The sequence below is a fragment of the Pristiophorus japonicus genome, chromosome 3 (assembly GCF_044704955.1).
Source record: "Pristiophorus japonicus isolate sPriJap1 chromosome 3, sPriJap1.hap1, whole genome shotgun sequence".
NCBI lineage: Eukaryota > Metazoa > Chordata > Chondrichthyes > Pristiophoridae > Pristiophorus > Pristiophorus japonicus.
In genome coordinates, this window is record NC_091979.1 from 15,908,001 (window position 1) to 15,980,089 (window position 72,089).

Consider the following 72,089-nt stretch of genomic DNA (forward strand, 5'->3'; position numbering starts at 1 on the left):
CCGCCCGCTCCCCATAACCCTTAATTCCCTTCCGGGAGGTTTTTTGTGTCTTCCTTCGTGAAGACAGAACTAAAGTATTTGTTCAATTGGTCTGCCATTTCTTTGTTCCCCATTATAAATTCACCTGAATCTGACTGCAAGGGACCTACGTTTGTCTTCACTAATCTTTTTCTCTTCACATATCTATAGAAGCTTTTGCAGTCAGTTTTTATGTTCCCGCCAAGCTTCTTCTCGTACTCTATTTTCCCCCTCTTAATTAAACCCTTTGTCCTCTTCTGCTGAATTCTAAATTTCTCCCAGTTCTCAGGCTTGTTGCTTTTTCTGGCCAATTTATTTGCCTTTTCCTTAGATTTAACGCTATCCTTAATTTCCCTTGTTCGCCACGGTTGAGCCACCTTCCCCGTTTTATTTTTAGTCCAGACACGGATGTACAATTGCTGAAGTTCATCCATGTGATCTTTAAATGTTTGCCATTGCCTATCTACCGTCAACCCTTTAAGTATCATTTACCAGTCTATTCTAGCCAATTCACGCCTCAAACCATCAAAGTTACCCTTCCTTAAGTTCAGGACCCTAGTTTCCAAATTAACTGTGTCTCTCTCCATCTTAATAAAGAATTCTACCATATTATGGTCACTCTTCCCCAAGGGGCCTCGCACAACAAGATTGCTAATTAGTCCTTTCTCGTTACACATCATCCAGTCTAGGATGGCCAGCTCTCTAGTTGGTTCCTCGACATATTGGTCTAGAAAACCATCCCTAATACACTCCAGGAAATCCTCCTCCACTGCATTGCTACCTGTTTGGTTAGCCCAATCAATATGTCGATTAAAGTCACCTATGATGACTGCTGTACCTTTATTGCATGCATCCCTAGTTTCTTGTTTGATGCTGTCTCCAACCTTACTACTACTGTTTGGTGGTCTGTACACAACTCCCACTAGCGTTTACTGCCCCTTGGTATTCCGTAGCTCCACCCATACCGATTCCACATCATCCAAGCTAATGTCCCTCCTTACTATTGCATTAATTTCCTCTTTAACCAGCAATGCCACCCCGCCTCCTTTTCCTTTCTGTCTATCCTTCCTAAATGTTGAATACTCCTGGATGTTGAGTTCCCAGCCCTGGAGCCATGTCTCTGTGATGCCAATTACATCATACCCGTTTACTGCTATCTGCGCAGTTAATTCGTCCACCTTATTCCGAATACTCCATGCATCTACCCTTGACCTTCTCTGCTCTAAGGAGAACAACCCCGGTTTCTCCAGTCTCTTCACATAACTAAAGTCCCTCATTCCACTGATACCACTATAGTAAATCTCCTCTGCACCCTCTCAAAACCTTCATGTCTTTCCTAAAGTGTGGTGCCCAGAATTGAACACAATACTCGAGCAAAACTTAAGCAGTGATTTATAAATATTAAGTGTAACTACCCTGCTTTTAAGAACATAAGAAACAGAAGCAGGTGTAGACTATATGGCCCCTGAAGCCTGCTCCACCATTCAATAAGATCATGGCTGATCTGATCTTGGCCTCAACGCCACTTTCCTGCCTGTTCCCCATAACCCTTGACTCCCCTATAATTCAATAATCTGTCTCTCTCAGCCTTGAATACATTCAATGACTCAGCCTCCACAGCTCTCTGGGATAGAGAATTCCAAAGATTCATGACCCTCTGAGAGAAGAAATTCCTCCTCATCTCCTCAGTGTTTACCTCCTGGGATGGCACTTCTGACAGTGCAGCGCTCCCTCAGTATTGCACTGGAGTGTTGGCCTAGATTTTGTGCTCAAGGCTGTAGAATGGGACTTGAACACCTGACCCTCTGACTCTATGACAGTCATAGTTATCAGAGGGATTAATTGTCGAGCATGCGGCAGACCAGATTCCCTGCCCACCCTTCCCTTCAACGACTGTCTGTCCCACCTGTGACAGGGACTGCAATTCACCTGAGAACTCACTTTTAGAGTGGAAGCAAGTCTTCCTCGATTTCGAGGGACTGCCTATGATGATGATGATATCGCTATAGGAGGTCCTCAGAGCAGCGTACTTGGTCCAGCCATCTTCAGTTGCTTCATCAAGACCTTTGTTCGGTTCTAAGGTCAGGCTGTTGCTAATAAATCCACAGTGTTTTCCTCTTGGGATGGCACCTCCGACAGTGCAGTATTCCTCAGTACTGCACTGGAGTGTTGGCCTAGATTTTGTGCTCAAGGCTCTGGAATGGGACTTGAACCCATGACCTGATGACTCAGAGGCGAGAGTGTTACCTCTGAAGAATATATAGACAGAAAGAAAGACTTGCATTTCTATAGCACCTTCCACAACCTCAGGAGGTCCCAAAGCATTTTACAGCCAATTACTTGTGCAGTGTAGTCACTTGTAATGTCGGAAACACGGCAGCCAACTCACTGCTTCCCACAAATAGCAATGTGATAATGACCAGATAATCCGATTTAATATTGTTGATTAAAGGATAATTACATGGGATAGGATAACATAGGATATATGGTGCAGAAACAGGCCATTCGGCCCAACCAGTCCGTGCCGGCATTTATGCTCCACTCGAGCCTCCTCCCATCTTTCCTCATCTAACTCTATCAGAATAACCCTCTATTCTCTTCTCACTCATATGCTTGTCTAGCCTCCCCTTAAATGCATCGATACTATTCGCTTCAACTACTCCCTGTGGTAGCGATTTCCACATTCTCACCACTCTTTGGGTAAAGAAGTTTCTTCTGAATTACCTATTGGATTTAAATTACATAGGATCCCATGCAATCCAGTGTAATTAAAACCTACCTCTTTGACCAAGCTTTTGGTCACCTGTCCTAATATCTCTTTATGTGGGCTCGATGTTTGATTGCACTCCTGTGAAGCATCTTGGGATGCTTTACTGCGTTAAAGGTGCTATATAAATGCAAATTGTTGTGACTGTTGTTGCTAACTCTTCGCATTTGGAGCTGTTCTGGATCGGAGGAGAGGGATGATGGCTGGCGGCTCAGATAGAAGGACATTGGCCACAGGGCATCGGGGAAAACTCCACTGCTCTTCTTCGAAAGAGTGCCATGGGATCTTTTATATCCACCTGAGATGGTTTAACATCTCTGCTGAAAGACGGGACCTCTGACAATACAACACTCCCTCAGTACTCCACTTGGAGTGTCAACCTGGATGTATGGTCAAGTCTCTGGAGAGAGACTTGGGGCTCAATTTTGGCCACCATTTGGCCTACGATGCTTTTTTTTTGAGCAGACTAAAATCTTCAACGATGGCCAAAGTTTCTGCGCCGTTCTAAAGTCGGTATTTCCGACTTTTTTTAGTTCCCGACTTGTTTACGTCACTGGGGGCGAAGCCTGCCGGGTGCGCCACTTAGAAACATAGAAACATAGAAACATAGAAAATAGGTGCAGGAGTAGGCCATTCGGCCCTTCGAGCCTGCACCGCCATTCAATGAGTTCATGGCTGAACATGCAACTTCAGTACCCCATTCCTGCTTTCTCGCCATACAACCTTGATTCCCCCTAGTAGTAAGGACTTCATCTAACTCCTTTTTGAATATATTTAGTGAATTGGCCTCAACAACTTTCTGTGGTAGAGAATTCCACAGGTTCACCACTCTCTGGGTGAAGAAGTTTCTCCTCATCTCAGTCCTAAATGGCTTAGCCCTTATCCTTAGACTGTGACCCCTGGTTCTGGACTTCCCCAACATTGGAAACATTCTTCCTGCATCTAACCTGTTGAAACCCCTCAGAATTTTAAACGTTTCTATGAGATCCCCTCTCATTCTTCTGAACGCCAGTGAATACAAGCCCAGATGATCCAGTCTTTCTTGAAATGTCAGTCCCGCCATCCTGGGAATCAGTCTGGTGAACCTTCGCTGCACTCCCTCAATAGCAAGAATGTCCTTCCTCAAGTTAGAAGACCAAAACTGTACACAATACTTCAGGTGTGGCCTCACCAAGGCCCTGTACAACTGTAGCAACACCTCCTGCCCCTGTACTCAAATCCCCTCGCTATGAAGGCCAACGTGCCATTTGCTTTCTTAACCGCCTGCTGTACCTGCATGCCAACCTTCAATGACTGATGTACCATGACACCCAGGTCTCTTTGCACCTCCCCTTTTCCTAATCTGTCACCATTCAGATAATAGTCTGTCTCTCTGTTTTTACCACCAAAGTGGATAACCTCACATTTATCCACATTATACTTCATCTGCCATGCATTTGCCCACTCACCTAACCTATCCCAGTCGCTCTGCAGCCTCATAGCATCCTCCTCGCAGCTCACACTGCCACCCAACTTAGTGTCATCCGCAAATTTGGAGATACTACATTTAATCCCCTCGTCTAAATCATTAATGTACAATGTAAACAACTGGGGCCCCAGCACAGATCTTGCGGTACCCCACTAGTCACTGCCTGCCATTCTGAAAAGTACCCATTTACTCCTACTCTTTGCTTCCTGTCTGCCAACCAGTTCTCAATCCACGTCAGCACACTACCCCCACTCCCATGTGCTTTAATTTTGCACATTAATCTCTTGTGTGGGACCTTGTCGAAAGCCTTCTGAAAGTCCAAATACACCACATCAACCGGTTCTCCCTTGTCCACTCTACTGGAAACATCCTCAAAAAATTCCAGAAGATTTGTCAAGCATGATTTCCCTTTCACAAATCCATGCTGACTTGGACCTATCATGTCACCTCTTTCCAAATGCGCTGCTATGACATCCTTAATAATTGATTCCATCATTTTACCCACTACCGATGTCAGGCTGACCGGTCTATAATTCCCTGTTTTCTCTCTCCCTCCTTTTTTAAAAAGTGGGGTTACATTGGCTACCCTCCACTCCATAGGAACTGATCCAGAGTCTATGGAATGTTGGAAAATGACTGTCAATGCATCCGCTATTTCCAAGGCCACCTCCTTAAGTACTCTGGGATGCAGTCCATCAGGCCCTGGGGATTTATTGGCCTTCAATCCCATCAATTTCCCCAACACAATTTCCCGACTAATAAGGATTTCCCTCAGTTCTTCCTTCTTACTAGACCCTCTGACCCCTTTTATATCTGGAAGGTTGTTTGTGTCCTCCTTAGTGAATACCGAACCAAAGTACTTGTTCAATTGGTCTGCCATTTCTTTGTTCCCCGTTATGACTTCCCCTGATTCTGACTGCAAGGGACCTACGTTTGTCTTTACTAACCTTTTTCTCTTTACATATCTATCGAAGCTTTTGCAATCCGTCTTAATGCTCCCTGCATGCTTCCTCTCGTACTCTATTTTCCCTGCCCTAATCAAACCCTTTGTCCTCCTCTGCTGAGTTCTAAATTTCTCCCAGTTCCCGGGTTCGCTGCTATTTCTGGCCAATTTGTATGCCTCTTCCTTGGCTTTAATACTATCCCTGATTTCCCTTGATAGCCACGGTTGAGCCACCTTCCCTTTTTTATTTTTACGCCAGACAGGGATGTACAATTGTTGTAGTTCATCCATGCGGTCTCTAAATGTCTGCCATTGCCCATCCACTGTCAACCCCTTAAGTATCATTCGCTAATCTATCCTAGCCAATTCACGCCTCATACCTTCAAAGTTACCTTTCTTTAAGTTCTGGACCATGGTCTCTGAATTAACTGTTTCATTCTCCATCCTAATGTAGAATTCCACCATATTATGGTCACTCTTCCCCAAGGGGCCTTGCACAACGAGATTGCTAATTAATCCTCTCTCATTACACAACACCCAGTCGAAGATGGCCTCCCCCCTAGTTGGTTCCTTGACATATTGGTCTCGAAAACCAGGAAATCCTCCTCCACTGTATTGCTTCCAGTTTGGTTAGCCCAATCTATATGCATATTAAAGTCACCCATGATAACTGCTGCACCTTTATTGCATGCACCCCTAATTTCCTGTTTGATGCCCTCCCCAACATCACTACTACTGTTTGGAGGTCTGTACACAACTCCCACTAACGTTTTTTGCCCTTTGGTGTTCTGCAGCTCGACCCATACAGATTCCACATCATTCAAGCTAATGTCCTTCCTAACTATTGCATTAATCTCCTCTTTAACCAGCAATGCTACCCCACCTCCTTTTCCTTTTATTCTATCCTTCCTGAATGTTGAATACCCCTGGATGTTGAGTTCCCAGCCCTGATCATCCTGGAGCCACGTCTCTGTAATCCCAATCACATCATATCGGTTAACATCTCTATTTGCACAGTTAATTCATCCACCTTATTACGGATACTCCTTGCATTAAGACACAAAGCCTTCAGGCTTGTTTTTTTAACACCCTTTGTCCTTTTAGAATTATGATGTAGTGTGGCCCTTTTTGTTTCTTGCCTTTGTTTACTCGGCCATTTAAGCGAGTTTGGCCAAGTACGATTTTTTTGTGAAATGGCACACTGCACCCTTATGAAAAACCTGCCCTACACTTATGGAAATCGGTGCAGAGAAGAAAAAATTGGTGGAGAAAAGACGCCATTGTTTTAGCCGAGCTGAAGACACGGCACCGGTGGAGTGGGGCGGGTGGGGGGGGGGGGGCATTCGGCCCAGGATGACAGCGGCACCGGGCCGAGTGTTGGTACATGTCCCACATATCCACACGCAGTTGGAATGCTAAGCATCATTTCAGAAGCCTGGACCACTCTAGAGGCTACGTGCAATGCACCCCTGAGATGGTCGGTCAGTTCACTGTCGTGTGTTGCATGTTGCACAACTTAGCGATCATGAGGCAACAGGCTTTGGAAGTTGAAGAGCAACCTCAGCCGAGAGGGGATGAGGAGGTCAACGAGCAGACTGACCAGGAGAAGGAGGAGTGGGAGGAGGAAGCAATGCCACCACCTCAACCCGCAGGACGACAGAGGAGGAAGGGGGAACCCTTGTGCACCTATTGCCATTGCTAGAACCTTGCGTCAGCGGCTAATCCTTGAATGCTTTGCTGCATGAAGGCTGAACGGGGTCAGAGTCTAAGGATAAGGGGTAAGCCATTTAGGACCGAGATGAGGAGAAACTTCTTCACTCAGGGAATTGTGAACCTGTGGAATTCTCTACCACAGAAAGTTGTTGAGGCCAGTTCGTTAGATATATTCAAAAGGGAGTTAGATGTGGCCCTTACGGCTAAAGGGATCAAGGGGTATGGAGTGAAAGCAGGAATGGGGTACTGAAGTTGAATGATCAGCCATGATCATATTGAATGGTGGTACAGGCTCGAAGAGCCGAATGGCCTACTCCTGCACCTACTTTCTATGTCTATGTTTCCATGTTTGATAATTCACCATGTTGGTTGACTGTTGCATTAATTTAAAGAATAATGTTCATGATTCTGCTTTAATTGAAAAAAGAATTACGTTTATTAAACATTTGTACACTTGTCCTTAACTTTAATAAAAATAATTTTGTTATAAACTTTAAACTTTTCCATTAAGATCACTTACAAACTTGCTTTTCAAGTTACATGACTTAAAAAATTTAATCTTTTCAATTAAGATCAGTGAAATAACAATAACATAAGAACAATAGTTACAACCACAACAGCAGCAAACAATCTTTAGCTGCAGCCACCTCTCCTCCCCCATATTCTAAGACCACCCTTGCCCTTGCTGCCTCTACCCTTGGCCGGTGATGCAGGCCTTCTCCCGCTGGAACCAAGTTGCTTTTTTTGAGCATCTCCAGGACAGCGATGTTCTTGTTGGTGGGTGTGGGCCCTAAGTGACTGCATTGTGAAAGGCCCGGCTTGGGCCTCCTCAGCCACTTCCTCACCGGCACACCACCTGGGTCTGGGGATTGGAGTGCGAGTGTCACCAGTTGAATTCATCATTTGCCGCTGGCCAGTGAGATACTGAGCGTGTTCCCTTATTGCAGCAGCTAACTCCAACATTCCCTCCCTAATCTGCCCCGACAGCGAATCAGCTGTCTCCGACAGTCCCTCCTTAATATGCTGCGACAGTGTTCCCATTTCTCCCGAGAGTGTTGTTACTTCTGATGACAATCCCGCTGTCGCATGACCCACCCCACCCATGGTGTTCAGGAGTGATTGTGTAAGCTCAATGCTCTCCACACTCATTGCCATGAACTGAACCACGCCTGTTGGATCCTGCATTTCAGGAGAACGCTCTCGAGCTCGCCTTCCCCTCCTCACCCTGGGTGTGGCTCGCTGCAACCCATTGGGACCCGCAACCTCCGACTGTGGGACACCGTGAAATGCCCCCTCGCTCGTAGCAGTCCGGAAAGCGGTTGGCACATCCACGTGCGGCACCACCTCCTGCAGGTGTAGTGTCACAGTCTCAACATTGGAGCCTTGCCGCTCCCCCTGATCCTCCTGCTCAGCCTCGTCCTGATCTTCCTGTCGATGTTCTGCATGAAAGACTTCATTTTTTTCGCGCGTGTGCAGAAGCGGGGGCAGGGGGCGGGGGGAGGCGTCCTTTTTTAGGTGCAGACATTAGGCTCCACCCTCCGAAGCTAATGGACAGGTTGTGCGACGTCAATTTCAAAAATTAGAATGGGGAAATTTTCAAGTTTTTTTTGGAGAAGTCGGGGCCAAAAAAAAATGGGCGTAACTCTTGAAATGTGCCAAAAAAACGGCATTGGGGAAAATTGAGCCCTAAATCTCGCCACCTCTACCTCTCTTTCCTCCTTAAGACACGCCTTACAATATACCTCTTTGACCAATCATCTGCCCTAATATCTCCTTTTGTGACTCGGTGTCAAATCTTGTTTGATAACGCTCCTGTGAAAGGTCTGGGGACATTTAACTACGTTTTAGGCGCTCTATAAATGAAAGTTGTTGTTGTTGGGTGCCTGATGTCTTCTGAAATTCTGCCCATTCTTGGAAGATTTTATTCATTGATTAACACAGCATTAATTATAATAGTTTAAATATTATTGGCATTTGTGATGACAGGTATGATAGATGTCGTTTAATGGCATCCTTGTTGCTGATGATGGAGTCATTCATTACGAAGCATTAAGGATTGGATATTCCAAGTTTGAGAAAGTTATTCAATAATGTTTTCATTCGGCGTTTTGTAATTCAGCTAATTGCAGGCCGTGAGGTGTGTCGTACAGCGACAATCAATACTGGAGAAATGCAAATGTACTTTCTGTTATTAGTTTAATGTGCTCAGACTTTCACTCAAAGTTTCACTCACAGAAATTAAGCTTTGCTGCCCCTCGTCCGCCCATCAGAATTCGGAGGACTTTGAATTCTGTTGGAATTGGCATAGAATGGAGGACATTGCTAGGTTTCTGCACAGACGTCAGATAGAATCATAGAAATTTCCTCACAGAAGGAGACCATTTGACCCCTCTTCCTGTGCCAGTGCTGGCTTGACATCAGAACTGACTACTCTAAAGAAAGAATGAAGGATTTGGATTTATAAAGTGCCTTTCACGTTTCACTGTTGTAATGTAGAACATAAGAAATAGGAGCAGGAGTAGGCCATACGGCCCCTCGAGCCTGCACCACCATTCAATAAGATAATGGCTGTTCTGATCATGGGCTCAGCTCCACTTCCCTGCCCACTCATAGAAACAGAAACATAGAAAATAAGTGCAGGAGTAGGCCATTCGGTCCTTCAAGCCTGCACCACCATTCAAGATGATCATGGCTGATCATGCAACTTCAGTACCCCGTTCCTGCTTTCTCTCCATACCCCTTGATCCGTTTAGCCGTAAGGGCCACATCTAACTCCCTTTTGGTTATATCTAACGAACTGGCCTCAACAACTTCCTGCGGTAGAGAATTCCACGGGTTCACAATTCTCCAAGTGAAGAAGTTTCTCCTCATCTTGGTCCTAAATGGCTTACCCCTTATCCTTAGACTCTGACCCCTGGTTCTGGACTTCCCCAACATCGGGAATATTCTTCCTGCATCTAACCTGTCCAATCCCGTCACCCTTTACTCCCATAAACCTTTACTCCCTAATCTCTCACAAATCTGTCTATCTCCACCTTAAATATATTCAATGATCCAGCCTCCACAGCTCTCTAGGCAGAGAATTCCACAGATTTACAACCCTCTGAGAGAAGAAATTTCTCCTCATCTCGGTATGCCTTCTTAACCACTTTATCTACCTGGCCTGCTACCTTCAGAGATCTGTGGACCTACACTCAAAGGTCCCTTTGTTCCTCTACACTTTTCAGTGTCGTACCATTTAATGTGTATTCCCTTGCCTGTTAGACCTCCCCAAATGCATTACCTCACACTTATCTGAATTGCTTTCCATTTGCCACTGTTCCACCCACCTGACCAGTACATTGATATCTTCCTGCAATCTGCAGCATTCTTCTTCATTATCAACCACACAGCCTATTTTAGTGTCATCCGCAAACTTCTTAATCATGCCCCCAACATTCAAGTCCAAGTCATTGATATATACCGCAACAAGCAAGGGACCCAGCTCTGAGCCTTGCGGAACTCCACTGGATACAGCCTTCCAGTCACAAAAACAGCCATCAACCATTACCCATTGCTTCCTGCCTTTGAGCCAATTTTGGATCCAACTTGCTACTTTGTCCTGGATCCCATGCGCTTTTACTTTCATGACCAGTCTGCCATGTGGGACCTTATCAAAAGCCTTGCTAAAATCCATATACACTACGTCATACGCACTGCCCTCATTGACCCTCCTGGTTACCTCCTTGAAAAATTCAATCAAGTTAGTCAGACACGACCTTCCCTTAACAAATCCATGCCGACTGTCCTTAATTAATCCATGCCTTTCCAAATGAAGATTTATCCTGTCCCTCAGGAATTTTTCCAATAATTTTGCCACCACTGAGGTTAGACTGACTGGCCTGTAATTACTCGGTTTATTCTTTTCTCCCTTTTTAAACAAAAGTACATTAGCAGTCCTCCAGTCCTCTGGCACCACACCTATAGCCAGAGAGGATTGGAAAATGATGGTCAGAGCCTCTGCTATTTCCTCTTTTGCTTCTCTTAACAGCCTGGGAAACATTTCATTCAGGCCTGGGGATTTATCCATTTTCAAAGCTGCTAAGCCCCTTAATACTTCCTCTCTCACTATGTTTATCTCATTTAATATTTCACACTTCTCCTCCCTCATTGCAAAGTCTGCATCACCCCTCTCTTTTGTGAATACAGATGCAAAGTATTCATTAAGAATCATACCCATGTCTTCTGCCTCCACACATAGATTTCCTATGTGGTCTCTAATAGGACCCACTCTTTTTCTAGTTATCCTCTTGCTCTTAATATATTTATGAAACATCTTTGGGTTTTCCCTGATTTTACTTGCCAACATTCTTTCATGTTCTCTCTTTGCTTTTCTGATATATTTTTTAATTGCACTGCTGCACTTCTTATTCTCCTCTATAGCCTCTGCAGTATTGAGTTTTCGGAATCTGTCATAAGCTTCACTTTTTTCTTTTTCTTATCTTACCCTGTATGTCCCTTGACATCCAGGGAGCTCTAGATTTGTTAGCCCCATCCTTTTTTTTTTAGGGAATATACTTGTTCTGTACCCTCATGTAGCTGTTCTCAGTCCACCTTGGCCAAATCCCATCTCAGCTCAGCAAAATTGGCTTTACCCTAATTGAGAACTTTTTTTCCTGGTCCATCTTTGTCCTTTTCCATAACTACCCTAAACTGCTCTTCTTCCAAATAGTGCCATGAGATTTTTTACGTCCATTAGAGAGAGCAGACAGGGCCTTGCTTTAAAGTCTCGTCCGAAAGACGGCACCTCTGGCAGTGCAGCACTCCCTCAGCACTGCACTGGAGTGTCAGCCTAGATCTTTTTGTGCTCAAGTCCCTGGAGGGAGACTTGAACCCACAACCTTCTGACCCAGAGGCTGCCCACTGAGCCACAGCTGACTCTAGTCCCATTACCCTGCTCTTTCCCCATTCCCTTCAATGTTTTACTACTTAACGTGTCTATCTAATTCCTTCTTGAGTGTAATTGATTCAGTTCCAGTTACTTGTGTGATCTGTTCCAGTGGCACTCTGTATCGAATAAATTGTTCTAACCACCCACTTTAGGCATCGAACATCTAATATACTGTATTCACTGCTCACGATGCGGTCTCCTCTACATCGGGGAGATTGTTATGTATGCATGCCAATGATGTGCTGATGTACTGTAACACTAGACCTGAATGTACCTTCACCCTGTATATACCTTACCTGTACACTAGAGGATGCTGCTGCTGGAGACCTAAGGATCACCTGTACACTGCAGGTAACCCAGTATAAAAGGGAGCTCCCCTCTTGGTGTCCTCACTCTAGGAGCTGCAATAAAGGACTACAGTCTGTACAGTTCAAGTGCCATACCCCTGCCTCATGAAGTCATTAACACAGTGCCTACCTACACAATAGAGACCAAACTCAGATTGGGTGATTGCTTTGCGGAACACCTCCGGCCAGACCACAAGCATGACCCTGAGCTTCCGGGTGCTTGCCATTTTAATTCTCTGCCTCACTCCCACTCTGACCTCTCTGTTCTCGGCCTCCTACACTGTTCCAATGAAGCTTAACGAAAGCTCGAGGAACAGTAATTCATCTTTCGATTAGGCACTTTGCAGCCTTCTAGATTCGATGTTGAGTCCAATAATTTCAGATCATACCCACTGCTCACAATTTTTTGAACAGCAGTTGTTGATGATTCTGCTATTCCCATTTACACCTGCTGTAGACCAACTTTCGTTTCATTATTTGTCCCAATACCAGCCCTTTTGCCTTGCCCCATCATCTCTTTTGTCATTTAATCGATCGTACCTTCCATCCTATCCCTTTTGTTCTTTCCTCCCCTCCCCACTTTCCCTGTCTCTGCAATTGCTTAAAACTGGTTACATCTCTAACATTTTCCAGGTCTGTCGAAGAGCCACAGACCTGAAACGTTAACTCTGTTTCTCTCTCCACAGATGCTGCCTGACCCGCTAAGCATTTCCAGCATTTTCTGTTTATATTTCAGATTTCCAACATCCGCAGTATTTTGCCTTTTGTAAAATGTATGATCCTTTGTTGCTGTTTTTACAACCGTTGGAAATAATCTTGCACTATTTATTCTCTCAAACCCTTTCATTAGATGGAACACTTCTATTAGATCCTCCTTTAGCCCTCTTTTCCAGTGAATTCAGCCTTAGGGGTCAAAATTTGGTTTCTAACGCCTGCTAACTAGGAGTTAGGCGGTTGGGAGTGTCGCTGGGTGCTGTTCACGCCTGATGCGAAATTGGATGGTAATTTTTAAGGGCATTAAAACTTTATGTCCCGTCAGCTAACGCCATGGAAATCATACCGTCAGTACGCATGAAATGCCTCCTAGGCGCCTCTATCGCGATATTTAATTTGTATGGCCTGAAAAAAGTGATGGTTAAACAGCGGAACGCAGGCGGAATTGGCCAGAGAGCAAGGTAAGTTTATTTATTTATTTATTTCGTCATTTTTTTTCATTAGTTCTAACAGTGGGGAAGTTTGTGTGTGGATCGGAGAAGTTTGAGGGTTTTTTCTTTCTTCCCCTTCCTTCCCATTTTCCAGCTAGCATGGCGGCAGCCTCCCTGTTATGTATGCAACACCTTGTAACCAGCATTCTACCACCACCAGAGGGTGCATCTGTTGGAGTCCCAAGCGATCCCAGCATCCCTTGGGAGCACTGCATATAAGCAGGCCTCCCATGCTGTGCCAGCACTCTGGAGTCAGAATAAAGAGACTAAGGTCACACTTACTCAAGTTTACAGTACTCAGTCACATTGCCTTATTTGAGACATAACAAATGGCGACGAGTAATAGATAATGAACCATCATGCAAAAATGCAGAGAACTGTTGGTATCCTGGAGAAATTCTCAGAAGGTAATGATTGGGAAATCTTCGTGGAGCGACTCGATCAATACTTCGTGGCCAACGAGCTGGAAGGGAATGAGAACGCTGCCAAACGAAGGGCGATCCTCCTCACCGTCTGCGCGGCAACAACCTATGACCTCATGAAGAATCTTCTTGCTCCGGTGAAACCAACAACCAAATCGTATGAAGAACTGTGAACGCTGGTCCGGGAGCACCTAAATCCGAAGGAGAGCGTTCTGATGGCAAGGTATCGATTTTATTCATGTCAACGGTCTGAAGGCCAGGAAATGGCGAGCTACGTCGCCGAACTAAGGCGCCTTGCAGGACATTGTGAATTCGGTGGATTCCTGGAGCAAATTCTAACAGACTTTTTTCTGCTTGGCATTAGCCATGAGATTATCCTTCGCAAGCTATTGACTGTTGAACCTGAGCAAAGCTATAACGATAGCCTAGGCATTTATGCCCACCAGTGATAACATCAAACAAATTTCGCAGCATAAAGATGCATCGGCAAGTACTGTACATTTTCAGGCAGGAATGTACATAGCAGAACGTACACGCCTGCAGCTGCACGACCTCAGGTGACTCAGAGTCCACCATCAAGTGTGAATGCGAGGCAATTAACACCTTGTTGGTGCTATGGAGGTGATCATCGAGCCCATCAATGCTGCTTCAACACTATGCATGCAAAGGCTGTGGGACAATGGGACACCTCCAGCGAATGTGCAGACGAGCTGCAAATCCTGCAAACCACCACGTTGCAGAGGAAGACTGATCCATGGCGGATCAAACTGAACTAGAGACTCGAACCGAGGAGGCAGAAGTGTACGGGGTACACACCTTCACCACGAAATGTCCACCAATCATGTTAAAAGTTGAACTGAACGGAATTCCAGTATCCATGGAATTGGACACGGGTGCGAGTCAGTCTATCATGAGCAAAAAGGCCTTTGAGGAGCTGTAGTGCAACAAGTCACAAAGGCCCAAGCTGAGCCCTATTCATACCAAGCTGAGAACTTACACGAAAGAGCTGATCCCTGTAATTGGCAGTGCAGCAGTAAAAGTCTCCTATCATGGAGCGGTGCACAAATTACCAATATGGATTGTACCAGGAGATGGCACCACACTGTTTGGCAGAAGCTGTCTGGGAAAAACCCGCTGGAACTAGGACGACATCCGAGTGCTTTCGTCCATCGACGACGCCTCATGTGCCCAGGTTTTGAGCAATTTCCAGTCGTTGTTTGAGCCAGGCATTGGAAATTTCTCTGGGGCGAAGGTGCAGATCCACTTGGTTCCCGGTACACGACCCATCCACTACAAGGCACGTGCGGTGCCATACATGATGCGAGAGAAAGTGGAGATCGAACTGGACAGGCTGCAACGAGAGGGCATCATCGCACCGGTGGAGTTCAGCGATGGGCCAGTCCGATTGTTCCGGTTCTCAAGGGCGGTGGCACGGTCAGAATTTGTGGGGACTATAAAGTAACGATTAACCGTTTTTCACTGCAGGACCAGTACCCGCTACCCAAGGCAGACGACCTACTTGCAATGCTGGCAGGAGGGAAGACGTTCACCAAGTTGGACCTGACCTCGACCTACATGACGCAGGAGCTGGCGGAATCTTTGAAAGGCCTCACCTGCATCAACACGCACAAAGGTCTGTTCATCTACAATAGATGCCCTTTTGGGATTCAAACGGCCGCGGCTATTTTTCAAAGGAACATGGAGAGTCTGCTAAAGTCGGTTCCGCGCACCGTGGTTTTCCAGGATGACATATTGATCACAGGTCGGGACCCCATCGAACACTTGCAGAACCTGGAAGAGGTTCTAATTTGGCTAGATCATGTGGGACTCAGGTTGAAATGCTCGAAGTGTGTGTTTCCTGGAGCCAGAGGTCGAGTTCTTAGGGAGAAGAATCGCGGCAGACGGCATCAGACCCACCGACGCCAACTCGGAGGCCATCAAGAACACGCCGAGACCACAGAACGTGACGGAGCTGCAGTCGTTCCTGGGACTCCTCAACTATTTTGGTAATGTCCTACCCAGGTTAATCAACTTGCTAGAACCTCTATATGTGTTGCTACGCAAGGGAGATGACTGACTATGGGGGAAATCACAAGAGACTGCTTTTAAGAAAGCATGAAATCTGTTATGTTCCAACAAACTGTTTGTTCTGTATGACCCATGTAAACGTTTAGTGCTAGCTTGCGCTGCGTCTTCGTACGGGGTCGGGTGTGTGTTACAACAATCAAACGAATCGGGAACATTGCAATCGGTTGCTGATGCATCCAGGAGTTTGTCCAAGGCCGAAAGGGCCTACAGCATGATTGAAAAAGAAGCTTTGGCATGTGTTTACAAGATGAAAAAAATGCACCAGTATCTGTTTGGGCTTAAGTTCTGTTATGTATCTGGACTTGTATATACTCTGTACAGCCACCAGAGGGCTCATTCCCCAGAGTCCCAAGGGATTTCATAATCCCTTGGGAGCACAGGTATTTAAGAGTGCTTCACAGGTTGGAGAGGCACTCTGGAGACCTGCAATAAAAGACTAAGGTCACACTTTACTTTGAGCTCACAGTGTTCAGTCTGACTCTTTCTCCATACATTACAATGGGCGACGAGATACAGATAGCGAACTCAAAGATGCAGAGAACAGTGGGCATCCTGGAGAAATTCTCGGAGGGAGATGATTGGGAAACTTTTGTGGAGCGACTCGACCAATACTTCGTGGCCATCGAGCTAGATGGGGAAGAGAGCGCTGCCAAACGTAGAGCGATCCTCCTCACCGTCTGTGGGGCACCAGCATATGGCCTCACGAAGAATCCAGCGAAACCCACGGAGAAATCGTACGATGATTTGTGCTCACTGGTCCGAGAGCATTTGAACCTGAAGGAAAGCGTTCTGATGGCAAGGTACCAGTTCGACACCTACAAAAGGTCTGAAGGCCAGGAAGTGGCAAGTTATGTCGCCGAGCTAAGACGCCTTGCAGGACATTGCGAATTTAAAGGACATTTGGAGCACATGCTCAGAGACTTTTTCGTACTTGGCATTGGTCACGAAGCCATACTTCGCAAACTTTTGACTGTAGAGACCCCAACCTTGAGTAAGGCCACAGCAATAGCCCAGGTGTTCATTGCCACCAGTGACACTACTAAGCAAATCTCTCAGCACACAAATGCTGCTCCAAGTACTGTGAACAAAGTGATGTTGTTTTCGAATCGTAACGGACAGGGCAGGTCACACATACCTGCAGCTACATGTGCGCAGATGTCCCAGAGTCCACCATCAAGGGTGATGAATGCAAAGCCATTAATACCTTGTTGGCGCTGCGGGGGTGATCATCGTTTCCATTCATGCTGATTCAAAGGATACATTTGCAAGGGCTATGGAACAATGGGACACCTCCAACGAGTGTGCAGGCGAGCTGCTAAGCCTGTTAAACCTGCAAACCACCACGTTGCAGAGGAGGACAGATTCACGGAGGATCACGACGAAACAGAACCTCTGATAGAGGAGGCAGAGGTACATGGGGTGCACACATTCACCACGAATTGTCCCCCGATAATGCTGAATGTTGAACTAAATGGACTGCCGGTGTCAATGGAGCTGGACACGGGTGCGAGCCAGTCCATCATGGGCAAAAAGACTTTCGAAAGGTTGTGGTGCAACAAGGCCTCTAGGCCAGTCTTAACTCCAATTCGGACGAAACGAAGAACTTACATGAAAGAACTGATTCCTGTAATCAGCAGTGCTACTGTAAAGGTCTCCTGCGATGGAGCGGTGCACAAGCTATCACTTTGTGTGGTACCGGGCGATGGTCCCACGCTGCTCGGCAGGAGCTGGCTGGGAAAGATACGCTGGAACTGTGACAACATCTGAGTGCTATCGCCCGCTGATGACACTTCGTGTGCACAGGTCTTAAACAAATTTCCTTCGCTGTTCGAGCCAGGCATCAGGAAATTCCAAGGAGCAAAAGTGCCGATCCACCTAATTCCGGGGGCGCGACCCATCCATCGCAAGGCGAGAGCAGTACTGTACATGATGAGAGAAAGGGTAGAAATTGAGCTAGACCGGTTACAAAGATGGGGCATCATTTCACCGATCGAGTTCAGCGAGTGGGCCAATCCTATTGTCCCAGTCCTCAAGGGAGACGGCACCGTCAGAATCTGTGGCGATTACAAAGTAACTATCAATCGTTTCTCCCTGCAGGACCAATACCCACTTCCAAAAGCCGACGACCTCTTTGCAACGCTGGTGGGAGGAAAGACGTTCACGAAGCTGGATCTGACCTCAGCCGACATGACGCAGGAACTGGAGGAATCATCGAAGGCCCTCACCTGCATCAACACGCACAAAGGTCTTTTTGTTTATAACAGATGCTCGTTTGGAATCCGATCAGCGGCGGCGATATTTCAGAGAAACATGGAAAGTTTACTGAAGTCGGTCCCGCACACCGTGGTCTTCCAGGACGACGTCTTGGTCACAGGTTGGAACACAGTCGAGCATCTGCAGAACCTGGAGGAGGTTCTTAGTCAGCTCAACCGTGGGGGGCTCAGGTTAAAACGCTTGAAGTGCGTTTTCCTGGCGCCTGAAGTGGAGTTCTTGCGGTGGACGGCATCAGGCCCACCAAAGGGAAGATGGAGGCAATCGAGAACGCACCGAGGCCACAGAACGTGACGGAGCTGCGGTCGTTCCTGGGACTCTTGAACTACTTTGGGAACTTCTTACCGGGTCTCAGCACCCTGTTAGAACCACTGCATGTCTTACTACGAAAAGGGGGCGAATGGGTTTGGGACAAAAGCCAAGAGAATGCCTTTGTAAAAGTGAGAAAATTGTTAAGCTCAAACAAATTGCTTGTGTTGTATGATCCATGTAAGCATTTGGTACTAGCATGTGATGCGTCGTCATATGGCATCGGGTACGTATTCAACAAGCTAATGATTTCGGGAAACTGCAACCAGTTGCTTATGCATCCAGGAGTCTGTCTAAGGCCGAGAGAGCCTACAGCATGATTGAAAAAGAAGTGTTAGCGTGTGTCTATCCGGTAAAGAAAATGCATCAATACCTGTTTGGGCTAAAATTCGAATTGGAAACTGACCATAAGCCACTTATATCCCTGTTCTCTGAGAGCAAAGGGATAAATACCAATGCATCGGCCCACATCCAGAGATGGGCGCTCACGTTGTCCGCATACAACTAGCCATCCGCCACAGGCCAGGCACAGAAAACTGTGCCGATGCTCTCAGTCGGCTGCTACTGCCCACCACGGGGGTGGAAATGGCGCAGCCCGGAGATCTAGCCATGGTTATGGAAGCATTTGAGAGTGAGCAATCACCCATCACTGCCCGCAGATCAAAACCTGGACAAGCCAGGACCCCTTATTATCTCTAGTCAAAAGCTGTGTGCTTCACGGGAGCTGGTCTAGTGTCCCAGTGGAAATGCAGGAAGAGATAAAGCCGTTCCAGCGGCACAAAGATGAAATGTCTATATAGGCAGACTGCCTTCTGTGGGACAATCGAGTAGTGGTCCCCAAGAAGGGCAGAGACACCTTCATCAATGACCTCCACAGTACCCACCCAGGCACCGTAATGGTGAAAGCAATAGCCAGATCCCACGTATGGTGGCCCGGCATCGATGTGGACTTAGAGTCCTGCATTCACAAATGTAATACATGCTCGCAGTTAAGCAATGTATTCAGAGAGGCGCCGTTAAGTTTATGGTCTTGGCCCTCCAAACCGTGGTCTAGGGTACACGTCGACTATGCAGGCCCATTCTTGGGTAAGATATTCCTTGTGGTTGTAGACGTGTACTCCAAGTGGATTGAATGTGAGATAATGTCGGCTAGCACGTCTGCTGCCACCACTGAAAGCCTGCGGGCCATGTTTGCCATACATGGCTTACCCAATGTCCTGGTGAGCGACAACGGGCCATGTTTTACCAGTGCTGAGTTCAAAGAATTTATGACCCGTAACGGGATCAAACATGTCACATCTGCCCCGTTTAAACCAGCGTCCAATGGTCAGGCAGAGAGAGCAGTGCAAACCATAAAGCAAGGCTTGAAGAGGGTAACTGAAGGCTCACTGCAGACTCGCCTATCCCGAGTCCTGCTTAGCTACCTCAAAAGACCACACTCACTCACTGGGATCCCATCTGCTGAACTGCTCATGAAAATAGCACTTAAGACAAGGCTCTCGTTAGTTCACCCTGATCTACATGAACAGGTAGAGAGCAGGCGGCTTCAACAAAGTGCATACCAAGATATCGCAAATGAGATTGAAGTCAATGATCCTGTATTTGTATTAAATTATGGACAAGGTCCCAAGTGGCTTCCCGGCACTGTCGTGGCCAAAGAGAGAAGCAGGGTGTTTAGGTCAAACTTTCAAATGGACTCATTCACCGGAAACACTTGGACCAAATCAAACTCAGATTCATGGACTATCCTGAGCAACCAACCTTGGACCCTACCTTTTTTGACCCCCCAACATACACACCAGTGGCAACCGACACCACAGTTGACCACGAAGCAGAACCCATCATCCACAGCAGCCCTGCAGGGCCTAACACACCAGGCAGCCCAGCAAGGCCAGCTGCACAGCAACCCAGCGAGGGCCCAACAAATGATTCAACAATACCAGCTTTCACACTGAGACGATCAACCAGGGCAAGAAGGGCCCCAGATCAACTCACGTTGTAAATGGTTACACTGTTGACTTTAGGGGGGAATGTTGTTATGTATCTGGACTTGTATTTACTCTGTACAGCCACCATAGGGTTCATTCCCTGGAGTCCCAAGGGACTTCATAATCCCTTGGCAACACAGGTACTTAAGAAGGCTTCACAGGTTGGAGAGGCACTCTGGAGACCTGCAATAAAAGACTAAGGTCACACTTTACTTTGAGCTCACAGTGTTCAGTCTGACTCTTTCTCCATACATTACAAGTTCGAATTAGAAACTGACCATAAGCTGCTCATATCATTATTCTCAGAGAGCAAAGGTATTAATACCAATGCCTCTGCTCGCATCCAAAGATGGGCGCTCACGCTGTCTGCATACAACTATGTAATTCTCCACAAGCCAGGCACAGAGAACTGCGCTGCTGCTCTCAGTCGGCTACCATTGCCCACCACCGGGGTGGAAATGGCACAGCCTGCAGACTTGCTCTTGGTGATGGGTGCATTTGAAAACGAAAAGTCACCCATTACGGCCCGCCAGATCAGGACCTCGACCAGCCAGGATGCTTTACTGTCCCTTGTAAAAAAAATTGTGTCCTCCATGGGAGCTGGTCCAGCGTCCCAGCGAAGATGCATGAAAAGATCAAGCCGTTCCAGCGGCGCAAAAACGAAATGTCCATATAGGAGGACTGTCTTTTGTGGGGTCATTGCATGGTTTTGCCTAAGAAAGGCAGGGAAACATTCATATGCGATCTACACAGTACCCACCCAGGCATAGTAATGATGAAAGCAATAGCCAGATCCCATGTGCGGTGGCCCGGCATCGACTCAGATTTGGAGTCTTGCCGATGCACCATTTAATCTCAATGCACCAGGGAGGCACTGCCAAGTCTGTGGTCATGGCCATCCAACACGTAGTCTAGGATCCACGTTGACTTCACTGGCCCACTTCTAGGCAAAATGTTTTTGGTTGTTGTGGATGCTTATTCAAAATGGATTGAGTGTGTAAGCACGTCCACTGCCACCATCGAAAGCCTATGAGCCATGTTTACCACGCACGACCTGCCTGAGGTCCTTGTCAGTGACACAATGGTCCGTGCTTCACCAGCGCTGAATTCAAGGAATTCATGACCCACAATGGGATCAAGCACGTTACATCTGCCCCGTTCAAGCCTGCATCTAACGGCCAGGCAGAATGGGCTGTCCAAACCATCAAGCAAAGCTTGAAACGCGTGTCGGATGGCACCCTGCAGACCCGCCTGTCCCGAGTTCTGCTCAGCTACCGCACAAGACCCACTCGCTCACCAGGGTTCCTCCTGCCTTCATTTTTTAAATCTCTCGTCACAACTCCAGGTAGCACTCTCTCACCTCCGAGTCAGAAAGTTGTGGGTTCAAGTCCCAATCCAGAGACTTGAGCACAAAGTCTAGGCTGACACTGCAAAAAGAAAAAGAATGACTTGCATTTACATAGTGTCTTTCGCGAGCACCGGACATCTCAAGGCGCCTTACAGCTAATGAAATACTTTTGGAGTGTAGTCACTGTTGTAATGTAGGACGTCAGTGCAGTACTGAGGGACAGTGCAGTGCACTGTCGGAGGTGCCGTCTTTTGGAAGAAACGTTAAACTGAGGCCTTGTCTGCCCTCTCAGGTGGACCTAAAAGATCCCAGGGCACTATTTTTCGAAGAAGAGCGGGGGAGTTCTCCCTGGTGTCCTGGCCAATATTTATCACCCAATCAACATCACTAAAACCGATGATCTGGTCATTATCTCATTGCAGTGTGTGGGGACTTGCCGTGCGTAAATTGGCTGCTGTGTTTCCAACATTGCAAATACTTAATTGGCTGCAGAGTGCTTCGGGATGTCCTGAGGTTATGAAAGGCGCTATAGAAATGCAAGTCTTTCTGTACATAACTTGTATGACATCCAATGTTCTCCATCGATGCCGATTCTACAGTCGTCCTGTGTTCTGTGTTGTTCCTATTGACTCTGTCATAATAGTTCAAAAGCTAGCTCCTAATCTAGAAGCTATAAACTTATCAGCTTCTTTTCATGAGTTTCTGATAAGTTTAAAGAACTAATGACCATTGAGAGGATGTTTGTTTCGACATATCGAGCCGTCCTTCCAGAGTCAAAATGGCCAAGAATACAGTCACCTATCTTCTTCATTATGGTCTAATCTTCATTGTACACTAGGGTTGGAAAGGTAATGAGTGCTGGCAATTAAAAGCAAACAAGCAGATAAGGACTCTAAATTATAGCATAAGCTTCTAGAGAACTGTAATTACTTTGCAATCCGGTGATACAGTAGGTCGTCAAAACAAGCTGTATAAACACAGCAACCAAGGGTCAAAAGTACAGTGCAGTGTGGGGGTATGTTTCGATATAAATAAGGTGCTATTCATCTCGATTGTTTCTGTTATCTGTTGCGGCGGAGAGTTTGATATCGGCTGACTGCCCCGATTGTCTATCACTTGTTCTTCTCGCCCCTGGAGGGAATGGGAAGGCTCCTTGGTCTCTGGGAGAATTGTTCCGTTGACACGTTACATTTGAAAGAAAGAAAGACTTGCATTTATAGAGCGCCTTTCATAATCACCAGACGTCTCAAAGCGCTTTACAGCCAATGAAGTACTTTTAGAGTAAAGTCACTGTTGTAATGTGGGAAACGTGACAGCCAATTTGCACACAGCAAACTCCCACAAATGTGAAAATGACCGGATAATCTGTTTTTGTTATGTTGATTGAGGAATAAATACTGGCCCAGGACACTGGGGATAACTCCCCTGCTCTTCTTCGAAATAATGGTGTGGGATCTTTTACGTCCACCTGAGAGAGCAGACGGGGCCTTGGTTTAACGTCTCATCCGAAAGACGGCACCTCTGGCAGTGCAGCACTCCCTCAGCTCTGCACTGGCATGTCAGCCTACATTTATGTGCTCAAGTTCCTGGACTAGGACTTGAACCCACAACCTTCTGACTCAGGCAAGTGTGCTACCCACGGAGCCACAGCTGACACTTTGGGGGACATTATGGTCCAGTTGGTTTCTTTATTAGTTCAGAGGTTATTCTGGCTACTCCATAGACTTGGGGGTGGGGTGGGGTTGGGTGGGGGGGGGGGGTTGTGGGTGTTGGTATTTGATAGGGTGGGGCAGGGGTGGAGGGAGCTTTCACCTGTAACCTTCTCTCCAGCACAATCTTCTTTGTTTTCCCTCTAGTTGTTGCTCCTCTGAACTTGCATCCCTTGTATGTCCTAATATCCAGATGTGGTTTTGGACATGCTCTACTTCCTCCTTTAAGAACATAAGAAATAGGAGCAGGAGTACGCCATTCGGCCCCTCGAACCTGATCCGCCATTCAATAAGATCATGGCTGATCATCTACCTCATCTCCATTTTCCTGCACTGTCCCCATATCCCTTAGTTCCCTTAATATTCAAAAAGCTATCAATCTGTGTCAAAGACTGAGCCTCCAAGATTCCAATTGCAAAGATTCACCACCCTCTGAGTGAAGAAGTTAGTCCTCATCTCAGTCCTAAATGGCCGACCCCTTATTCTGAGACTGTGACCCCTGGTTCCAGACTCCCCAGCCAGAGGAAACATCCTCCCTGCATCTACCCTGTCAAGCCCTGTAAGAAGTTTGTATTTTTCAACTCTTACTCCTCTAAACTCTAGAGAATATAGGTCTACTCAATTTCTCTTCATAGGACAATCCTCCCATCCCAGGAATCAGTCTGGTGAACCTTCATCCTGATTTGTTCAAACCAAGAATAAAAACATGGAGTATCGTGTCCAATTCTGGGCATCACATTTTAGGAAGGATGTGAAGGCTTTGGAGAGAGTACAGAAGAGATTTACTAGAATGGTTCCAGAGATGCGGGATTACAGTTACGTGGATAGACTAGGGAAGCCGGGGTTGTTCTCCTTGGAGCAGAGAAGGCTAAGAGAAGAATTGATTGAGGTGTTTAAAATCATGAAGGGTTTAGACAGAGGAAATAATGGGAAACTGTTTCCAGTGTTGAAGGGTCAATAACTAGAAGGCACAGATTTAAGAACATAAGAACATAAGAGATAGGAGCAGGAGTAGGCCATTTGGCCCCTTGAGCCTGCTCCGCCATTCAATAAGATCATGGCTGATCTGATCTTGGCCTCAACTCTACTTCCCTGTCCGCTTTCTATAACCTTTTACTCCCTTATTGCTCAAAAATCTGTCCATCTCCACCTTAAATATATTCAATGACCCAGCCTCCACAGCTCTCTGGGGCAGAGAATTCCAACGATTCACGAGAAGAAATTCCTCCGTTTTAAATGGCGAGCCCTTATTCTGAAACTATGCCCTCTAGTTCCAGGGTTCCCCTCAGACGGGAAACATCCTCTCTGCATCTACCCTGTCAAGCCCCCTCAGAATCTTATACGTTTCAATAAGATCACCTCTCATTCTTCTAAACTCCAATGAGTATAGGCCCAATCTGCTCAACCTTTCTTCATATGACAATCCCTTCATCTCAGGAATCAACCTCATGAACCTCATGCTTCCAATGCAAATATATCCCTCCTTGAATAAGGAGCCAAAGTTGTACGCAGTACTCCAGGTGTGGTCTCACCAATACCCTGTACAGTCGTACCAGGATTTCTCTGCTTTTATACTCTGTTCCCCTTGCAATAAGGGCCAACATTCCATTTGCCTTCCTGATTACTTGCTGTACCTGCATATTAACTTTTTGTGTTTCATGTACAGGGGCCCCCAAATCCTCTGTACCTCAGCATTTTGTAATCTCGCTCCATTTAGATAATAATTTGCTTTTTTATTTTATTTTTATTTTTCCTACCGAAGTGGATAACTTCACATTTTCTCACATTATATTCTATAGATCTAACAAAAGGGGCACGCTGAGAAGCGCCTATCTCCCACAAAATCCAGGCCGTTCTTTCTATTCCCTCATGTGAAGGTAACCGTGTCACTGACCTCCAGTGGAACCACGACAAAGAAAGTTTTGTAATTTATATAGCACCTCATCAACCCTTGCAGAAACGTCTGAAAGCGCTTCCTGTACAATAAATTATTCACGAGGACAATACTCAGGCCTCGCCGGCAACAAGAGAACGAGCTTAATTTTATGATTTCTCCTGTGAGTCATCCGGTAAAAATGTCCACAAACACAAACCAGTAAATAGTTTTATGTATTTGATATTTATCCTCGATGGACACACCAGCAGTTTTGATGGGGTGCTGCAACCTTTGGGTCCACCCACTGGTTAAAATACGCGATGTGTCCACCGTCCCTTCTGATGATATCATAGAAACATAGAAACATCAAAATTAGGTGCAGGAGTAGGCCATTCGGTCCTTTGAGTCTGCACCACCATTCAATAAGATCATGGCGGATCATTCACAGATTTGAAGATACTAGCACCTGTTATATTGGATCGGTGCTGTGGTCAAGGTGACAGTAACTGCGGATAAGGTCTTTATGGTGCGTGCTCCACACCCTGGTACAGTTACTGCCTGGCTTTCCATTTGCCTTTAACCTGTTGCTCATTGGGCCTGGTCTGGGTGGTGTGGGGGTCGGGCGGTGGGGGGGGGGCGGTGAGGAAGGGGGTTTTGGAACCGCTTTCCCATTGGTGCTCATGGCAGTTGTAATGTTTTTTTTCCCACAGAGGGAGATCCCAGGCCATTGGGCCAGGCATTGTTAAGGTTGGAAATAATAACGAATAATAATAATAACTTTTATTTATCATCATCATCATAGGCAGTCCCTCGGAATCGAGGAAGACTTGCTTCCACTCCTAGCATGAGTTCTTAGGTGGCTGAACAGTCCAATACGAGAACCACAGTCCCTGTCACAGGTGGGACAGATAGTCATTGAGGGAAGGGGTGGGTGGGACTGGTTTGCAGCACGATCCTTCCGCTGCCTAAGCTTGATTTCTGCATGCTTTCGGTGACGATACTCGAGGAGCTCAGCGCCCTCCCGGATACACTTCTTTCACTTAGGGCGGTCTTTGGCCAGGGACTCCCAGGTGTCAGTGGGGATGTTGCACTTTATCAGGGAGGCTTTGAGGGTGTCCTTGTAATGTTTCCTCTGCCCGCCTTTGGCTCGTTTGCCGTGGACGAGTTCCAAGTAGAGCGCTTGCTTTGGGAGTCTCGTGGCTGGCTTGTGAACTATGTGGTTTGCCCAGCGGAGCTGATCAAGTGTGGTCAGTGCTTCAGTGCTGGGGATGAGGAAGCTAATGTTGGTGTGTCTGTCCTCCCAGGGGATTTGTAGGATCTTGAGGAGACATCATTGGTGGTATTTCTCCAGCGACTTGCAGTGTCTACTGTACATGGTCCACGTCTCTGAGTCATTCAGGAGGGCGGGTGTTACTGCGGCCCTGTAGACCATGAGCTTGGTGACAGTTTTGAGGACCTGGTCTTCAAACACTCTTTTCCTCAGGCAGCCGAAAGCTGCACTGGCGCACTGGAGGCGGTGTTGGATCTCGTCGTCAATGCCTGCTCTTGTTGACAGGAGGCTCCCGAAATAAGGGACGTGGTCCACGTTGTCCAGGGCCGCGCCGTGGATCTTGATGTCTGGGAGGCAGTGCTGTGCGGTGAGGACAGGCTTCTGGAGGACCTTTGTCTTACTGATGTTTAGCGCAAGGCCCATGCTTTCGTATGCCTCAGTAAATACGTTGACTGAGTCCTGGAGTTCACAGCCCCTGTGTGTGCATGGACGCAGGAGTCGTCCGCGTACTGTAGCTCGACGTCAGAGGTTGGAGTGGTCTTGAACTTGGCCTGGCGAAGGTTGAACATCTTCCCACTGGTTCTGTAGTTTAGTTCCACTCCAACGGGGAGCACATCAACTGTAAGGTGGAGCATGGCAGCGAGGAAGATTGAGGAGAGGGTTGGGGCGATGAAGCGGCCCTGCTTGACCCTGGTCCGGACGTGGCTTGGGTCTGCAATGGATCCGTTGGTAAGGATCACGGTCTGCATGTCATCGTGGAGCAGGCGGAGGATGTTGACGTACTTTTGGGGACATCCGAAACGGAGGAGGACGTTCCATAGACCCTTGCAGTTGACAGTGTTGAAGGCCTTTGTAAGGTCGAAGAAGACCATGTATAAGGGCTGGCGCTGCTCCCTGTATTTTTCCTGCAGCTGTCACGCTGCAAAAATCATGTCCGTTGTGCCCCGGAGGGGACGAAATCTGCACTGCGACTCCAGGAGGAGCTCCTCGGCCACAGGGTTAAGACGGTTGAGGAGGACTCTAGCGACGACTTTCCCAGTGGCTGATAGCACGGAGATTCCTCTGTAGTTGCCACAGTCGGCTTTGTCTCCTTTTTTGAAGATGGTCACGATCACTGCAGCTCTAAGATCTCCCAGCATGCACTCCTCCCTCCAGACGAGAGAGCTGAGGTCATGTATTCGCGCCAGCAGTGCTTCTCCGCCATACTTCAGTACCTCAGCAGGGATTTCATCTGCTCCCGTAGCCTTGTTTTTTAGCTGCCTTATGGCTTTTTCTACCTCGTGCAGTGTTGGGATCGCACTGAGGTGGTGGCGGGTAGCAAGCTGCGGAATAGAGTCGAGAATACTCGAGTCAAAGGCAGAGTCTCGATTGAGGAGATCTTCGAAGTGCTCCTTCCAGCGGGCCCTGACAGCCTCGGTGTCCTTGATGAGTGTTTCCCAATTCTTGGCCTGCAGTGGGGTGGGGCCTTGGGTGTTTGGACCATTGGTGGCCTTGACTGCGATGAAGAATCCTTGCACATCATGGCTGTCGGCCAACTGCTGTATCTCCTGTGCTTTCTCCATCCAGCACCTGTTCTTTCAGTCCTGGGTTTTTTGTTGGACCTTAGCCTTTAGACGTCTGTAATGCTGCTTTGCTGTTCCCGAATTGGGTTGTTGTTTAAGGCTCAGAAATGCCCTGCGCTTGCAATCTATTAGCTCTTGAATCTCCTGATCATTCTCATCAAACCAGTCCTGGTATTTCCTGGTTGAATGTCCGAGTGTCTCTTTGCAGGCACTGGTTATGGAGGCCTGGAGAGCAGACCAAACGCTGTGGGCATTCTGCGTCTCGGCGTCATTAGGCACGCCAGGTTAGCTGTGACTGTAAAGGGCTCTCTTAGCTGGGTCCTTAAGTGCCGCGGCATTGACTTTTTTGCGAAATTGCTTCTGCTGCCCCCTTCGCTTTGGGGCTATGTTGATGTCAATGATGGATCGGATTAGGCGGTGGTTCATCCAGAAGTAGTCAGCTCCTATCATGGCATGGGTGATGCGCAAATCGTAGCGATCCCTGGCTCGGACGATGACATAGTCGAGCAGGTGCCAGTGTTTGGAGCGAGGGTGTTGCCACGATGCCTTGTATTTCTCCCTCTGTCAGAACAAGGTGTTGATGATGACAAGTTCGTCCTCTAGACATTTTGTCAGGAGTAGGGTACTGCTGGAGTTGGCTTTCCCTACCCCCTCTCTGCCAATAGCGCCTTTAACGGTAGTAAAACGTTCTAAGGCGCTTCACAGCAGCGTTACAAAAAATAAATTTGACACCGAGCCACAAAAGAAGCAATTAAGGCAGGTGTCCAAAAGCTTGGTTAAAGAGGTAGATTTTAAGGAGCGTCTTAAAGGAGGAGAGAGGTAGAGAGGCGGAGAGGTTTAGGGAGGGAGTTCCAGAGCTTAGGCCCCAAACAACTGAAGGCACAGCCACCGATGGTTGAGCAGTTATAATGAAGGATGTTCAAGAGGGCAGAATTAGAGGAATTAGTGGGGTTGTGAGGCTGAAGGAGATTACAGAGATAGGGAGGGGGCGAGGTCACGGAGGGATTTGTAAACAAGGATGAGAATTTTGAAATCGAGACGTTGCTTAACCGGGAGTCAATGTAGGTCAGCGAGCAGATGGAGGTGATAGGTGAGCGGGACTTGGTGCAAGTTAGAACACGGGCTGCTCAGTTTTGGATGACCTCAAGTTTACGTAGGGTAGATTGTGGGAGGCCAGCCAGGAGTACGTTGGAATAGTTGGAAAGCGGAGTTGACACCAATGATGATGAAATGGTCAGTTGAAGGCAGGCTTGGCTTGTAAAAGCCAGTAGATTGTACGAGGAAAGGAAGGCTGAGGGAAGTACACACTTTTATTAGGAACATAGGAACATGAGGAGGCCATTCAGCCCGTCGAGCCTGTTCCGCCATTGAATCAGATCGTGGCTGATCTGCATCTTAACTGCATCTACCTGCCTTGGTTCCGTAACCCTTAATATCCTAACCCAACACACATTGATCAATCTCAATTTTGAAATTATCAATTGACCCCCCAGCCTCAACAGCTTTTTTGTGGGGAGTGAGTTCCAGATTTCCACGACCCTTTGTGGGAATAAATGCTACCTGACATCACCCCTGAATGCCCTGGTTCTACATAAGAACATAAGAACATAAGAATTAGGAACAGGAGTAGGCCATCTAGCCCCTCGAGCCTGCTCCGCCATTCAAAAAGATCATGGCTGATCTGGCCATGGACTCAGCTCCACTTACCCGCAAGCTCCCCGTAACCCTTAATTCCCTTATTGGTTAAAAATCTATCTATCCGTGACTTGAATACATTCAATGAGCTAGCCTCAACTGCTTCCTTGGGCAGAGAATTCCACAGATTCACAACCCTCTGGGAGAAGAAATTCCTTCTCAACTCAGTTTTAAATTGGCTCCCCTGTATTTTGAGGCTGTGCCCCCTAGTTCTAGTCTTCCCGACCAGTGGAAACAACCTCTCTGCCTCTATCTTTTCTATCCCTTTCATTATTTTAACTGTTTCTATAAGACCACCCCTCATCCTTCTGAACTCCAATGAGTAAAGACTCAGTCTACTCAATCTATCATCATAAGATTACCCCCTCATCTCCGGAATCAGCCTAGTGAATCGTCTCTGTACCCCCTCCAAAGCTAGTATATCCTTCCTTAAGTAAGGTGACCAAAACTGCACGCAGTACTCCAGGTGCGGCCTCACCAATACCCTATACAGTTGCAGCAGGACCTCCCTGCTTTTGTACTCCATCCCTCTCGCAATGAAGGCCAACATTCCATTCGCCTTCCTGATTACCTGCTGCACCTGCAAACTAACTTTTTGGGATTCGAACCCCCAGGTCCCTCTGCACCGCAGCATGTTGTAATTTCTCCCCATTCAAATAATATTCCCTTTTACTGTTTTTTTTTCCAAGGTGGATTAACTCACACTTTCCGACATTGTATTCCATCTACCAAACCTTAGCCCATTCGCTTAACCTATCCAAATCTCTTTGCAGCCTCTCTGTGTCCTCTACACAACCCGCTTTCCCACTAATCTTTGTGTCATCTGCAAATTTTGTTACACTACACTCCGTCCCCTCTTCCAGGTCATCTATGTATATTGTAAACAGTTGTGGTCCCAGCACCGATCCCTGTGGCACACCACTAACCACTGATTTCCAACCCGAAAAGGACCCATTTATCCCGACTCTCTGCTTTCTGTTAGCCAGCCAATTCTCTATCCATGCTAATACATTTCCTCTGACTCCGTGAACCTTTATCTTCTGCAGTAACCTTTTGTGTGGCACCTTATCGAATGCCTTTTGGAAATCTAAATACACCACATCCATCGGTGTACCTCTATCCACCATGCTCGTTATATCCTCAAAGAATTCCAGTAAATTAGTTAAACATGATTTCCCCTTCATGAATCCATGTTGCGTCTGCTTGATTGCACTATTCCTATCTAGATGTCCTGCTATTTCTTCCTTAATGATAGTTTCAAGCATTTTCCCCACTACAGATGTTAAACTAACCAGCCTATAGTTACCTGCCTTTTGTCTGCCCCCTTTTTTAAACAGAGGCGTTACATTAGCTGCTTACCAATCCGCTGGTACCTCCCCAGAGTCCAGAGAATTTTGGTAGATTATAACGAATGCATCTGCTATAACTTCCGCCATCTCTTTTAATACCCTGGGATGCATTTCATCAGGACCAGGGGACTTGTCTACTTTGAGTCCCATTAGCCTGTCCAGCACTAACCCCCTAGTGATAGTGATTGTCTCAAGGTCCTCCCTTCCCACATTCCTGTGACCAGCAATTTTTGGCATGGTTTTTGTGTCTTCCACTGTGAAGACCGAAGCAAAATAATTGTTTAAGGTCTCAGCCATTTCCACATTTCCCATTATTAAATCCCCCTTCTCATCTTCTAAGAGACCAACATTTACTTTAGTCACTCTTTTCCGTTTTATATATCTGTAAAAGCTTTTACTATCTGTTTTTATGTTTTGCGCAAGTTTACCCTCGTAATCTATCTTACCTTTCTTTATTGCTTTCTTAGTCATTCTTTGCTGTTGTTTAAAATTTTCCCAATCTTCTAGTTTCCCACTAACCTTGGCCACCTTATACGCATTGGTTTTTAATTTGATACTCTCCTTTATTTCCTTGGTTATCCACGGCTGGTTATCCCTTCTCTTACCGCCCTTCTTTTTCACTGGAATATATTTTTGTTGAGCACTATGAAAGAGCTCCTTAAAAGTCCTCCACTGTTCCTCAATTGTGCCACCGTTTAGTCTGTGTTTCCAGTCTACTTTAGCCAACTCTGCCCTCATCCCACTGTAGTCCCCTTTGTTTAAGCATAGTACGCTCGTTTGAGACGCTACTTCCTCACCCTCAATCTGTATTACAAATTCAACCATACTGTGATCACTCATTCCGAGAGGATCTTTTACTAGGAGATCGTTTATTATTCCTGTCTCATTACACAGGACCAGATCTAAGATAGCTTGCTCCCTTGTAGGTTCTGTAACATACTGTTCTAAGAAACAATCCCGTATGCATTCTATGAATTCCTCCTCAAGGCTACCCCGTGCGATTTGATTTGACCAATCGATATGTAGGTTAAAATCCCCCATGATTACTGCCGTTCCTTTTTCACATGCCTCCATTATTCCCTTGATTATTGCGCGTCCCACCGTGAAGTTATTATTTGGGGGCCTATAAACTATGCCCACCAGTGACTTTTTCCCCTTACTATCTCTAATTATAAAGTTGTTCTGGACTCCCCCCACCAGAGTAAATAGTTTATTTCTACCTTATCAAATCAATTAATCATTTTAAACATCTCAATTTGATCATCTCTTAATCTGCTGTATTCAACAAGACTAGCCTATGCAATCGGTCCTCATAATTTAACCCTGTATCACTCTGGTCAGTCACATCAGGGTGGCAGTGTGAGCTGTTAGGAGGATGCTAAGAGGCTGCAGGGTGACTTGGACAGGTTAGGTTAGTGGGCAAATACATGGCAGATGTGGTATAATGTGGATAAATGTGAGGTTATCCACTTTGGTGGTAAAAACAGGAGGGCTGATTATTATCTGAATGGTGACAGATTGGTAAAGGGGGAGGTGCAACGAGATCGGGGTGTCATGGTACATCAGTCATTGAAAGTTGGTATACAGGTACAGCAGGCGGTGAAGAAGCAAATGGCATGTTGGCCTTCATAGCGAGAGGATTCGAGCATAGGAGCAGGGAGGTCTTACTACAGTTGTACAGGGCCTTGGTGAGGCCACACCTTGAATATTGTGTACAGTTTTGGTCTCCTAATCTGAGGAAAAACGAAGGTTCACCAGACTGATTCCCGGGATGACAGGACAGACATATGAAGATAGACTGGATTGACTAGGTTTGTATTCAATGGAATTTAGAAGAATGAGAGGAGATCTCATAGAAACATATAAAATTCTGACGGGATTGGACAGGTTAGATGCAGGAAGAATGTTCCCGATATTGGGGAAGTTCAGAACCCAGGGGTCACAGTCTAATGATAAGGGGTAAGCCATTTCGGACCGAGATGAGGAGAAACTTCTTCACTCAGAAAATTGTGAACCTGTGGAATTCTCTACCACAGAAATGTTGTTGATGCCAGTTCGTTAGATATATTCAAAAGGGAGTTAGATGTGGCTCTCATGGCTAAAGGGATCAAGGAGTATGGAGAGAAAGCAGGAATGGGGTACTGAAATACATGATCAGCCATGATGATATTGAATGGTAGTGCAGGCTCGAACGGCCGAATGGCCTACTCCTGCACCTATTTTCTACGTTTCTATGGCCCCCAGTCATCAAGATCCCCGGCAAGGTCCTGAACAACGTGGACCATTTCCCATACCTCGGGAGCCTCTTATCAACAAGAGCAGACATTGACGACGAGATTCAACACCGCCTCCAATGCGCCAGTGCAGCCTTCAGCCGCCGGAGGAAAAGACTGTTTGACGACCAGGACCTCAAATCTGCCACCAAGTTCATGGTCAACAGGACTGTAATAATACCCACCCTCCTGAATGACTCAGAGACATGGACCATATACAGTAGACACCTCGAGTCGCTGGAGTAATACCACCAACGATGTCCCCGCAAGATCCCACAAATCCCCTGGGAGGACAGACGCACCAACATCAGCTTCCTCAACCAGGCCAACAATCCCCAGCATTGAAGCACTGACCACACTCGAACAGCTCCGCTGGGCAGGCCACATTGTCCGCATGCCAGGCGCGAGACTCCCAAAGCAAGCTCTCTACTCGGAACTCCTTCACGGCAAACGAGCCAAAGGTGGACAGAGGAAACGTTACAGGGACACATTCATGCAAAAGTCAAGCGCAGGCAGCGGAAAGAGCGTGCGGCAAACCTGTCCCACCCACCCTTTCCCACAACGACTATGTGTCCCACCTGTGACAGGGACTGTGGTTCTTGTATTGGACTGTTCAGCCACCTAAGGACTCATTTTAAGAGTGGAAGCAAGTCTTCCTCGATTCCGAGAGACTGCCTATGATGATGATGATGATGATGATGCACCCCCTCCAAGGCCAATATATCCTTCCTGAGATGCGGTGCCCGGAACTGAACATACTGTTCCAGATCGGGTCTGAGCTTTATATAACTGCAGCATAAATTACTCCTATACTCTCGAGAGTTTAGAAGAATGAGAGGTGAACTCACTGAAACATATAAGATTCTGAGGAAAATTGACAGGGTAGATGCTGAAAGGTGAGTCTAGAACTAGGGGGAATAGTCTGAGGATAAAGAAAGAAAGACTTGCATTTATATAGTGCCTTTCATGACCACCAGACGTCTCAAAGCTTTACAGCCAACTAAATACTTTTGGAGTGTAGTCACTGTTGTTAATGTGGGAAATGCAGCAGCCAATTTGCACACAGCAATCTCCCACCAACAGCACTGTGATAATGACTGGAAAATCTGATCTTTGTTATGTTGATTGAGGGATAAATATTGACCCAGGACACCGGGGATAACTCCCCTGCTCTTCTTCAAAATAGTGCCATAGGATCTCTTACTCCCACCTGAGAGGGCAGACGTGACCTCGGTTTAACGGTCTCATCTGAAAGACGGCATCTCCAACAATGCAACACTCCCTCAGCATTGCACTGGCATGTCCAGCCTAAATTTATGTGCTTAAGTCCCTAGAGTGGGGCTCACAACCTTCTGATTCAGAGGAGAGTGTGCTACCCACTGAACCACAGCTGACAGAGGAATTTCTTCACTCGGAGGGAGGTGAATCTTTGGAATTCTCTGCCACAAAGAGCTGTGAATGCTCAGTTGTTGAGTATATTCAAGGTTGAGATAGATAGATTTTTGGACTTTAGGGCAATCAAGGGATATGAGGATCGGGCGGGAAAGTGGAGTTGAGGTCGAAGATCAGCCATGATCTTATTGAATGGCGGAGCAGGCTCGAGGGGCCATATGGCCTACTCCTGCTCCTAATTCTTATGTTCCCTTTGTATTCCTCCACCCCGTCTTGAGACAAACCATCCTGTGCTGAGCTGGACTGCCTCCTCCGCTCTGTGCTGACCACCGCTTGTTGTGAAAGTGCCAGAAGGTTTTTGTACGTTTCCGAATCAAAAAATAGAGAATAACCTGCTTTAATGGGAAAAATAGGATAAATTCAAAGCAATGGTTAAACCAATAGATTGAAGCAATGGATTGGCCTCATAAATTGGGATTTTATGAGTGGTGATCCTTTTGAAGCCGGTGGTATAATCCATTTATAATAAATAAATAAATAAATAAATGGTCCAAATTAATGGTTTACCGTCGGTATTAAAACAATATTGATCGGGCTGTGCCGTCATAAAAAAGTGAATTAATCATTGCAACCTCAGCTTGTTAATTGGTACCAAATCTGCTCGTATCGTTCTAATAAATCAAGGATCAAACAGGTTGCCTGGCAGAATGCCCTATAAACGCAGCTATTCAAAGCTATCATAATGGTGTAGCTGGTAAATGCACTGTCTAACGTAGAACTGAGACTATAGACGGAGCGGTGGGCTGGGGGTGGGGTTGGTGAGGGGTGGGTGGCGAGGGCGGGGGAACAGGTCCCCAGATTTGATCCCTGATCTTTGCTGAGATAGTTGGCCTCAGCTGGGATGATGGCTGTGAGGCGACAAATGTCTCACAAGTGCAAAAAGAAAGATTTGAATTTATACAGCCTTTCACCACCTCAGGCCGCCCCATCGCACTTTACAGCCAACTGAGTACTTTTGAAGTGTAGCCACTGCCGTGTAATGTAGCACACAGCAAAGTCACACCAACAGCAATGAGGTGATTTGACCAGATCATCTGTTTGTTTAGTGATGTTGGTTGAGGGATAAATATTGGCCAGGGAGAGCTCCCCCCTGCTCTTCTTCGGAATAGTACCTCTTTAACGTCCAACTGACGGGGGTGTCGGTTTAACGCCTCAGCTACTCCAGAGGCTTGAGCAGAAAATCTAGGCTGACACTCCAGAGCCAGTACTGAGGGAGTGCTGCACTGTCGAAGGTGCAGTCTTTGGGATGACAACAGATTATCTGGTCATTATCGCGTCGCTGTGTATGGGAGCTTGCTGTGCGCAAATTGGATGCTACGTTTCCTACATTCCAACAGTGCCTACACTTCAAAATAACTAATTCATTGGCTGTGAAGCGCTTTGGGACATCCCAAGCTGCTACATAAATGCAAGATCTGCCTTTATTTTTCACCGACTGGTCCCAGGAAACATCGGCAGTGGGGGGGGGGGAGGGGGGGAGGTTGATCGGGATCTGTGTTTTTTTCCGAAGAGAGTCCTGGTGGAGGTTTTCTCATTCAGAATAACATTCGGTCAACAACAATAAGGCAATCGCAAATAGAGTGCGTGCCTCCTGCCACGTCTCCTGGCCCCCCTGCTTTGCTGGCATGGAGCACTCTTCGGAAATGAAAAGCGTACAACCCAAGGCGCGAAAAAAACCACCAGATGGCAACTGATTTTTATCTGCTCTGTCAACAAGTGGATCATCTCCGATAATCTCGATGGACTCTGCTCGGGGCATTTTATGGAGCCTTCGGCTCATGTTACAGGGTTAGTTGACCCGATCGTCCTGCAATTTAAGCATTAAGGCAGATCGTTCATTAGATTGCTGGAAACCATCGGGGTGAGATTTTCAACTTGTCAAAACCCAGGCGGAGCGGATTGACCGTCCATTATAGAAACCACCCGATTTTCATATCCGTGTGAGGTCGATTAAGTATCAGCCATAGCTCAGTGGGCAGCACCCTCACCTCTGAGTCGGAAGGTCGTGGGTTCAAGTCCCACTCCAGAGACTGGAACAACAATCTAGGCCGACACTCCCAGTGCAGTGCTGAGGGAGCGCTGCACTGTCGGAGGTGCCGTCTTTCAGATGAGACGTCAAACCGAGGCCCCCGACTGCCCTCTCAGGTGGACGTAAAAGATCCCATGGCACTATTTTGAAGAAGAGCAGGGGAGTTATCCCTCAATCAACATCGCTAAAAACAGATTATCTGGTCATTATCACATTGTTTTTTGTGGGAGCTTGCTGTGCGCAAATTGGCTGCCGCTTTTCCTACATTGCAACAGTGACTACACTTCAGAAAGTTCTTCATTGGCTGTAAAGAGCTTTGGAACATACTGATATGAAGGTCACTATGTGAATGAAAATTCTTTCTTTCTGTCAATAATAATGAAAATCGGCGGTTTCTATAGAATCACTTGACTTCGTACAATAGTGTAGATTCAGTGAGGTAGACTTTGACTTTGTAAGATTAGTGTAAAACAGGGGCTACTGAGCCCCTTTTATATTTCTCCCCATTTTTATTTCTGTTGAACTGCATGCACCTTTGTTAACTGCTCATTACAGATGATGCCGACACACTCTGAAAACATCACATTCCTCGGGCGAAACAGTGACTTTTAAAAATAATCGAGGTGCTTTGTTTCTAGCTCTTCCTGCCTCTCCTCATCAAAGACAGAGGGGCCAAAATTGCCCACATCTGGAAACAGGGCGCACCTACCCTCTTTCTGTTGATTTTACCGGCGCGGTAGATGAGGTGGCCTCTTGAGCGAAATTCCGCTCTTTGGCTTTTTTTTTCGGCGGACCGGAGGTCGGTCATAATGGGGGCGGATGTGCAGCTGTAGGCAGATGTTTTCACACTAGAGGGGTGGATAGAAACATAGAAACATAGAAAATAGGTGCAGGAGCAGGCCATTCGGCCCCTCTAGCCTGCACCGCCATTCAATGAGCTCATGACTGAACATGCAACTTCAGTACCCCATTCCTGCTTTCTCACCATACCCCTTGATCCCCCGAGTAGTAAGGACCTCATCTAACTCCTTCTTGAATATATTTAGTGAATTGGCCTCAACAACTTTCTGTGGTAGAGAATTCCACAGGTTCACCACTCTCTGGGTGAAGAAGTTTCTCCTCATCTTGGTCCTAAATGGCTTACCCCTTATCCTTAGACTGTGATCCCTGGTTCTGGACTTCCCCAACATCGGGAACATTCTTCCTGCATCTAACCTGTCTGAACCCGTCAGAATTTTAAACGTTTCTATGAGGTCCCCTATCATTCTTCTGAACTCCAGTGAATATAAGCCCAGTTGATCCAGTCTTTCTTGATAGGTCAGTCCCGCCATCCCGGGAATCAGTCTGGATGTTGGGGGTGGGCGGAGTGTCCTCCGCTGTCACTCATCAGCGTAGCGCTGATGACGTAATCACGGCGTCGCGTCACCACAGCTCTCCCCTTCACTTAAAGGGGAGAGGCTGCGCGATTCTTTAAGTTCGGTTCGCTGGGCCACCAGGGAGGGTTTCAGCCAGGCCAGCGGCCTGGTACCCAAGAGGCGGCCCGGCCAAATCCGGGAGCATAATTGTCAGCCCGACCTGGCAGTCGGCCGACAAAAAATAAAACACGGTGGCAGCGGCAGTGGGTCTTCCCCTTTAATGGGAGCCACGCCGCCATTTTTGAAGGCCAGAATCTCAATGCACCGGCAGAAAAAGCAGCTTTTGGTCCCCTCGTGGCGGGACCAAGATTTTTTCGGTGGGATTTTGCCATCGGGGGTGGGGGAAACATCGGTGGTGCGCGCTCTGATGACGCACTTAGGACTGATTGGCAGCAGCGTAGTGGTGAGGGGTGGGGGAGGAGCGAGTCACCGGTGGGATACCGCAGGAGCGGAATTTTCAAAATGGTGACACGAGAAATCGGCTGCCATCGCACTCTGCAGCATGGCTGCCAATTTCCGGCCGTAACAGGCCTTAAGGGAAGGGTCAGTTTCGGACCCCAGAGCCTCTTCGACTTGATTGATGTGATCTCTCTATCCAGAGCGGCTGGAAAAGGCCCTGGATAGAAACTGTGCCTCCCAGACCCAATCCAGCAAGGTCCACATTGTAGAGATTTATTCCGGCTACAATGGACTCTGTGCACATTGCCCTGCCAAAGGGAGAAGAGCCTCCGAGATTGATTGGTTTGCTATTCATTCTCCTACCTCAGTCCCCTTAGTCTATCCTCTGGTTGGCAGCGGAGTCCACACAAAGACTATTATTGATATTCAATCAAGCTTTAAAGACTTTTCCCCCTCACCTCCCATTTAATTTCCACAGCTGCAACCAGGGCTACTGCTTATGTTCGTGTTACCACTCGATTTCTGGTTAATAGAGGAGATTTCTTTATATACCCTATTTTTTTTAACCTCGATATTTCTTTCCGAACTTCTTTTTTCCAACTATTCATCTCTTGCTTCCCCCAAGCTCCAAATACATCATTCTGCTGTCCACAATTAATATCCTCGCATCGTCTCCCATTCCTTCCCAGCACCTCAACACGTCGAGCGTTTTTTTTTTATCACCACGAAATTGCCCCTCCTCCTAAAGCTTACAGGTTTCAGCCTTGGCTCAGTGGGTAACGCTCTCGCCTCCGAAGGTCGCGGGTTTAACGTCCCACTTCGGAGACTTGAGCACGGGATCTAGGCTGACACCTCAGTGCAGTACTGCGGGAGCACTGCATTGTCGGAGATGCTCTATTTCAGAGGGAGCTGAAATCGAGGCCCCATCTGCCCTCTCAGGTGGATGTAAAAGATCCCGCGGCACTATTGCGAAGAAGGGGAAGTTTAGAAATCAGATAGGGAATTCATAAACTTCTTAACCCAGAGAGCGGTGAGAATGTGGAACTCGCTGCCACAGGGAGTGGTTGAAGCGAATAGTATAGATGCATTCAAGGGGTGGCTAGATAAACATATGAGGGAGAAGGGAATAGAGGGGTATACTGATAGATTTAGATAAGGAAAGACGGGAGGAGGCTCGAGTGGAGCACAAATGGCAGCATGGACTGGTTGGACCAAATGGCCTGTTTCTGTGCCATATAACCTGTGTAATCCTATGAGATCTCCCCGGTGTCCTGGCCACGATGTATCCCTCAGCCAACATGATTAAAACAGAGGATCTGGTTATTATCACATTGCTGTTGGTGTGAGCTTGCTGTGCGCAAATTAGCTGCCCTGCTTCCTACATTCTTCTTCTTAGGCAGTCGAGAATGACTTGCTTCCTCACCAAAAATGAGTTCGAAGGTGACTGATGGGACCACTGCGGGACCTACAGTCTCTGTCGCAGGTGGGACAGACGGTGGTTGGAGGGACGGTTGAGTGGGGGGCTTGATTTGCCGTATGTTCTTTCCGCTGTTGGTGCTTGGCTTCCACGTGCTCCCGGCGAAGAGACTGCAAGTGTTCAGCGCCTTCTCGGAGGCTTCTCCTCCACTTTGAGCGGTTTTGGGCCAGGGATTCCCAAGAGTCGGTGAGGATGTTACAATTTTTTCAAGGCAGCTTTGAGGGTGTCCTTGAAGCATTTCCTCTGATCCCCTGGGGCGCGCTTGCCGTGACATAGCTCGGAGTAGAGCACTTGTTTCGGGAGTCTAGTGACGGGCTGCCGACATTAACTGCACCTCAAAAGGACTTCATTGGTTGTAAAGCGCTTTGGGACATCCTGAGGTCGTGAAAGGTGCTGAATAAAGGTTAATCTTTCTTTGGTCCTTCACCTTGATTTCTCAGTCATGGGGTTCCACCGCTGTGAGGGCTCGTGAAAGGTTGAAATGGAGTAAGAGCCGATGCAATGGGTTTTTAATTTCGTCTGGGTGAAGATGCCAGGAGGAGGGAAGTGCGTGTAGGATGGAGTGTTTGGACTTGCTAAATTAAACTGTGTCACATTTACGCAGTGTTTGCTTTGAATGATACGCTCCATTGATGCTACATTCATATCCTTTTCAATGTGTGTCTTTCCTTTATTAGTTTTGATTAGTCTCTATCTGCCACATTATCTAAGTAAACAGTTTAAAAAAAAATCAAATAGTGTCCCCACTGCCACAGGCAGTTTATTCAGTGTCAGCCGCGGCTCAGTTTGGTATCGCACTTGCCTCTCGTCAGAAGGTTGTGGGTTCAAGTCCCACTCCAGGGACTTAAGCACAGAAATCCAGGCTGACACTTCAGTGTCGTGCTGAGGGAGTGCTGCACTGTCGGAGGCGCTGTCTTTCAGATGAGACATTAAACCATGTCCCTTCTCTCAAGCAGACGTAAAAGATCCCATGGCACTATTTCAAAGAAGAGCAAGGGAGTTATCCCAGGCGTCCTGGACAATATTTATCCCTCAATCAGCATTGCAAAAAACAGATTATCTGGTCATTATTGCATTGCTATTTGTGGGAGCTTGCTGTGCGCAAATTGGCAGCTGCATTTTCCACATTACAACAGTGACTATACTTCAAAAGTACTTCATTGGCTGTAAAGTGCTTTGGGATGTCCGGTGGTCATGAAAGGCGCCATATAAATGCAAGTCTTTTCTTTCTTTTTGACTAGCTGAGCTGGAACCGGCCTGAAGATGCTAACTTGGATCTCCCGGTGAGCTGGCTGCTTCTGCTGGGCCATTGGTCCCAATTGGTACTGCAGCTGGTTCCCAACGGGTCTTGGGTTGAGATGGGCCAGGCTCTCAATCCCCCATTGAGGTCCGGCAACTCCTGCTGGATGGGGAGGAAACACAAGAACATAACACAAGAAATGGGAGCAGGAGTAGGCCATTCGGCCCCTCGAGCCTGCTCCACCATTCAATAAGGTCATGGTTGGTCTTCTACCTCAACTCCACTTTCCTGCACTATCCTCATATCCCTTGACTCCCTTAGTATCCAAGGGATGAGACTCAGATGTGATGCCTTGCATCGTGAGCAAGAGGTGATGCGCTTTAAGTCATATTTAAATGTCGCTGACAATCTGAAGCGATTAAACAATCATCACAGATCTGCCGCATGTAAGGGCAGAATTTCCTTTCAGTTGCGCATGGGTGTAAAGGATCTCCTGTTGCAGAGCGTCGGAGGGAGTTGGGTAGATAGGTTCCCACGCCCATAATGCAGCCCACCCGCTTTTTCTCTACGCTCTGCAACCAAACAATCATGTGATCAAATGAGCCATGGTTCAGTGGGTAGCACTCTCACCTCCGAGTCAGAAGGTCGTGGGTCCGAATCCCACTCCAGAGACCGGAGCACAAAATCTAGGCAGAGGCTCCCAGCAAAGCTACTGAGGGTGTGTTGCACTGTTGGAGTTGCCGTCTTTCGGATGAGACGTTAAACTGAGGCCCCGTCTGCCCTCGCAGGTGGATGCAAAAGATCCCACGGCCACTCGTCCGAAGAAGAGCGGGAGAGTTATCCCCGATGTCCTTGGACGATATTTACCCCTCAACCCACATCACTTAAAAATAGATGCTACGGTCATTATCACATTGCTGCTCAACTTGACCCTCCTGTGCGCAAATTGTCAGACACTACAACAGTGACGACATTTCAAAACTATTTCATTGGCTACAAAGTGCTTTGAGACATTCTGAGGTCATGAAAGGTATTATATGAATGCAAGTTACATAAGATCATAAGAAATAGGAGCAGGAGTAGGCCATTTGGCCCTTGAGTAAGATCATGGCTGATCTGATCTTGGCCTCAACTCCACTTCCCCGCCCGCTCCCCATAACCCTTCACTCCCATATCTTTCAAAAACCTGTCTACCTCCACCTTAAATACATTCAGTCACACAGCTCTCTGGGATCGATTCGCGACCCTCTGAGAGAAGAAATTTTTCCTCATCTCCGTTTTAACTGGGCGACCCCTTATTCTGAAACAATGCCCCCTAGTTCTAGATTCCCCCATAAGGGGAAACATCCTCTCTGCATCTACCCTGTCAAGCCCCCTCAGAATCTTAGACGTTTCAATAAGATCACCACTCATTCTTCCAAACTCCAGTGGGTATAGGCCCAACAATGGCCAACTTGCATTTTGTTCACCTGCTTCATAACATTATCTGAACCTCTTGATTAAATTACAGACTGGTAATTACTCCTACATAGCCATTATTCTCTATTTAAGTCAAACCTATTGTGAGATTTGCCTCTGATGTGCCAAGTGTTCAGTGATGCTGGCTTTCACCGCACTTGGTTGAGATGGAGACTCCCATTTTGTCAACAGCCGCTCCCACTTCAGAGAGGGTCGGGAGAGGAGGGGACGGGGAGGGGGGGGCGGAAATGGCAGACACACAATGCTGCAGTCTCCTTGTTAGATCACTTTCAGTACTTGCTTAACATTTTTGTGCTGGCGCTGTTTCAACACAACCCTGAACAAGATCGGGAAACAAATTCATTTGGCAGAGGGCCAATGGCTGTTTCAAAACCCTTTACACAAAACATCAAGGAATTATGCGACACTCTTGCCGCTAAATCAGAAGGCAGTGGGTTCAAATCCACTCCACATAATCTGGGCTGATACTCCCAGGGATGTGCTGAGGGAGCACTGCACTGTCGGAGGTGCCAGCTTTTCGGAAGAGACGGTAAACGCCTGCCCTTTCAGGTGGACGTAAAAGATTCCTCGGCCTCCATTTCGCAGAAGAGCAGGGGATTTCTCCCCTGGTGTCCTGACCAATATTTATCCTTCAACACAACATCAGTAAAACAGAAGAACATAAGAATATAAGAAATAGGAGCAGGAGTAGAACCCTCGAGCCTGCTCCGGCATTTAATACGATCATTGCTGATCTGATGATGGACTCAGGTTCACTTCCCTGCCTGCTTTCCATAACCCTTTATTCCCTTACCGCTTAAGAAACTGTCTATCTCTGTCTTAAATTTATTCAATGTCCCAGCTTCCACAGCTCTCTGAGGCAGCGAATTCCACAGAGTTACAACCCTCTGAGGGAAGAAATTCCTCCTCATCTCTGTTTTAAATGGGCGGCCCCTTATTCTAAGATTATGCCCCCGGGGTTCTTAGGTGACAGGCCGCTGGCCCAGCCGAAACCCCCCCTGGTGGCCCAGTGGACATAACTAATATAATCGCAGAGGTCACAGCGGCTCTCCCCCTTTAAGTGAAGGAGAGAGACGTGGTGATACGCCAGCGTGATGATGTCATTGGCGCTACGCTGATGACTGACAGCGCCGGACACTCCGTCCGCCCCCACTTCCGCAACCATTATGACTGATTCCGCCCCGCTCGGGACAAAAAGGCAAAGAGCTGAATTTCGCGCAAGATGCCACCGCATCCCCTGCGGAGGTGAAAACACAGGAAAAATATGGTAGGTGCGCCCCGTTTCCGGCGGGGGGGGGGAATTTCGGCCCCATAGAGTACAAAAGCAAAGAAGTTATGACGAACCTGTATAAAACACTGATTCGCCCTCAACTGGAGTGTTGTGTCCAATTCTGGGCACCGCACTTTAGGAAGGATGTGAAGGCCTAGAGAAGGTGTAGAAAAGATTTACAAAAATGGTTCCAGGGATGTTGGCATTTATTGCAAGGGGGATAGAGCATAAAAGCAGAGAAGTCCTGCTACAACTGTACAAGGTATTGGTGAGGCCACACCTGGAGTACTGCGTGCAGTTTTGGTCTCCGTATTTAAGGAAGGATAAAGTTGCATTGGAGGCTGTTCAGAGAAGGTTTACTAGGTTGATTCCGGAGATGAGGGGGTTGACTTATGAGGATAGGTTAGGCTATACTCATTGGAGTTCAGAAGAATGAGGTAATTTATTGAAACATATAAGATTATGAGGGGGCTCGACAAGGTGGATGCAGAGAGGATATTTCCACGCATAGGGGAAAATAAAACTAGGGGGCATAGTCTCAGAATAAGGGGCCACTGATTTAAAACTGAGATGAGGAGAACTTTTCTCTCTCTGAGGTTTGTAAATCTATGAAATTCTCTGCTCCAGAGAGCAGTGGAGGCTGAGTCATTGAATATATTTAAGGTGGAGGTAGACAGATTTTTGAGTGATAAGGGAGTAAAGGGTTATGGGGAGCGGGCAGGGAAGTGGAGCTGAATCCATGATCAGATCAGCCATGAATGGCGGAGCAGGCTCGAGAGGCCAAATGGCCTACTCCTGCACCTATTTCTTATGTTCTTATAAGGGACTTCAGTTACATGGATAGACTGGAGAAGCTGAGGTTGTTCTCCTTAGAGCAGAGAAGGTTGCGAGGAGATTTGATAGAGATGTTCAAAATTATGAGGGGTCTAGACAGAGTAGTTGGAGAGAAACTGTTCCCATTGGTGGAAGGGTCGAGAACCAGAGGACACAGATTTAAGGTGATTGGCAGAAGAACCAAAGGCGACATGAGGAAAAACTTTTTTACGCAGCGAGTGGTTAGAATCTGGAATGCACCATCTGAAAGGATGGTGGAGGCAGAGTCAACCGTGGCTTTCAAAAGGGAATTGGATAAGTACCTGAAGTAGAAATATTTGCAGGGCAACGGGACTTAGCTGAAGCAGTCTTGCAGAGAGCCAGCAAGGGCTTGACGGGCTAAATGGCTCCTTCTGTGCCTATAATTCTATCATTCTAGCTGACCAACAGCTTGGTCAAAGAGGTAGGTTTTAAGGATCATCTTAAAGAAGGAAAGAGAGCTGGACAGGTGGAAAGGTTTAGTGAGAGAATTTCAGAGCTTGGGGCCTTGGCAGCTGAAGGCAAATAGTGGAGCAATGAAATTCGGGGATGCGGAAGAGGGCAGAATTAGAGGAGTGCAGATATCTCGGGGTGTTGTGGGGCTGGAGCAAATTACAGAGATAGGGAGGGGGCGCGGCCATGGTGTGATTTGAAAACAAGGATGAGAATTTTGAAATCGTGGTGTCGCCAGACCAGGAGACAATGAAAGTCAGGGGTGATGGGTGAACGGAACTTGGTGCGAGTTGGGATACAGGCAGCAGAGTTTTGGATGACCTCATGTTTACGGAGGGTAGAACGAAGGAGGCCGGTTTGGAGGAATGGTGTGTACTGAAAAACGAGTAGGAGGAATATAACTTCAAATCAGGGAACTGTAGAGGAGTGTAGAGGAGTTGCAATGTGGCAATGTCCTCCTTTGTGTTTGTACTTTCGCCAACCTTTGATAGATGTGCATTGATCCTCTGCTTTATCCGCACAGGTCAGAGAGCGTGAATGGCATTAACCTTTAAATGGCCACCTTCTTGCCATCACTTAAAGTGCAGAAACCTCTTTGCTGACAATCAACTCATCAGACAAGGATCACAAGCCGTACTCAGGCAACCCCTGATCCCTGGGAACTCGCGCTGATTTAGGAGCAAGCCCTTCACTAAACGGGTTGCTGCTAAGAACAAGAGATAAGAGGGGGGGGGGGGTGAAATTGCCCTGCGCTCCGAGTGGGGGTCGGTAACCCACTCGGAGCGGGACTTTCTGCGCTCAGTGTGGAAGTCCCGCCCCGATTGCTGAATTGGGCTTATCACCCCTCACCGGAAGTGGAGCGCAATCTCGCGCGCTTCACTTCCTGATGGGGCGGGGCCAGCGGCGCTAACGGGGCGCGATCGGGAGCGCTTCAAAGCCCCTCCCCTTCCACTTAAAGGGAGGGCCGCCGCGCACTCTGCAAGGCCTCTGATGGCCACTGGACCACCAGGGCAACTTGGTACCGGGCCTGTAGCCCAGCTCACAAAACGGAAGGGGGACGGTGTGGGGCGCTAGCAATCTCCCCTTTAACTTCTGCCCCACGAGCGCATGCCAACCAGCATCGCTGGCCGTGGGTGGGGGGAAAGGGGTCAGCGTGCGGCGCTGAGGGGTCGCCGCGTATGGTGATAACATCATCGCCCGTCTTTACCCGCGTGGTGCAGCGCTTCTGTGATAGCGCCTCTGCAAACTGCTGGGAAATTTCCCTGGAGCTGGTAGCACCCACCACCCAGTCGTGCTCGGTGAGGATTCCGCATACGATGCCCGCGACAGCTTCGCGGGCCGCGTGCCAGGCTTTAGGCCGCTCGCAGGGTGAAAATTAAAGGGGAGCTGCGGCGCTGAAAATGTCTTAAATGGCCGATGTACCAAATTCGGATCCGTAGCCCAAGTTTGCAGGACCGGCACGCCGCTCTCTGGTGGTGTAGCGGTGGCCCCTTCTCCCTCCGGCAGAGTCTGCAGTGCGGCCCTGCCTTTTAATGGAAGGGGAGGGCCCTGTAGTCCCACCAGCGCATCGCGCCCATCAGCGTAGCGCTGAAAAATTCTCATTGGTTAGCGCCCCGGATCCGCCTCCGAGTGGAAGTGGAGCGCGGTGAGCCCAATTTAGCTTGCGGGGCGGGGCTTCTGCGCCTGGCACAGGAAGTCCCGCCTAGCAGCTATTACCGTCCCAATCCGGGGCGGTACACAATTTCATGCCATAACACTCTGCTGTTAACTCAAAGGGGGAGAATCTTTTAGATTTTGAACATTTTTAGATTTTGAAAATTTAGCGCCAGGCACAAAGGTTTCTGAACTTCTTCTAAATTGGGCTTTAGCACCCTCGACATGAAGGGGGGCAGTAAATCAAGCACCAACCACCTCAGTGGGGCACTATAGGGGCACTAACACCAGAGCGCTACTCAATTTCAGGTGACATGCATTCAGCAATCATCCTTCAATCCTTCACACTGGCTCATTCCAGCTCTTAAAGAGGAGGTTATATCAAGCTGCAGCTGCTCATTTTCACCAGTGCTGCATCTGAAGGAGAGCTGAGATGAACTGCAAGAAGCTTTTGCGATGGCTGCTGCTAATCCAGCTGTAAGGCAGGCAGCTCGTCATTTCAATGACGCCGCGTTGGAGGCATTGGTGGGGGCAGTCGATCAAAGGAGGGAAGCTCTGAACCCGGTAAGTGGAAGGAGGCCATTGCCCCAGGTCTTCAGGCAATGTAGAGGGAAGTGGCAGATGAGGTCTCGCCAGCACTGTCATTCGACACGGCCTCACACAGTGCCATAAAAAGTTCAACGACCTCAGTAGGGTGGTCAAGGTAAGTACATGCTTTAACAGCTCCTACATACCTGCCTCTGAACCTCTGTCTGTGCACACTGCGCAAACCACCACTCCCCCACCACTCACCCACCAAACGTGTGCAGCTACTCAAACTCACATCATCATCTCACGCCTTGCCTGCATTCATAGCTATTCAACGACGGCAGGCATACCTCCTAGACACATAGCTGGAGTCTGAGTCACACACATTCCTTTCTTTTGCAGGCCAAGGTGGCACACAATAGGAAGGAGCAGCAGAGGATAGGCAGGGGTTAACCTCAGCTCCAGCAGCTCTCAGACCTGGAGGAGCGAATGCTGCGGCTCATTGGGCCACAGGTGGTGGGCGCCATGGCCGTCTGTAATGTCAACCCTGTTGGGGGCAGCAATGATATCTTCATCCCCTCTCCTTCTCTGATCCCACTTCCCCCTCACACCAGAAGCTTTTCTCACTTTCCAGCTCCTGATACTGTCTGCACTCCTTGCCCCATTCCTGCCCCCCACCCTCATCTTAACGCGAGTCTTTTATGCTTTCAGATAATCAGCCAGCAGATGGCCAGCCTGTCCCTGAGCCCCGCAATAAGAGTGAAGAGCAGGAGGACCCAAGCACCGCGTCACTATAACTCTCACCCGCAGGCACCACCTCAGAGACTGACACTACGCATTTGTTAGAGGTTAGCTTAGTAGAGGGGTCTGCACTGGGTGATGTACCTGGGATGACTCTGGGCTGTAGCAAGGCCAAGGGGAAAGGGTACCTCGGGAGGGGATCGCTGCAGGGGGGAAATCGCTGCTGTGGGGGGAGATCGCTGCTGTGGGGGTGAGGGAGAAGAGATCGCTGTGTGTGTGGGGTGGGGGGGAAAGATCACTGTGGGGGGTGGGGAAGAGACTGGGAAGAAGGAGAGACGGGAAGGTGAGACAAATGTTTTATTACAGCTAAAGATGCATACCACCGACCGCAGATTGACTTAAGACCACCTTTTCCAGTGCAGTCTGCAGGGTCGGCGATATGGCGATGGTAAGTGCTGAGTTTTGCATATTTGGGCGGTATGTCGGCAGTGTGCCTATCGCCCGGCGGTATGTCGCTGATGAATTTTTTGCCGGGCGGTATGTAGATATTTTTTGATGAATTTCGCGATTTTGGGCGGTATGTCAGTGGTCCGCGGGCGGTATGCGGCGTTATGTCCACCAACTTCGGGCCCTTGGTGCTATCTCTCATTTCAGTTTTGGGGCTGTGGTATAGAAGGAGAAATTGATGTGCTGATGGGGATGTGAAGAGCAACTGGGAAGTGGGCTCGAATTCACTGGAACCGAAGTCTGATGAGGCGGTCACGGACCTCCCGTGCAGAATGCTGATTGAGTGGTTGCCTCCTCTGTCGCTGCTGATCCTGCTCCTCCTCCTTGTGAAGGAGGTGCAAAATTCACAAGAACCCCCCCCCCCCCCCAGTGTTTGGGCTCATTCAAAAGGAAATTTAATTTGGGACTATCTACCGAAAAGTTTCGAACTCTAAAGTGCTTATGGAAGAAACTATGAACTTTAATAGAATTTTGTATTTTTAAAAGACAAATTCAAGGCTGCGGGCGGGCCTAAGGAACTAGCAGGAGACAACCTGATTAAGGCAGACTACCTGGGTGTGAGGACTGAGTTAACCTGTCTGGAGAAATGAGTATTCGAGAATCCTTCTCCACAAGAGACATTAACATCACAAAATCACGCAGAGATAGCCACCCATCAACATGGATCTGGAAAACCATTTCAGCATATACATCACAAAGAGGCCCAATCCAGCCTGTATGCGAAAAACTAAGCACAGAAGGACATTGCAATTACCAAACTAATATTTCCATCAGAAAACAGTTTTCGAACATCATCCCATCCAAGACATATCAACTTTTAACGAGCCCGCCAAAATATTACAAAGAAGAACCAAGTCCGCCAAATTTAAACAAAGAATTCTGAACAGATTTGGCGCTAAGATTAGAACCACTGAAATCGTATAACTGGCCCCTGTTTTCAACAGAGGGGATGACATACTTGGCTATGCAACCGAAACCACGCTTGTGTCAGTCGGTCCGCGGATTGCTCACAATCTGTGACCAGTTTGAACTGGCCTCGGGAGCAAAGGTAAATTGCAGCAAAAGCGAGGCCATGTTCTTTGGAAGCTGGTCCGACTGATCCTTTATTCCCTTCACCGTGAAGTCAGATTACCTGAAGGTTTTGGGAATATGGTTCGGAGCGGACGGGGCGTGCGTCAAAAACTGGAAGGAGCGTATCGCTAAAGTGAAACATAAACTGGGATGGTGGAAGCTGCACTCACTCTCCATTGCAGGAAAGAACCTGGGCATCAGGAGTGAGGTGCTCTCGGTGTTGTTGTACGTGGCGCAGGTCTGGCCCATACCCCACTCCTGTGCCGTGGTAGTCACCCGAGCCGTCTTCCATTTTGTCTGGAGAGCGAAAATGGACCATGTCTGCAGAGACACGATGTACAAATCTCAGGACAAGGGGGAAAGGACATTCTGAACGTGGCCCTCATCCTGATGGCCACCTTTGTGTGTGGCTGCATCAAGCTGTGCATAGACCCTTTGTACGCAAACACCAAGTGTCTGCATGTGCTGAGATTCTATCTGTCCCCAGTGTTGCGAAGGATGAGTCTGGCCAGGCTGCCGCCGAACGCTCCAACCAATTGGACCATGCCTCAGCACCTGTCCTTCGTGGAAAAGTTTTTCAAGAAAAACACCTTTGACCACAAAGCCATAAAGCACGCAAGGTCCTGGACGCCCTACAAAAGAAGGAGATGATGGATCCTGTCGGATGGTTCCCCGAGCAGACTGTCGAACTCTTTTGGCAGAACGTCTCATCGCCAGAGCTTTCACACAAGCACCAAGACGTAGCTTGGTTGGCGGTGAGGAGGGCCCTACCCGTCAGATCCTTCGTGCACAGCCGGGGTTTCAGAGGCACGGCACTCTGACCCCGAGTCGGCTGTGGTGCGGACGAGACTGTCATCCATCTCCTTTGGGACTGCCCCTTTGCAAGGCAGGTCTGGAAGGAGATGCAGTGGTTGCTGTCGAGGTTCATCCCAAGCAGCTCTGTAATACAGGACTCTGTGCTCTGTGGACTGTTCCCAGGGACGCACACCGAGACAGACATCATCTGCTGCTGGAGAGCCATCAACTCAGTGAAAGACGCTCTTTGGTCTTCCCGAAACTTGCTGGTCTTCCAGAGCAAAGAAATATCCACGGCCGAGTGTTGCAGACTGGCGCAATCCAAGGTCCAGGAGTATGTGCTGAGGGATGCACTAAAGATTGGTGCAGTCGCCGCAAAGGCACAATGGGGAAGAGCCACAGTTTACGGCCCTTCCGCCACGATAAACCCAGGGGATGGAATCAGATCTCCCCTCGGGCTGTACTTGTTAATCTGCTTGTATACAAAGAGCATCATGTACTGTGTTGTGCCATGTATAATGAAAGCCTCTGCACTGTTTAGTAACTTGTAAAGAAATGTAAATGTATCCCCATCCGGTCCGTGTACTGCTTTCATCTGCATTGTGCTACATGTAACGTGATTCGTGATCGGTATTGAAATGTATCCTGGAATCTAATGTAAACCTGTTCTCATCTGCTCCATGTAATACCCCCATTTGCACAGTACTACATGTAATGTGATTTACGGATTGTACTAAACTGTACCTTGAAATGAAATGCAACCTAGTGCATTGTATGGAACTGCTGTCAGCATCCAAACGAATTGTATGGAATTGTGGACCGCAAGGTACTGAGCTGTTTTCCAATGTATTGTGAAAATTTTATATGAATAAAATATATTTTTGAAAAATAAATCACGACAAGGAGAGAAACCAACGCGACAGTTGTAAACTAACTTCTCCAGCCTCGAAGTCCTGAAGTCCTGAAGGAAGGAAAACATCACCATCGCGGCAGCACCCGACCACAGTCAACATGGTATCAACGGAAAACCACTGCGATCGACCAAACTCGAACAAAACTCCAACGGGAAAAAAAAATGAAGAATCGGAAAGTTTCCACTCTACAATCTAATCCTGACCTACCAACGGGTAAAACATTACCTAGCATACTGTAGAAACCTATTTCTAGCCAAAGAAAAAGGGTACTTACCCCACAGATCCAAAACGCACCTTACCGCATCAGCGGACTCAACCCAACTGAAGATTGCGCAGCTAGAAGTCTTCTCCGACATTTGGGGTATGGTAAGCAGACCTTACCGCATCCAGCGAACCCCGAAACCATGATCTACCGTTAACTGTCAAAAGGATTGGTAAGCATAGTCCCTGCCTGCCTTGGAGTCCAACCAAGTTAGAATTAGGTATTGGGTGGTAGGAGGTATAATTTTACTGTAACCCCCTTTGAATATATAGTATATGGTTCTTTATTAGAGTGATTGTAAGTTTGACCTTGTACTTTTCCTTGTATTGTCCCTTATTAGAACGATTGTAAGTTTGGCCTTGTATTCTCTTCCTAGAGTAATAAGCTTGTATTTCCTTGACTGTAATAAAACCAAAGTTCTTTTGCATCAAACCAGTTGTCCTTTGCAATTTTGTCACACCCCCCCAAATAAATCCAGAGTCTAGAACCCAAGGGAGTGGGAGCGATTCGAACCGCTCAAGTTGGTCAGAAGGGAACCTGACCCCCGCATAGACCCCACTCCCTTACACATTTCCTCCTCCTCATCCTCCTCCTGCTCCTCCTCCTCCTCCTCCTCATCCTCCTCCTGTTCCTCCTCCTCATCCTTCTCCTGCTCCTCCTCCTGCTGTCCTTCTCTCTGTGTAAGTTGCCTCCGATGGTGATGTGGCAGCACTAGATCCAGTACCAACTCAGCTCACATGAAACTATGCAAATGTTGGACTTTCAAATCTGCCCTCAATGAAAGTTTTGAATCTTTAATAGCCAGAACACTTCTTCAAATGCATATCAGTGAAATCTGTCAAAACGCATGTCTGCCTATGTGCATCTAAGCAGCAACCATTATTGGCTGACTAAAACATTAGCCGATGCTAGTGCCTTTAAACAGTGCTCCTCCAGCCGACGTCAGACTGAAACATGACAGAAGCCATCATTGTCAGCGCCAGGCAGTAAACCAGGGGGCGAGGACCAATTTTTCTTCCGGGGCGGTAATGGGGCACTTCGTGTGGCAATGACGGCAACATCGCCGGGCGCTAATGGGAGGCACAAAGTAGCCCAATTTCTCCCCCACAATCTTTTTTGTTGTGCTGAAGAACTGAACTATCAAATAACACTTAGGGGCCCAAATTGGTTATGGCCATTTTTGAGGCAGTGTCATTGCCTGATGGCTGATTTTAGCGGCAGGAATTGGGTGCAGCCTCAAAATGCCAAATTCAGTTTTGTCGCCCAAAGATGAGAGAGCTGCGCTAAAAGTGGCGTTGCACTCTCATCCTCGGGCGGCCAACGGGGCGGGAGCTCAGGAGGCCGGCTCAATTTCACGACGGAAGGCTGCCGGCCTGCGAGCTGGGAATACGGGAAGAGAAAAAAACTGAAACCTCTCCGACCCACACACGCACACACTGGTAAAACCAGTAAATAAATGTTGAAATAAATAAAGGAAAAGGCTTACCTTGGTCTCTGGGTGATTCCACCCGAGATCCACTATGCACTCACCACTATTTGCAGGCCGTACGAATGCTTGCCGGTAAGGCCACCGGAGAAAGGCAATATCGCGACAGTAGCGGCAAGGGGGCGTTGCACGCTGGATGACGTCACCGCGCGGGAGACGTTAGAGGGAGTAGCGTTACCTGTTGGCGCCTCCACCAAAGACCAACTCAATTTCGATGGAGGCGTGGATGCGGCTTACCGCCGATGGTAGGCCCATCGCCGGCGTTAACGGGCAGCGTTATCAAGGGAATTTCAGTCCCTTAAACTTCTGTGCACCGTTCTGGTCTTCATATTACAAAAATAATATAGAAGCACTGGAGAAAGTGCAATAAAAGATTCAGTAAAAGGATAATACCAGAACTGAGATGGTGCAACTATCAGACTGAAAAGAGAAGACCGAGAGGTGATCTGATAGAGATCTTTAGGATTATGATAGGGTTAGATAGGGTAGACCATAGAGAAAATATTTCCACTTGTGAGAGAGTCCAAAAGTAGGGGTCATAAATATAAGACAGTCACTAATAAATCTAACAATAAATTCAGGAGAAACTTCTTTACTCAGAGGGTGGTGAGAATGTGGAACTCGCTACCACAGGGAGTAGTTGCGTTGAATAGCATAGATGCATTTAAGGGGAAGCTAGATAAACACATGAGGGAGAAGGCAATAGAAGGATGTGTTGGTAGGGTGAGATAACAAGGGGTGGGAGGAGGTTCGTGTGGAGCATAAACACCGGCACGGACCTGTTGGGCCGAATGGCCTGTTTCTGCGCTGTACAATTTGATGTATTTGAGATAAACAACTTTAAATTAATAGTATACTGCAATTCAATGTATGCAGAGTGCTTTGGGGTGTTTCAGAGAGACGTGATAAACACATGCTCCCTCTTTCTTTTAACTGGCTGTCATTTCTAGCCTGCTATACAATTCAAACATTAACAGGACAGTCCCATAAACGCAATGAAAACGCAATCAAATAAGAATGACAGATAATGCTGTTTTTAATTCTCCAGTAAAGGGAGTTGACCTGTTGGTTACTGACATTTTCTTTGTATACATTGGTGAGCGACAGTTATATATTGTTCCCAATGTTTACTCTAAGTTGTTTGCGCTGACGATATACATGAGGTGGAGTACAATCAGGCCTTTGATGCTGCAGATTCCTGGCAGAACGTTCCCTGGGACTTCTTCAGAAATACATCGATTTGCTTAAATAGTTCAGGCTCATTTAACATCTTAAAAGTCTCCAACCGCCTGTTGGGCCCGGCAGCTCCAGAGTCACTTGCCACTGTAATATCCGAATACAGACCTGCCTGTACATCTCCTGATGTTCTGGGCTGGTGCCAGCGATTGGCTTATACGTCAAATGTTTATGGGTTCAAGCCATGAAGATGACTGGAGCTTAATTCACACTGCCGCTTCTATTCTCAGTCTCGTAACTCGGGCTCAATCAAAGATGGGAATTTATTTTTTTTACCAAGGTTTCTTTGCTGTTTACTATCTTCAAATTCTTTGCTGGCTTTCTGTCTTTCAGGTCTCTCTCTTCTCTACTTCCTCTTCTCTCCAGTTTCTCTCCTTCTCTCAAGTTTCTCTCTTTCTCTCCAGTTTCTCCTTCTCTCCAGTTTCTCCTTCTCTCCAATTTATCTCCTCTCTAATTTCTCTCCTTCTCTCTAGTTTCTCCTTCTTTCTATTTTATCTCCTGGTCCAGTTTCTCTCTTTCTCTTTAGGTTAATCCTTCGCTCCAGTTTCTCTCCTACTCTCCAGTTTCTCCTCTCCAGTTTCCCCTTCTCTCCAGTTTCCCCTTCTCTCCAGTTTCGCTCCCTCTCTCCAGTTTCTCTCCATCTGTCCAGTTTCTCCTTCTCTCCAGTTTCTCTCCTTCTCTCCAGTTTCTCCTTCACTCCAGTGTCTATTTCTCTCTAGTTTCTCCTCTCTATTTTCTCTCCTATCTAGTTTCTTTTCCCTTCCTTTTCTCTATTTTCTCTCCTTCTCTCCAGTTTCTCCTTCTCTCTATTTTTTCTCCTATCTAGTTTCTTTTCTCTTTCTTCTCTCTATTTTTTCTCCTTCTCTCCAGTTTATCTCCTTCTCCCTATTTTCTCTCCTTCTCTCTAGTTTATCCCTCTCTCTCCAGTGCCCCTCCTCTCTATTTTTTTCTCTTTTTCTCTAGTTCCTTGCCTTCTCTGTTTTCTCTAGCCTTCGCTATAATTTCTTTGCTGTCTCTCTGTTTTCTTGCCTTTTGTCTGCCATCTCTGCAACCTTGTGATATCTCATTAGTCCTCTGCAGGGTATTTTGACATAGAAGGTACTATGCAGAAACAAACCTTTCAGACTATCTTCTGTGCCAGCATTCATGGTGCACTCAAGCCTCTTCCCACCCTACTTCATCTAACTCATAAAATTGCTTTATTGGCTCTCATGCGCTTTGGATATCCTAACTTCATGAAAAGCACTATATAAATGCAAGATTTCTTTAATCCTATCAGCATAATTTTTCCCCTCATGTGTTGATCCCCTTAAAACCGTCTATGTTATTCTCCTCAACTACTTCTTCACGTGACAGCTGTTACACTCCATATGATAGCGTGTTTCACATTCTAATCACTCACTCTTTGCTTATAGTAGCTCCTGAATTTCGTATTGGATTTATTGGCAACTATCTTATATTGATGGCCTCCAATTTTGGTCTTCTGTACGTTTACCCTCGCAAGCCATTTCATAATCTTAAAGTCCTCTATCAGGTCAACCCTCAGCCTTCTCTTTTCTAGAGAAAAGTGCCCCAGACTGTTCAATCTTTCCTGATGGGTATAACCTCTCAGTTCTGGTATCATCCTATTAAATCTCTTTTGAACCTTCTCCGGTGCCTCTACATCCTATTTATAATATGGAGAGAAGAGCTGTTCACAGTATTCCAAGTGTGGCCTAATCAAGGTTCGATACAGGTTGAACATTACTTCTCTGCTTTTCAATTCTGTCCCTCTGGAAATGAACCCCAGTGCTTGGTTGGATTTTTTGTGGCCTTGCTAACCTGGGTCGTGATTCGTGTACCTGTACTCTGAGATCCCTTTGTTTCTCTACCCCATTTAGACTCTTACTATCCAAGCAGTATGCGGCCTCCTTATTCTTCCTACCAAAATGTAACTCCTCACACTTATCTATGTTGAAATTAATTTGCCAATTACACGCCCATTCTGCAAGTTTATTAATATAATCTTGTATTTTGTTGCAATCTTCTTCAGTGTTATCCATACCCACCAATTTGGTGTCATCCACAAATTTTGAAATTGTCTAAGTCCAAGGCCTAGAAATTCATTATCTCCCCATTTGGGGACAGTAACATCCAGGAGGTGGGAAACTTTGTGCCACGTGTGAAAGTCCCGCTCCACACGCTAAATTCGGGTTATTGCACCCGAAAAGAAGTGGAGCGCTAAATCAAGTTATTGGCAAGGTAAATGGAATGTTGGCCTTTACTGCAAGGGGGATAGAGTATAAAAGTAGGGAAGTCCTGCTACAACTGTTCAGGGTATTGGTGAGGCAACACCAGGAGTACTGCGTACAGTTTTGATCTCCTTATTTGAGGAGGGATATACTTGCATTGGAGGCAGTTCAGAGAGGGTTCACGAGGTTGATTCCTGAGATGAAGTGTTTGGCATACGAAGAAAGGTTGTCCTTTACTCATTGGAGTTTAGAAGAATGATAGGTGATCTTATTGAAAGGTATAAGATTCTGAGGGGGTTTGACATGTTTCCCCTCATGGGGGAATCTAGAACTAGGGTGCATCATTTCAGAATAAGGGTCGCCCATTTAAAAAGGAAATGAGGAGGAATTTCTTCTCTCAGAGGATTGTGAATCTACTTCAGAGAGCTATGGAGGCTGGGTCATTGAATATATTTAAAGTGGAGGTAGACAGATTTTTGAACGATAGAAGAGTCAACGGTTATGGGGAACGGGTGGGGAAGTGGCATTGAGGCCAAGATCAGATCAGCCATGATCTTATTGAATGGCAGAGCAGGCTCGAGGGGCCGAATGCCCCACTCCTGCTTCTATTTCTTATGTTCTTGTTCCTTCCTGGGGTGGTAACGGGGCGCACACCTCAGCAGCACTAGGTACTAGGCTGTGTAGCTCTGCTGCATATAAGGAGCTCGTCACTCAGTTAAAGGGAAAGACCCAAGCTGTGTAGTCTGCCAAAGAAGTAGCCACCTACCTGGACCACCGAGGAGCGGAGGCACCGGGCTGAGCAATCGCAGCACCAATCCCGCGAACAAACCACGACTAGAGCGACAACGAAAAGGGCAGATGTTTTTTCACAGTAGCCGCCCACCTCCACTTTAATGCTCGCTCTGGTAGTGGCAGGTCATATGGCCCCCTGAAGCAGTCGCTGTTATCGCCCCACGTTGCTTCAGGTGGTGAAATATAAATCAGGGGCCCGGGGCACTAACGTGGCGATGCTCACAGCGATGATGTCACGATCTCCGGGCGAAGGAGATCGGTGCGTAACACCGTAGTGCCGCTGCTAAACTCCCGCCGAATTTAACAGGAGTTGTTAGCGGCGCTGCGCACGGATTCAAACTCATTTGCGCCCTGTTAGTGCCTCCGGGGGGGCACGAATGGGAGACGCAAATGCACCCAATTTCTCCCCCCCGCAAAATCTTTTAGTAAATGGTGAACAACAGTGGTCCCAACACTGATCCTTGTGGAACACCACTTCCCATCTTTTGCCAACCTGAGTAACTATCCTAAACACCTATTCTCTGTTTTCTGTTTTGTAGCCAGCTTGCTATCCATTCTGCTACCCATTCCCTGACTCTATGCGCTCTGACCTTAATCATGAGTCTACCATGCGATAGTTTATTGAAGACCTTTTGACAATCCAAATATATTACATCTACTCCATCATCTTTGTCTAGTCTTTCTGTTACTTCTTCAAAGAATTCGATAAGTTTGTTCAAGCACCATCTTCCCTTTTGAAATCTGGCCCTTTCTTTGTCTCTCTGCTATCTCTCTGAGTCTCTGCTGTCTCTCAGACCCTCTGTTGTCTCTCTGGTTCTCTGACTTCTCCCTGCTGTCTCTGGCTCACTTTCTGTTCTTTTACGATCTGCCCAGTTCTTGGCTTTCCCTGTTAGCTCACATGGCTCTTTGCTGTCTCTCCTTACAATATTGTTCTAAATGTTTGAGTGATGTGCTGTGCTCAATGTTATGTAGACAACACCTTGTAACCAGCATTCTACCGCCACCAGAGGGCGCATCCCTTGGGATCACTGCATATTATCAGGCCTCCCATGCTGTGCCAGCACTCTGGAGTCAGAATAAAGAGACTAAGGTCACACGTCCTCAAGTCTACAGTACTCAGTCACATTGCTTTATTTGAGACATAACAACTGGCGACAAGTAATAGATAACGAACCATCAGGCGAAAATGCAGAGAACTGTTGCTATCCTAGAGAAATTCTCAGAAGGCGATGATTGGGAAGCCTTCGTGGAGTGACTCAACCAATACTTCATGGCCAACGAGCTGGAAGGGAATGAGAACGCTGCCAAATGAAGGGCAATCCTCCTCACCGTCTGCGGGGCAACATCCTATGGCCTCATGAAGAATCGCCTTGCTCTGGTGAAACCAGCAACCAAATCATATGAAGAACTGTGTACGCTGGTCATGGAGCACTTAATCCGAAGGAGAGCGTTCTGATGGCAAGGTATCGATTTTATCCATGTCAATGGTCTGAAGGCCAGGAAGTGGCGAGCTACGTCGCCGAACTAAGGCGCCTTGCAGGACATTGCGAATTTGGTTGATTCCTGGAGCAAATGTTAAAAGACTTTTTTGTGCTTGGCATCGGCCATGAGGTTATTCTTCGCAAACTATTGACTGTTGAAACACCGAACCTGAGCAAAGCCATAATGTGCAGACGAGCTGCAAACCCTGCAAACCACCACGTTGCAGAGGAAGACCGATCCATGGCGGATGAAACTGAACTAGAGACGCGAACCGAGGAGACAGAGGTGTGCGGGGTACACACCTTCACCACGAAATATCCACCGATCATGTTAAAAGTTGAACTGAACGGAATTCCAGTATCCATGGAATTGGACACGGGTGCGAGTCAGTCTATCATGAGCAAAAAGGCCTTTGAGAGGCTGTGGTGCAACAAGGCACAAAGGCCCAAGCTGAGCCCTATTCATACCAAACTGAGAACTTACACTAAAGAGCTGATCCCTGTAATTGGCAGTGCAGCAGTAAAAGTCTCCTATGATGGAGCGGTGCACGAACTACCACTATGGATTGTACCAGGAGATGGCCCCACACTGTTCGGCAAAAGCTGACTGAGAAAAATCCGCTGGAACTGGGATGACATCCGAGCGCTTTTGTCCATCGATGACGCCTCATGTGCCCAGGTTTTGAGCAAGTTCCCATCGTTGTTTGAGCCAGGCATCGGAAATTTCTCTGGGGCGAAGGTGCAGATCCACTTAGTTCCCAGTACACGACCCATTCACCACATGTATGTGCGGTGCCATATATGATGCGAGAGAAAGTGGAGATCGAGCTGTGCAGGCTGCAACGAGAGGGCATCATCGCACCGGTTGAGTACAGCGATGGGCCAGTCCTATTGCTCCGGTTCTCAAGGGCGATGGCATGATCAGAATTTGTGGGGACTATAAAGTAACGATTAACCGTTTTTCGCTGCAGGACCAGTACCTGCTACCCAAGGCAGACGACCTATTTGCAACGCTGGCAGGTGGGAAGACGTTCACCAAGTTGGACCTGACCTCGGCCTACATGACGCAGGAGCTGGCGGAACCTTCGAAAGGCCTCACCTGCATCAACACGCACAAAGGTCTGTTCATCTACAATAGATGCCCGTTTGGGATTCAATCAGCCGCGGCTATTTTTCAAAGGAACATGGAAAGTCGGTTCCGCGCACCGTGGTTTTCTAGGCCGACATTGATCACAGGTCAGGACACCATCGAACACTTGCAGAACCTGGAAGAGGTTCTAAGTCGGCTAGATCATGTGGGACTCAGGTTGCAACACTTGAAGTGTGTGTTTCCTGGCACCAGAGGTCGAGTTCTTAGGGAGAAGAATCGCGGCAGACGGCATCAGACCCACCGACGCCAAGACGGAAGCCATCAAGAACACACCAAGACCACAGAACGTGACGGAGCTGCAGTCGTTCCTGGGATTCCTCAATTATTTTGGTAATTTCCTACCCGGGTTAAGCACCTTGCTAGAACCCTTACATGTGTTGCTACGCAAGGGAGATGACTGGGTATTGGGGAAATCACAAGAGACTGCTTTTGAGAAAGACAGAAATCTGTTATGTTCCAACAAACTGCTTGTTTGTATGACCCATGTAAATGTTTAGTGCTAGCTTGCGATGCGTCTTCGTACGGGGTCGGGTGTGTGTTACAACAAGCAAACGAATTGGGAACATTGCAACTGGTCGCTTATGCATTCAGGAGTTTGTCCAAGGCAGAAAGGGCCTACAGCATGATTGAAAAAGAAGCTTTGACATGCGTTTACGGGGTAAAAAAAATGCACCAGTATCTGTTTGGGCTTAAGTTCAAGTTGGAAACTGACCATAAGCCGCTCATATCGTTATTCTCAGAGAGCAAAGGTATTAATACCAATGCCTCTGCTCGCATTCAAAGATGGGCGCTCAAGCTGTCTGCATATAACTATGTAATTTGCCACAGGCCAGGCACAGAGAACTGCGCTGATGCTTTCAGTCGGCTACCATTGCCCACCACTGGGGTGGAAATGTCACAGCCCGCAGACTTGCTCATAGTGATGTATGCATTTGAAAACAAAAAGTCACCTGTTACGGCCAGGATCCCTTACTGTCCCTTGTAAAAAACTGTCCTCCATGGGAGCTGGTCCAGTGTCCCAGCGGAAATGCATGAAGAGATTAAGCCGTTCCAGCGGCGCAAACACGAAATGTCCATACAGGCGGACTGTCTTTTGTGGGGTAATCGCGTGGTTTTGCCTAAGAAAGGCAGGGAAACGTTCATATGCGACCTACACAGTACCCACCCAGGCATAGTAATGATGAAAGCTATAGCCAGATCCCATGTGTGGTGGCTCGACTCAGATTTGGAGTCTTGCTTGCACCAATGCAAAATTTGCTTTCAACTGAGCAATGCACCCAGGGAGGCACCGCTAAGCTTGTGGTCATGGCCCTCCAAACCATGGTCTAGGATCCACATTGACTTCGCTGGCCCGTTTCTAGGCAAAATGTTTTTGGTTGTTGTGGATGCTTATTCAAAATGGATTGAGTGTGTAATAATGTCTGTAAGCACGCTACCTGCCACCATCGAAAGCCTATGAGCCACGTTTGCCACGCACGGCCTGCCTGATGTCCTTGTCAGCGACAATGGTCCGTGCTTCACCAGTGCTGAATTCAAGGAATTCATGACCCGCATTGGGATCAAGCATGTCACATCTGCCCCGTTCAAGCCCACATCTAACGGCCAGGCAGAACGGGCAGTCCAAACCATCAACCGTGTGTCGGAAGGCTCCCTGCAGTCCCGCTTGTCCCGAGTCCTGCTCAGCTACCGCACAAGACCCCACTCGCTCACCGAGGTTCCTCCTGCCAAACTGCTCTTGAAAAGGGCACGCAAAACAAGGCTCTCTCTAGTCCACCCTGATCTCCATGATCATGTCGAGGGCAGGCAGCATCAACAAAGCATGTACCATGATCGCGCAAATTTGTCACGCGATATTGAAGTCAATGACCCTGTATTTGTACTCAGCTATGGACATGGTCTCAAATGGCCTGCTGGCACTGTCGTAGCCAAAGAAGGGAGTAGGGTGTTTGAGGTCAAACTTGCAAATGGACTAACTTGCAGAAAGCATTTGGACCAAACCAAACTGCGATTCACAGACAGCCACGAGCAACCTGAAGAGGACACCACCAACTTCGACCCTCCGATACACACACAAGTGGCAACCGACATCACGGTTGAACACGAAGCTGAACTCATCATCCCCAGCAGCCCAGCAAGGCCAGCTGTGCAGCAGCCCAACGAAGGCCCAACCAACTCACCTGCACCTGTGTTTGTACTGAGACGATCGACTAGGGAGCGGAAAGCCCCAGATCGTCTCACCCTGTAAATAAGTGTACTATTGACTTTGGCGGGGAGTGATGTTATGTATGCAACACCTTGTGACCAGCATTCTACTGCCACCAGAGGGCGCATCTGTTGGTGTCCCAGGGATCCCAGCATCCCTTGGGAGCACTGAATATAAGCAGGCCTCCCATGCTGTGCCAGCACTCTGGAGTCAGAATAAAGAGACTAAGGTCAGACTTACTCAAGTCTACAGTACTCAGTCACATTGCTTTATGTGAGACATAACACTCAAGGTGAGAGATGCTAATACTAGGCAACATCTGAGTTTTAGCATGCGGTGTCAGCATTAACACTCGCAGGTTGTTATGGTTAGGTACACGGTAAAGCTTTCTGCAAAGTGATTCAATGATGTGCTTCAATCACTGAAGGCTCCCTTCACTACATTGATGTGACATTTCCATTTCCAACTCCAGTCTTCAACATGACCTCTCTTCATTAGGTTGTCAATTCAGTGCCAATCTGAAGTGAATTATAGGCAGCTTTGTCTGTCATCTCCGACCAGGAATGATTTGAAATGATGCCAAGCTCACTTCATGTTGATCCATTCAGCCAGCAGAAAATCAACAGATCTATCATCAGTCTGGTTTGGTTTTCGAACCCAGGTCTCGAATGACAGGGCAGTGATCCAACCCATTGGATCATGGTTCAAGAAGGCGGCTCACCACCACCTTGTCAAGGGCAATTAGGGATGGACAATAAATGCCGGCCTTGTCACTGACGCCCACATCCCCTGAATGATTTTTTTAAAATCCACGTCAGTCAGTTCTTTATAAAGAGAATCACAATCTAAGCACACTTCTGATAGAAATATCCAATTCCAAATGTCCAAGCGAAGAAAGAAGGAAAGAACTTTCATTTCTATGGCGCCTTTCGTGACCTCAGGAGGTCCTAAAGTGCTTTGCGGCCAATGAAGCACTTTTAAACAACAACAACAACCTGCAGTTATGTAGCACCTTAAACGTAGTAAACCGTCCTAAGGCATTTCACAGGAGTGTTATAAAACACACAAAAAAAATTGACACCGAGCCACATAAGAAATTACGGCAGCTGACCAAAAGCTAGGTCAAAGAGGTAGCTTTCAAGGAGCATCTTAAAGAAGGAAAGCGAGGTAAAGAGGCAGAGAGGTTTAGAGAGGGAGTTCCAGAGCTTAGGGCCCAGGCAGCTGAAAGCAGTAATAATCCGGGATGCTCAAACATAGAAACATAGAAAGTAGGTGCAGGAGTAGGCCATTCGGCCCTTCGAGCCTGCACCACCATTCAATATGATCATGGCCGATCATGCAACTTCAGTACCCCATTCCTGCTTTCCCTCCATACCCCCTTGATCCCTTTAGCCGTAAGGGCCACATCTAACTCCCTTTTGAATATATCTAACAAACTGGCCTCAACAACTTTCTGTGGTAGAGAATTCCACAGGTTAACCACTCTCTGAGTGAAGAAGTTTCTCCTCATCTCGGACTTAACTGGCTTATCCCTTATCCTTAGACGTGACTCCTGGTTCTGGACTTACCCAACATTGAGCACATTCTTCCTGCATCTAACCTGTCCAATCCTGTCAGAATTTTATATCTTTCTATGAGATCCCCTCTCATTCTTCTAAATTCCAGAGAATATAAGGTTAGTCGATCCAGTCTTTCTTCATATGTCAGTCCTACCATCCAGGGAATCAGTCTGGGTGAACCTTCGCTGCACTCCCTCAATAGCAAGAATGTCCTTCCTCAGATTAGGAGACCAAAACTGCACACAATATTCAAGGTGTGGCCTCACCAAGGCCCTGTACAGCTGTAATAAGACCTCCCTGCTCCTATACTCAAATCCTCTCACTATGAAGGCCAACATGCCATTTGCCTTCTTCACCGCCTGCTGTACCTGCATGCCAACTTTCAATGACTGATGTACCATGACACCCAGGTCTCGTTGCACCTCCCCTTTTCCGAATCTATCACCATTCAGATAATATTCTGCCTTCCTGTTTTTGCCATAAAAGTGGATAACCTCACATTTATCTACATTATACTGCATCTGCCATGCAATCGCCCACTCACCTAACCTGTCCAAGTCACCCTGCAGCCTCTTAGCATCCCCCTCACAGCTCACACTACCACCCAGCTTAGTGTCATCTGCAAATTTGGAGATATTACATTCAATTCCTTCATCTAAACCATTAATGTATATTTTAAATAGCTGGGGTTCCAGCACTGAACCTTGCGGTACCCCACTAGTCACTGCCTGCCATTCTGAAAAGGACCCGTTTATTCCTACTCTTTGCTTCCTGTCTGCCAACCAGTTCTCCATCCATGTCAATACATTGCCCCCAATACCATGTGCTTTAATTTTGCACACTAATGTCTTGTGTGGGATATTGTCAAAAGCCTTTTGAAAGTCCAAATACACCACATCCACTGGTTCTCCCTTGTCGACTCTACTAGTTACATCCTCAAAAATTCTAGAAGATTTGTCGAGCATGATTTCCCTTTCATAAATCCATGCTGACTTGGACTGATCCTGTCACTGCTTTCCAAATGTGATGCTATTACATCTTAAAGAAGGAAAGAGAGGACGAAAGACAGAGAGGTTTCGAGAGGGAGTTCCAGAGCTTAGAGACCAGGCAGCTGAAAGCAGTTATAATCAGAGATGCTCAAGAGGGCAGAATTAGAGGAGCGCACATATCTTAGGGGGTTTGTGAGGTTGAAGGAGATTGTAGAGATAGGGAGGGGCGAGTCCATGGAGGGATTTGTAAACAAGGATGAGAATTCTGAAATCGAGGTGTTGGTTAACCAGGAGCCAATGTTGGTCAGCGAGCACAGGGGTGATGGGTGAATGGGACTTGGTGCGAGTTAAGACATGATACTGCCGAGTTTTGGATGACCTCAAATTTACGTAGGGTAGAATGTGGGAGGCTAGTCGGGAGAACATTGGCGAAGTCAAGTCTAGAGGTAACATAGAAACATAGAAACATAAAAACATAGAAAATAGGTGCAGGAGTAGGCCATTCGGCCCTTCTAGCCTGCACCGCCATTCAATGAGTTCATGGCTGAACATTCAACTTCAGTACCCCATTCCTGCTTTCTCGCCATACCCCTTAATCCCCCTAGTAGTAAGGACCTCATCTAACTCCTTTTTGAATATATTTAGTGAATTGGCCTCAACAACTTTCTGTGGTAGAGAATTCCACAGGTTCACCACTCTCTGGGTGAAGAAGTTCCTCCGCATCTCGGTCCTAAATGGCTTACCCCTTATCCTTAGACTGTGACCTCTGGTTCTGGACTTCCCCAACATTGGGAACATTCTTCCTGCATCTAGCCTGTCTAACCCCATCAGAATTTTAAATGTTTCTATGAGGTCTCCTCTCATTCTTCTGAACTCCAGTGAATACAAGCCCAGTTGATCCAGTCTTTCTTGATAGGTCAGTCCCGCCATCCCGGGAATCAGTCTGGTGAACCTTCGCTGCACTCCATCAATAGCAAGAATGTCCTTCCTCAGGTTAGGAGACCAAAACTGTACACAATACTCCAGGTGTGGCCTCACCAATGCCCTGTACAACTGTAGCAACACCTCCCTGCCCCTGTGCTCAAATCCCCTTGCTATGAAGGCCAACATGCCATTTGCTTTCTTAACCGCCTGCTGCACCTGCATGCCAACCTTCAATGACTGATGTACCATGACACCCAGGTCTCTTTGCACCTCCCCTTTTCCTAATCTGTCACCATTCAGATAATAGTCTGTCTCTCTGTTTTTACCACCAAAGTGGATAACCTCACATTTATCCACATTATACTTCATCTGCCATGCATTTGCCCACTCACCTAACCTATCCAAGTCACTCTGCAGCCTCACAGCATCCTCCTCGCAGCTCACACTGCCACCCAACTTAGTGTCATCCACAAATTTGGAGATACTACATTTAATCCCCTCATCTAAATCATTAATGTACAGTGTAAACAGCTGGGGCCCCAGCACAGAACCTTGCGGTACCCCACTAGTCACTGCCTGCCATTCTGAAAAGTACCCATTTACTCCGACTCTTTGCTTCCTGTCTGACAACCAGTTCTCAATCCATGTCAGTACACTACCCCCAATCCCATGTGCTCTAACTTTGCACATCAATCTCTTGTGTGGGACCTTGTCGAACGCCTTCTGAAAGTCCAAATATACCACATCAACTGGTTCTCCCTTGTCCACTCTACTGGAAACATCCTCAAAAAATTCCAGAAGATTTGTCAAGCATGATTTCCCTTTCACAAATCCATGCTGACTTGGACCTATCATGTCACCTCTTTCCAAATGCACTGCTATGACATCCTTAATAATTGATTCTGCTATGACATCCTTAATAATTGATGAGAGTTTCAGCAGCAGATGAGCTGAGGCAGGGGCGGAGACGGGCGATGTTACGGAGATGTAAGGTGCAGTTATTGTTGTAATGTAGGAAACACGGCAGCCAATGTGCATACAGTAAGCTCTCATAATGACCAGATAATCTTCTTTCATGATGTTGGTTGAAGGACTCAAGCACTCCCTCAGAACTGCACTGAAGCATCAGCCGAGATGTGCGTGCTCAAGTCTCTGGAGTGGAGCTTGAACCCACAACCTTCTGACTCAGAGTTGAGAGTGTAAGCACTGAGATATGGCTGACCCATATGGCTTGGCCAGAAATAGCAGCAAACCCGGGGACTGCGAGAAATTTAGAACTCAGCAGAGGAGGACAAAGGGTTTGATTAGGGCAGGGAAAATAGAGTACGAGAGGAAGCTTGCAGGGAACATTAAGACGGACTGCAAAAGCTTCGACAGATATGTAAAGAGAAAAAGGATAGTAAAGACAAACGTAGGTCCCCTGCAGTCAGAATCAGGGGAAGTCATAACGGGGAACAAAGAAATGGCAGACCAATTGAACAAGTACTTTGGTTCGGTATTCACTAAGGAGGACACAAACAACCTTCCGTATATAAACGGGGTCTGAGGGTCTAGTAAGAAGGAGGAACTGAGGGAAATCCTTATTAGTCGGGAAATTGTGTTGGAGAAATTGATGGGATTAAAGGCCGATAAATCCCCATGGCCTGATGGACTGCATCCCAGAGTACTTAAGGAGGTGGCCTTGGAAATAGCGGATGCATTGACAGTCATTTTCCAACATTCCATAGACTCTGGATCAGTTCCTATGGAGTGGAGGGTAGCCAATGTAACCCCACTTTTTAAAAAAGGAGGGAGAGAGAAAACAGGGAATTATAGACCGGTCAGCCTGACATCGGTAGTGGGTAAAATGATGGAATCAATTATTAAGGATGTCATAGCAGCGCATTTGGAAAGAGGTGACATGATAGGTCCAAGTCAGCATAGATTTGTGAAAGGGAAATCATGCTTGACAAATCTTCTGGAATTTTTTGAGGATGTTTCCAGTAGAGTGGACAAGGGAGAACCAGTTGATGTGGTGTATTTGGACTTTCAGAAGGCTTTTGACAAGGTTCCACACAAGAGATTCATGTGCAAAGTTAAAGCACATGGGATTGGGGTTAGTGTGCTGACGTCGATTGAGAACTGGTTGGAAGACAGGAAGCAAAGAGTCGGAGTAAATGGGTACTATTCAGAATGGCAGGCAGTGACTAGCGGGGTACCGCAAGGTTCTGTGCTGGGGCCCCAGCTGTTTACATTGTACATTAATGATTTAGACGAGGGGATTAAATGTAGTATCTCCAAATTTGCGGATGACACTAAGTTGGGTGGCAGTGTGAGCTGCGAGGAGGATGCTATGAGGCTGCAGAGTGACTTGGATAGGTTAGGTGAGTGGGCAAATGCATGGCAGATGAAGTATAATGTGGATAAATGTGAGGTTATCCACTTTGGTGGTAAAAACAGAATGGTGACAGATTAGGAAAAGGGGAGGTGCAACGAGACCTGGATGTCATGGTACATCAGTCATTGAAGGTTGGCATGCAGGTACAGCAGGCGGTTAAGAAAGCAAATGGCATGTTGGCCTTCATAGCGAGGGGATTTGAGCACAGGGGCAGGGAGGTGTTACTACAGTTGTACAGGGCCTTGGTGAGTATTGTGTACAGTTTTGGTCTCCTAACTTGAGGAAGGACATTCTTGCTATTGAGGGAGTGCAGCGAAGGTTCACCAGACTGATTCCTGGAATGGCGGGACTGACATATCAAGAAAGACTGGATAAACTGGGCTTGTATTCACTTGAGTTCAGAAGAATGAGAGGGGATCTCATAGAAATGTTTAAAATTCTGACAGGTTTAGACAGGCTAGATGCAGGAAGAATGTTCCCAATGTTGGGGAAGTCCAGAACCAGGGGTCACAATCTAAGGATAAGGGGTAAGCCATTTAGGACCGAGATGAGGAGAAACTTCTTCACCCAGAGAGTGGTGACCCCGTGGAATTCTCTACCACAGAAAGTTGTTGAGGCCAATTCACTAAATATATTCAAAAAGGAGTTAGATGTAGTCCTTACTACTAGGGGGATCAAGGGGTATGGCGAGAAAGCAGGAATGGGGTAGTGAAGTTGTATGTTCAGCCATGAACTCATTGAATGGCGGTGCAGGCTCGAAGGGCCAAATGGCCTACTCCTGCACCTATTTTCTATGTTCTATGTTTCCCACTCACTCCTGTGGTGTAGAATTCCGATGGACCAAACCACTTCCTATTCACTCTATTTAAATGAGACAGAAAACGGAGGCTCCATCTGCCTGTCCCGGTGATCCAGGTGGATCAACGGCACTATTTGGTCAGGGATTTCTCGGTGACCTGGCCAACATTCCTCCCACAGTTAACACCAATAAAAACCGATAAATTGATCATTCACCTCATTGCCGTGTGTGGGATCTCGCTGTGCTCAATACAGCTGCCGCGTTTGCCTATGTAAAGTGCAAAAAGAAGAAATAATTTTCATTTATGTAGTGCTTTTCATAACCTCAGGAAAGCCCAAAGTGCTTTACAGCCAATGAAGTACGTTTTGAAAGAGTCGTCACTCTTGTCATGGGCACTGTTGTCATCACCTCCTGACTCTCCAAAGCCTTTGCACCATCTACAAGGCACACATCAGGAGTGTGATGGAATACTCCCCACTTGCCTGGATGAGTGCAGCTCCAACAACACTCAAGATGCTCGATACCATCCAGGACAAAGCAGCCCACTTGATTGGCACCCCATCCATCACCGTAAATATTCACTCCCTCCACCACCGGTGCACTGTGGCTGCAGTGTGCACCATCTACAAGATGCACTGCAGCAACTCGCCAAGCCTTCTTCGGCAGCACCTCCCAAACCCGCGACCTCTACCACCTAGAAGGACAAGGGCAGCAGGCGCATGGGAACACCACCACCTTCACGTTCCCCTCCAAGTCACACACACCATCCTGACTTGGAAATATAGCGGCCTTTCCTTCATCGTTGCTGGGTCAAAATCCTGGAACCCCCTCCCTAACAGCACTGTGGGAGCACCTTCACCACATGGGACTGCAGCGGTTCAAGAAGGCGGCTCACCACCACCTTCTTAAGGGGAAATTAGGGATGGGCAGTAAATGCTGGCCTTAATGGTTGATGGATGTTTTTGTGACTGGAAGGATGTTTCCAGTGGGGTTCCGCAGGGCTCAGTACTCGGTTCCTTGCTTTTTTGCGTTATACATCAACGATTTAGATTTGAATATAGGGAGTATGATTATGAGTTTGCAAATGACACTAAAATTGGCTGTGTGGTTGATAATGAAGAGGAAAGTCATGGGCTGCAGGAGGATATCAATCTACTGGTCAGGTGAGCAGAGCAGTGGCAAATGGAATTTAATTCAGAGAAGTGTGAGGTAATGCATTTTGGGAGGGCTAATAAGGAAAGGATATACACATTAAGCGGTAAGCCACTTAATAGTGTAGATGAACAAAGGGACCTTGGAGTGCTTGTCCACAGATCCCCGAAAGTAGCAGGCCAGGTGGATAAGGTGGCTAAGAAGGCTTACGGAATGCTTGCCTTTATTGGCCGAGGCATAGAATATAAGAGCAGGGAGGTTATACTTAAATTGTATAATACTTTGGTTAGGCCACAGCTGGAGTACTGCGTGCAGTTCTGGTCACCATGTTATAGGAAGGACATGATTGCACTAGAGAGGATGCAGAGGAGATTTACTAGGATGCTGTCTGGAATGAATAATCTTAGCTGTGAGGGCAGATTGAATAGGCTGGATTATTCTCATTGGAACAGAGAAGGTTGAGAGGAGACCTCATTGAGGTGTACAAAATATTGAGGGGCCTGGACATAGTGGATAGTAAGGATCTATTTCCATTGGTGGAGGGGTCTATTATGAGGGGGCATAGTTTTAGGTTGTTGGTGGAAGGTTTAGAGGGGTTTTGAGGGGGGGCTTCTTTACGCAGAGGGTTGTGGGGATCTGGAACTCACTGCCTGGAAGAATGGTGGATGCAGAAACCCTCACCACATTTAAAAGATGGTTGGATGTGCACTTAAAGTGCAGTAACCTGCAGAGTTACGGACCTCGAGCTGGTAATTGGGATTAGACCTTTTGTTGTATGGCGCAGATATAATGGTAAGTACTGCAGGGAAGAGAATATGGCCAGGGTGATCTCCTGGACTAGTTTTGATCGCCTGGATGGGTCGGAGAGGAATTTTGCCAGATTTTATTTTCCCCAAATTGGCCTGGGTTTAATCTGGTTTTTGCCTCTCCCAGGAGATCACATGGCTCTGGTTGGGGGTGGAGTGTAGAATGTTTCAGTGTAAGGGGTGTCGCAGTTGTGTGGGGCGAACTGGTTGGGCCGGGTGCTCTTTGCCTTTCCCCCACTGTTCATTGTTCATAGGTTTGTATGTAACCTTCAGGGCTGCTGACCGAGGGCCGCGTGGCTCTTTGTCGGCTGACGCGGACACGATGGGCCGAGATGTCTCCTTTTGCGCTGTAAATTTCTATGTTCTATGTTTACCAGCGACGCCCACATCCCATGAATTAATAATAAAAATCCTCTGAATTACCCTGCGGTACCATAAGGTGTGATATAAATGGCAGTCTTTGCTTTCGTGTCCAACATTTTAATTCAGACGTAATACAGTCTTTGCTTTCGTATCCAACATTTTAATTCAGATGTAATATTTTGCTTGAGTACCTGTCTGTTTTGCTCAGTATACAAAGCACCGTCAACTCATTGTCAAACGTCTCCTCGATAGACCTAGACATTTTAGAAATCCAATCACTTTCTGTGTGAAATGGATGCCTCGGTTAAGTGTTTCCTGTGATTATAATTGTGTGCGATTGAATTGCTGCATGACTGATTACACGGAGTGTGAGACAGAGATTAGCGAACTTGCTATTTTTAACCGCAGTTCTATCCCAATAAAAACCCTGATTCAAGCATGAAATCTCTTCGC